The sequence below is a fragment of the Lytechinus pictus genome, chromosome 11 (genome assembly GCF_037042905.1).
Source record: "Lytechinus pictus isolate F3 Inbred chromosome 11, Lp3.0, whole genome shotgun sequence".
NCBI classification, from domain to species: Eukaryota; Metazoa; Echinodermata; class Echinoidea; order Temnopleuroida; family Toxopneustidae; genus Lytechinus; species Lytechinus pictus.
In genome coordinates this window covers 9,868,741-9,940,829 of record NC_087255.1, presented here as the reverse complement: position 1 = coordinate 9,940,829, position 72,089 = coordinate 9,868,741, and the positions used below count along the sequence as shown (strand labels likewise).

Here is a 72,089-nt window from a genome sequence, read left to right as displayed (position 1 = left end):
TAGTCATTGAGATCACTACTCCTGTGTCATTCACATTGACTGTCTTTGTAAACACTCCATCACTTGGTATAAATTTAGCTGTGAACATGGATAACAATCACGAATTTGAATATATGCGATAAATAATTTAGTGCAGATTGTGATTATTATTATTATTATTATAAAAAAGACAGATACCCCCACGCCCTCTCCAATAGGTACATGATTATAAAATGTGTTGTAATATGGTGAACACCTTCAGGCGCGTATCCAGCAGCAGATCCTTCTTAGCAGGGGCGTAGACAACGGGGGGGATGAGGGGGATGCATCCCCCCACCTCACAAGGTGGGGGGGATGGCATGTACAATCATCCCCCCCAGGTTTTGGGGAATGATATTTGGTTACTTAATAAGTCATAATGATGATAATAATAGTAATAATAATAATGATAACAATTATAATATTAATAATAATAATAATTATGATGATGATAATAATAATCCTCATCATTATTGTAATTGTGTTTATTGTTATTAGCCGTTATGGTTCCGATTTGTTCACAAACTTACAAAGCAGTATTGTTACTCCATGGATCATAGTGATACTGTTTATCTTTTTTGTATCTGTATGTTGATGAGCCGCCAGCCAATATCCATCTATGGATACTATGCCTGTTTCTTTGAGGTAAAAAAAAGCATAGTATGTACGTATTCATTCTGCTTTATAATGAACAGACATATTGTTATTTGTTTGTTGTTTATGTGTTCTATTCACAAATGGCCACAGAGGCTGTTTTCATTCATAACCACATACCCATATCAAGACAACAAAGACTATACCTGCGTGTACACAGTTGACATTGGTTTTTTTTTCTGAAGAGGTGTAACAGCAAAATTCACAGAGATAAATAAATACGTAGTGTGGTTCAATATGCAATACTATGTGTCAGTCCATTCTGTATTCGTATGCCACGGTGTGTAGATCTTGTCGATGTATGTCTGTCCATTCAAGGCGTAGTATGTGTGTGTGCGCGCACCCGTGTGTGTGTGTGTGTGTGTGTGTGTGAGGGTGCGTGTGTGTGTGTGTGTGAGTATGTGTGTGTGTGCGTGCGCGCTTGTGTGTGTTATTTTACCTCATTAAGTATGCATCAGATTGCACGATTTCAAGTTCAAAATTGCAAAAGCTCCCTACCGTGGGAGGGGGGACACCGCCCTCCCACACCCTCCCCCCGCTCGGTCGCTTCGCTCCCTCGCTCGGGCGCTTCGTGCCCTCACTAGCGTTGGCAGCCCAGTCATCCCCCCCAGGTGTACGAACCTGTCTACGCCACTGCTTCTTAGCATTCCATGTGCCCAATTCTTTGGGGGCAATAGTGACTCTCTTATGATTGTGCATGGGCCCGTAAGTTTTTTGGGGGTCATAATTGATGTTCGATACGCTAGTGCCCTTGAAGTGATCTCCAGCACACGCGAATATTCGTCATATTAATATTCTATGGAGAATGATTTTTTTACATGGAATTTTCCAGTAGCCATATAATGTTTCCTTTTACTAGCTCTGTTCATTGACCTCACTGGAATGTGTGTTTTCTTATTATCGGGTGTGGAATATATGATGCGACTGCGATTTGGAAGGAGGAGCACCGTTGGAAGTTTCCTTGTAAGGAAGTGATATGAGTAACTTTAAAAAAAAAATACAAAACGAGAGAGAAAGTGAGGGATATCATGATACTCTAATAAAAGAAGCACGAAAGGGATAATACGAAATATTTCTGGAGCGTATTTGTTCTTGCATTTATGTTTTTTCCATTATTATTGGTCAGGAATGATGGGCGATCTTACAATTCCTTGTAAGATCAGCATGATCTATTACGGGTTTTTTTATGAACCTACTCAAACCTTTTTTCGGTCAAATTTTTGAAATTTATTTTTATTTTTTGCATTTTCTGAAAGTCCTTAATTTACTCTATTGATTTGCCACAATTTAGATTAAAATTCGTCTTATTTAAATAATAAGAGCATCTTTTTTACGAGCCGGCTCAATCCCTGCTTTGATTTGCGAACTGGCTCAAACCATTCTTTGTGTACTATATATATCGTCTCTGGAATGGCGCGCACTGGTCTAGGCTCGTAACACAAAGATTAACGATCAATCGCTAAATGTATTAACCAATTAAGATTAGTGTTACATGCTCATTTAGTTCAAAATACTGAGCCGGCACCAGTCAAAAGTGTTTTTCATATATTCTTTTCATCGCTTATTAAGTTTTGTGTTACAGCGTCCTGACCTAGATTCTGCACGTATTTGTTTCTTGCCTCGAAAAAAATGCGCATCGCGTAAATGATTTTTAATACGTAAGGGCTCAAACCGTGGTTTATTGTGCCGCTGAACACAATGCGCATAGTTTGCATGGTTTTGCGGACACTCAAAGCTCCCGTTTTTTTGTATTAAAACATGCAGCTTCTAGAATTAATACATGCGCATCATTTCAAATATTGAAAGAATGAATACGCATTGCGGACGAAATTCTGGATATTATAATAGAACAGAATGTATGCTTTAATTTGGTATAAATAATAATTGATCTGGTTTCTTTGAAAGCGCGAAGTTATGAGCGTCTGGAAGCATCCAAACTTTGAACTCTATTATCTCGAAATCATGTTATGGATTTCAGCTGAGGTTTGAGCCAGTTCGTAGAATCACTGACCGTATACTGCATCGCATCAGTGTATATCAACCATTTATATCATTTAAAAGATTAACTAAATATCCAGTCGTATTGTATTTTCCCAATCAGTGAGAATAAAGATTCAAAGCCCTATTCAAACTTCCATCTTTAAGTTGAAGTCAGTGGAATATTTAGTCTTGCAAGTACATTGAAATGATTGAATGACGAATGCGGACAAAGAACTTGTATTCGAGTACTTGTGTGTACATGTATATTATTTGCCTGCGGTACGTTTGTATAGCAGGCAAATGTTGTTTTATCGTTTTAATGTATTCATTCTTACGCCGTGGTTCGGCGCCTTGATTGAAAGGAAGAATGGGCACAATGGTATGCATAACAGGTGTCATAGATGAACACGCTATAGGGCGTGGCAATGGAAAGTGTATGTGTAAATCATTCTAGCTTGTGACAGCACCAAGACAAATTTATCATATTGTTATATAAATTTGCTTTATGCATTTTAGTTTGGGCCTGGGGTTTTTCAGAGTTTTTTAGCTCATTGAGTTTTATCTCTGTTTTTTCATCCTGGGCGTACACATTCATTCGTATAAGATTAGCGAATGTGATTGACCAACCATTTGTTTTTTAGGATAAATATGTATGAGCATTTGTATCAATGATTTGATGTTATTTGTATATGTTCTCGTTTGTGTTTCATGACAACTTGGCAAGTAAAATGGTCGGCTCTAGTCGTCCCACAAGCTATTCATCAATATATATTGTATATTGTCTATTTTGTTTTGGTTGGTTGGGAGGGATGGAAGTATAATGTAGGGGTGTAGAGAAATGGCGTTTTTTGTTTCGGATGTTTGTAAGATGTTGATTTAATAGAGAAGACATGTAAATTAACTACTATTTCGGCCGAAACCCCCCTTTTTCTTACCATCACTTCTCTGAAAAATTGTAGAGACCCTTGTTACATCGCGACCATTCTTCGTAGCTTCACAGTAGAAGGGACCAAAACCGTTTGTATGCCAAGTATCCCCATGATCAGAGAACCGAACTACCCATACCTCTGGAAGATGAGGGTGAATCCTTTCCGGTGGTGGTGATCTATCTGTTGTTATAGGTGCAGATCGTCCAAATGACAACAAGGCATCCTCATCTGGTGCACTGCGGTAGCACTGGTACTCTACCCCAGCAGCTGTCTCTATCACTGTATATCCTAGGGACAGCACTGTGATATGAACCACCTCACCTGCCGATGACAAATAATAACCAAAGTTCAAAACAGAATCTTTTGATTAAAACTATTCTTTTGATCTGTATATCAATGTATATCCTAATGAATGCAAAAATCTGTAATACGTAATAGAACGGTTATGACTTTCCTAAATCATATATGATTCTAAATAGTTTACAAGAAACTTTTCATATTAATATTAGTCAATGTTTTTCAAACCATCCTAAAGAAAATAAAGTAAAGAACCAAAGTTGTTAAATCATTTTCGTAGAAAAATTTCACACATGAACGGCTTTTCACACAGCAGTTGCTGTGTTAACCCATAAATAGGTCCATGGTTAACCCTGTGGTAGGCCTATTGTTGGGGAAAAATTAATATCTTATTACCTGTCTTTTTCATCCGACGAATAAATTGAGTTCTTGAAATACTGTTGGTCTCAGAGTCACTTCATTACCCCGTGTCTGACTGTCTAACACACATTACCTATTACGCCATTGTCCATCCAATAATACCCTGACTATATTCCTTTGATGGTTTTGTTTGCAATAGTTTAGTAGGTTTCACGGTACAACATGTGTATTTTCTTGGGCAAATGTTGGTCCTGAAAAGGACCACCCAAACTCGACGTTTCGACAAGTGTGTTCTTTTCGGTTTTTTTTTTATAGCTGAATACATTCTTTATTTTCCTGATGAATATAATGTATTTTCGACAAAAGGAAATTAAGAGTAAAATTTCATAGTTGACACTGTTCAAGACGTCTCCGTAAGAAAGAAAGAAAGAAAAATTCTAATAAAACTGTCGGAGATTGGAAACAAAATGAAAATGATGAAAGGGCTATCCAAATATCATGGATATAGTGATCAAATGTAATATACAGTGCGTTCCAGGAAAAAAGGAAGCCGGAATTCCCATGTCTTTTAAAGGCATTAATATGATATTTCATTTACATGATCCTACGATTCAATTATTCCTGTATAGTTTGATATGTAATACCAGACGAACACTTCATGCATTATTGAGCAAGACGAGATATTTTAATGTAAAAATCAAGTTGCGCAGAAAATTTGGACAACATTGGTTCGTGATGCGAAGTCCGTGCTTATTCAACGATTGACTTATTAGAATTAATTGGCTCTAGGACAATTACCCCCCGGACAATCACCCCGACAACACCCTGAGGACAATTACCCCCGGACAATTACCCCCTGAGGACAATAACCTTCCGGACAATTACCCCAAAACAATAACCTCTGAGGACATATACCCAAGGACAATTACCCCCAAACAATTACTTCTGAGGACATATACCCCAGGACAATTACCCCCCTCTTCTTTCCGGCATCGATGTTAGAATCAAGCTGGACCCATTGTAAGTCTCGGTCAGTGGTACAGGTTTTCGAAATATTTTCTTTCTCTTTCTCTTTCCCTTTCTCTTTAATACTACCCTCTCTCCTTCTCTCTCTCACTTTCTTTTTTTTCTCCCTTGCTTTCTCCCTTTTCTTCCCTTTCCCCCTTTTTTCTTCTTTTTTTGCTTAGCGGCGCCTTGTGCGTCATGAAAAATGGAGGGGGGGGGGGGGGCTGCGCTCCAAGCCTCCCGTTTGGCTACGCATATATGCGTCAGAAAATATGCAAACTGGCCCTCATTCTACCTTATATTTTCAAGTTTTCATAGAACAATTGAACAGTCATGAAAAGGCACGATAAATGCTAAATATCTCTGATTCTGACTTATCTGATTTTTATTTATTTTGGATTTAATATAAGGAAAAAAATCAGGCAAATAGATAAAACGTTAAAAAGACACCTCCATAAGTAGAAATATTGAAAGTCGATCACGCAACACTAACACTGACAAGTATAAAACTGCTATACAATTCAACAAAACAAGGAGCTAAGAATTATGAAACAATTGGTGCACATTCCAGCTGAAGATGTAGCTTTATTAGGACTGCATAAGGACTGTTTGTGAGAATTTATAAAGAAGTATACATATCTCACCTATCAAAATGCGAACGCGCAGCGCAAGCTGATACATTTTGACAATCAGATCTATAAAAAAATGGATAAATAATGCGAGCGCGAGTTGATTTTTTGTTATATTCAGACCTGAAAACGGGAAATTTTACTGAGCACTTCTTTAAATCATGAACAGGATGCGTAATTCAACCCAAATAATGAAACAGCTCGATGTGCGACCTGAAACAATGTTTTTAAATTGATTTCGAAACTGGATATATTAAGTACCACTGAATCCTCTCGAATAAGATTCATTAAACAGACAATGTGATATATTTTCACGAATTCAATTCCCCTTACACTTCCTTCTTAGCTCCCACCCCTTCAAATATGCTCCACAGCCCCTGAAATAAACAATTTCATCAACAACATTAGTTTGTGATGGATTACTGCCGGGCTAGATAATAGGTCCATGGCGATACTTACCTTAACCCGTGCCTTGCACTGGCGCTTATTTCTTCGCAGTTCGTACTCGAAGCCTTCAAAGCCATCAACAAGATCCTTTTGCTTTACATACAGGTATCCATCCAAGATGAGCTTACTTCCACCCCTTTCCGTTTGTACCCACTCCATCCTTGCTAATAGTGACGGACTCATGTACCAAAGCAATGGCGGGTCGTAAGGCGTGCATAGAAAAGTTTCCCAATTCCCTTCTAATTTTGCCATTGATTATGTAGAGAAATCCCATAAAAGAAATCAACACTATAGATATTTCGCGCGCGCCAGATAATCATGATAATAACTTTGTTCAAACACAAAACAGTTATACCAAAACCTACTAATAATACAAACTATCATGTAGGATTTGCATCGTGTACGTCTCATCATATTCTTTTTCCAAACGAAGTTCAAACCCAAGTAAGATGTTATAAGCTGCAATATTCTTTATTCAGCGTTTCAACAACAACAGCAACAACAACAACATCAAAATCCATTGTATCACTTAAATACCTTCTTAATATATTTGTTCATTTTCATTCAAATCTCTTGCTCTTTCCCCCTCTATTTTAGCACGTCTGAACGCACGGGAAGTAGCGGCAATTGAACTGCGCGACATTTACATTGCGGAATGGAATGTAAAAGCTTAATCGCATCTTCCGGTGGCCTGTATGGCGAGCAAAAAAACCCCCACAAAATTGTGCTGGTTATAATAAGATTACCAAAACGAATGATCTAATGCTTACGGTGACATACAAAAATTATGATTGTACGAACGATGCGTTCGTACAAATTCTGAATTTCGTAAAGATTTGAAGATGGAGCTCACTTTTTTTTTCACTTTGATTCCAAGATACTCGAGAATGCCTTGAGTACTTCTTAAGTCAAGCGTACGGCCGTCGTATGACTTTGTACTCTTTCTTTGTCTGGGGGGTAATCGTCCTCGGGGGTAATTGTTCCTGGGGTAGTTTACCTCGGGGGTAATTGTGCGGGTGTGATTGTCCGGGGGGTAATTGTCCTCGGGGAAAAATTTATTCAGGGGGTAATTGTCCGGGGGTAACTGTCATCGGGGTTAATTGTCATTGGGGTGATTTTCCGGGGGGGGGGGGTAATTGACCTCGGGGTTAATTGTCCGGGGGTGATTGTCCAGGGGGTTGCTGTCCTGATGCGGAATTTATTTTGTATTTGTTAAGTTTTAATCTCTGATCCCTGAAATCGATACAAAGGATTCTGGATCACACGTGAGTTTCTGTGCTAATCGTTTCTGATAATCCACCATATTTATATTTTGTAATCTGCCATGCGTTAACTTCTCGAAATAAGGATGATATGCCACTCTTACCATATATGTAGGTAACAAATTTATAATTAAAATGTATTTAGTAATTGTGAAATCTACCTCTGAAAACGGGTTTACTTTTTATGGGACGATCTGTATAGGTCTTTTGGTTTATTCTACACGATACGCTTGCATTTGCGTAACGACGCTTGACTTGGCTGCGGTTCTGGGTCCTGTTACATAAACGCTACTTTAATTGTAACTTTGCCATCCAATGACAACTACCATGGAAACAATGCTCATCAGCCAATCAAAATCCAGGACTCCCGAAAAGTTACCATTGAATTACAAAGTTTGCACAGTAGTAACTTTTATGCAACAGGGCCCTGATATGGCAGAAATACTCTCTTTTAACCGTGACAGATGAACTGGAAGGGTGGGGGGGGGGGGGCGAAGACTGTCAAAAGATCGTTTATAATATTTTCAACATTTTCTTGACGAATGAACGGGTTGGAATGGCCAAACATTGAATGGGAATCGCTTAGTATTGTACCGTTGCAAAGAGTTCGTCAGCGTGAGTTGGAAACATTAAAATCAACACGTTAAATAGAGGTAAAATACGAATTGTTTCATCTTGCAAAATTGGTGACCAAATATAATTTTCCTGTTAACTTGATGACGTAAATTGAAATAAAGAATTTTTGCCTTGATCATGACCACCTCAAACACCCGTATTGTCCTTTTGACTGACGTCACAGTTCTGTTCCCCTTCCTATTCTGTTCTTATTGGGGTTGCTTAGGGTCATTCTTTTAATTACCGTTACAGACTGGATAAAATATTTTTTGACCTGATTGCTAAGAAATCATAAAGCAAGCACTCAGAGGACCGACAGCTTAAGGTCCTCTCCATAGGTGTCGATCGTTTCCAAAGTTTCAAACTTTAATTTCCTTTTGCTTATGCATGCCCCACTTTGTGGAATAGGCTTCTAAATTTGTTGTGCGGACCAAGCACTTGCCACCCCCGCCATTCTGCACCTAAACCCTTACTTTAGGATAGTATGATAAATAGTTTGTAATTGCTTTTCGGGGTTGCCAAGCATTCAAGCTTAGCTTATAGTGCCAACCCCTTTGTTTTGCATTGTTGTTTGTTTTGGTTGCAGAGATTTTAGCAATTCGTATTAAAGAAAATGATGAAATCAGAGGTATGGATATTTCAGGAAATTGTTTATGCTTACCACACAGAGAGATAAAAATAACACAGTTCGCAGACGATACGACGATATTTATTAATTCGATTAAATTCCTTTATAATGTTATGAAAGAAATAAAAATAATTTCGGTAATATTGCAGGTCCAAAAGTAAATTGGAATAAGACAAAGATGTTAAAAATAGGGATATTTAACTTAGAAAGAAGCGAGTTTGATTTTACAGATGATCCTGTTAAGTATTTAGGAATATTTGTGGGGAAAATGAAGAGCGTATACGAAAGCTAAACTGGAAAGGGAAAATTGAAAAGGTCAATAACATATTAAAAACACATGGAAAATGAGACAGCTTACATGTTATGGTAAAATAATAATTATAAAATGTTTAATTGTGCCTAAAATCGTTTATGTTGGTATGGTTATTCCAATGCCAGACTATATATGCTAGAGTTTACAAAAGATAATATATTGCTTTTTATCGAATTCAAAGCGTGAGAAAGTTAAACGTAATATTTGTGTCAGACCGATAGTTGAAGGTGGTCTTGGTATGATTGATCTATATTCGAAATCAAAATCAATTAGTGTCTTGGAATAATTACCTTTTTGATAATTATGATACAGTTTGGAAAACACTTTTCTCGTTTTGGTTAAGTTACATAGGAAAAATCCCCTACTGTTTTCAAATAAATTGTCATCCAAAACACATGTTAAAGCTTTGTCGAAAAAAGGGTTTACCAATGTTTTATATTGAATTTATATATACATGGGCTCAATTATACGTTATTTAGATGAGCAGAATGTTGAAAATATATATGGTGAAATATTATGGAATAATAGTAATATTACAATAAATGGACAACCTTTAAATTTTCAGGAGTGGAAAGAAGCTGGTATTTTATATATGTTAAACAAGTTGTATATACAGGTAAATTGAAAGATATTTCATTTTTTTGAAATGTTTTTGATGTTGATAATTTAGTATTTAGTTTTAGATAAAAAAAAAGCATTTCCTGCTCATTGGTTTGAACAAATAAGTACGATGAAAGAAAAACAAAATGACTCTCCAGAACAAAAATAAATCGATACATCTGTTGGTGAACGTATTAATTAACTTGTACCAGAGCGAAAAAATATTATTTGTTGTTTTTTACAACAAAAGCAGGTTGATTTTTATATTTTGGACATCTGGGGAAAACAACTAAAATTGCCAAAAAATTTTATTTGGAAAGATATCCTTCGTTTTAAATTAAAAAAGATGAAAGATAACATAATTAAGCAATTCAATTTCAGACTTTTACATAAAATATTACCTTTTAGAGACAATTTGTTCAAGTGGAAAGTTGTAAATACAAATCAATTCGAAATATGTAATGAAATTGAGACCATTGGCCATTTTCTGTTTTTTTGCAAAAAGGTTAAAATTTATTGGAAAATTATATCGATGATGATTTATTTTATTTTCAAAGAAGAAATAGTGATTACTATGAAAACATTGGGTATATAATAGAAAACCCAAAATTTGATCTTATTAATTTGACATTCAATGTCGCCCAGTTTGTAGTTTATAATCATTATGTAAAATGCAACCTTCAAAATCTAAACCATAGCAATAAGAGATTGATCACGAAATTTGTTTCATATTTGAAGTTTTATTTAAATCATTACGGATCTAAACAATTTTGTGTATTAGAGGTCAAGAAAATTATTGATATATTGTAATTCCTGTTATAAATATTATATCATTTGACTCTTTAAAAAAGGTTATTCCTATGTAAATATGTATGTATGTATTCAAGGAAGAGGCAAAGAGAGAGAAAAAAAATAGTGGCAACCCCTGCAACTTTCTCAAATCGATATGTAATAGATAATGCAATTTTATTCAATGTTTTTACTTACCAATTAATGATATCATTTTTATCATTTGTGTATTTTCTTTGCTACATGAACAAATTAAAAAAAATCAACAAATGAAATGAAAATGAAATACTTCACAAGGAAACGTACATTATTTATTTTTAAAAAAGGAGAATTTGATCTTTCATTCATTTCCCCTTATCCAAGGATGCGTAAAATAGAAGCGATTGTTGCTAAACGTATAACTGCCATCTAAGGCCATGGTAACCAAAGAACACCTTATTTGCGAACTATAACAAGAAGAAAAAGGAAATGTGGAAAATACAACAAAAATGACCCAAAATACATGTACGTGCTAAAGGTTTGACCCACTTGTTAAGTTTTGAAAGCAAATTACAATAATTGTTTTGCATGGAAATGAAAGAAATTGGAAGCTTCAAATTGATCAATTTGGATGGCTCCCCTTCTAAAAAAATAAATATATATAATTATGTAAAGTCCATAAGGAAGCTATGTACCAAAAATGTAAAGGTGAAACCCCTAAAGCCAGCCTACTAACTGTTTTATTTCAGATTTAATAGCCATACACGCCCTTTGCTTTCATAACCACTATCGGCCGCGGAAAAAAAAGCTGCACTTTGCCCACTATAATCAAGGTATGCTCAGAGGGCGATTACATCATTACTTTTAACACAAATCGTGCAATATTTGACAAGCGAGAAATTCTCATCGCTTAAACAGAACAACCGAGATGGGGGGGGGGGGGGGGCAGGGTACCCTGCTCTTACAAGGTGTACACCATACTTGTTTACAAAAGCACGTAAATGTTTGTTTTTATTGAATCTCGGTGGGTGAATAATATATATCATCTGTGTTAGTTCACCTTTAGCAGCAACTTGAAAACAATAATTATGTCACTTAATTCATTTGTTAGAACACAGACAACGAGGACGTTATACATGCACAACAGTACACATTTACATGCATAAAACCATACTTCGCAATTATAACCATTAAAGGAAATATTTTAAGGTAAACATAAAAAAGTTGAAAATGGTGGACAGAATTCAGGCCAAGCCCAGTAGAGATCTAGAAGTTATAATTTTGCTGTAAATATTTGTTCATTTAAATATGTAAAAACAAATATGGGGATAATTAGTTAAGAAAAGTTTGGAAGAGAACACACTAGGAGAAAGGCAAGGGGAAGCCAGGAAAATTATATCACGTTGGATAAGATTATAAATTACAATCGATGAAGAAAGATTAAGTGACGTTGGATTTTGTACTGAATGTAATAATATGTCGCGGAGCGAATAGTAGAAATTGAACCTTTGATCAGGAGGGTCAGGGAGGGGGGTTATTATAGTGACACAGCATACTACGCAAGGCCAGTTGGAAACCTAGATATTAAATATAACAAAGAGCAATAGGATAGGCAAATTCGCGAGTGCGATGTATTCGCCCCCGCACTTCCCCCCCTCTAAGGAGGGGAAGAAAGGGGGAGGGGGAGAAGAAGAAAGAAAGGGGGGGGGGGAGTAAGAAGGACAAGAAGGCTAAAGATGGAAGAAAAGTAAGAAAATAAGGTGAGGGGTGAAGGACGAAAAATCAGGGATGGTATTCTGAGGTCATTTTATCTTTAAAATATTTCATTTAAATGATTTTTTTTTTCTAAAATGACATTTTAGCTCTCAGATGAAATTTAAAATTTTATCTGCAATAAATTTAATCTTGCGTATCTAAAGATGATACGCGACAGAGCAGTACCTGTGAAGAGATATTCATAGCGTAACCATTGCAACGCGGATGATGTGCTTGCCCATTATTTTGAAGAAAAATTAACATAACCTTAACATAAGGTGGCGGCTATTTCATCTTCGCAACGTTCATTTCAGCAATATTTCGAGGAGAATTAGCTCCAAATGTTGAAATAAAAATGAAAAAAAAAAATGATATAGTTCTTGAGGGCAACACTTTAACATCATTCCTGTAGATTTAGGAATTATTTCATAATATTGTCTTTGAAATAATGCTTATAATTATGTGATATTGACATCGAAAAAAGATGAGATTATCGTAAATTTAAAAAAAGAAATGTTAAGGCGCGCTTCTGTATAGTGCAAGCGTATTTGAATTCAATTATTGACGAAATCTCCCTCCTTTGCCACATCTCTTGGCGGTATGGATTTCTATTGGTTGAATGTGATGAGAGAGCTATTAAACCATGTTTCCTATTGGATATTGCTTCAAAAGTAGGTGTGTTTTGCAGAGATAACATGAAGATGTAAAATGGTTCTTAGAATACCAATTCGGAGAGATTTTAAGGGTATTTTATCTCACTGATTTTAAAGGAGATGAAATATTTTATTTTATGTGCTACGTAGAATTCCGTATAGTGATTGGTTAAAATATCATCATGTGGCGAAATATATTTCAACTACGATGTTGCGTGACGTATATTTTTTGCTATACCAGTATTCTGACGTCATTATTCCAGAAAACTGGATATTTAGCTAAACTCTCGGACGCACTGGTCAACGAGCTCTCCCTCCCGGGTAAGTCCCATGATGCGTCGGCGCAGGCACAATCCGCGTTCCGCTGAGTGCGGTGGCTTGGAAAAAGGTAGGTAATTCAACGCAACCGCATTCTACAAGCTCAACGCATAGATTTTGGTTCAAAATTATCAAAAGTAGGATATAACACACATATATCAGGCGTTTCCTTCGAAACATAATGGGAACTACAAATTCTCAGTCGGACTGACAAAACTACTGTATTTCCCTCGGGGCTTCGTCCCTCGGGAAAAATAGTAATTGCCAGACCAACCTCGGAAAATATTTCCACTCTAGTTTCTCAAAGCCTGATATATTTGTTTATTATCTGAGATAACATAGATCTCATAATACCAACCGCACTTTTCAGAATACGAATTTGGAGAGATTTCAACATGTTCAAGGGTATTATATCGCACTGAATTTAAAGGAGATAAAATATCATATTACATAGGTTATGTGGATGTGAATCAGTAATAGGTCATTACGCCATCGCCTGACCATAGTCATGATAGTTGCAAGGATCGCATTTGTTATATTTTAGGTTCTGACGTCATCTCAGTGAATATAAAATTGTATATCCTACATAGAGTAAATCCTGTATAGTGATTGGTTCAAGTAGCATCATGTGACCTAATATATTTCAACTATGATGTTGCGTGACGTCAGACCTCGATATATTATGACGTCATTATTTCACAAAACTGGATATATCGGCGCACCGGCTTGCGCGCTCTCTCTCCCGGGCGCGCAAGTCCAGCGCGATGCGTCAGCGCAGACACTAATCTGCGTTCCGCTGAGCGCGGTGGCTCGGAGAAAGGTAGGTAATTCAACGCAAGTAACAGGACTTTGCATGCTCAGCGCATAGATTTTGGTTATAAATCATTAAAAGTAGGATATAAAACAAATATATCAGGCGTTTCATTCGAAAGCATAGTGGGAATTAGTAATCCTCTGTTGGACTGGCAAAACTACTATATTTCCCTCGGGGCTTCGCCCCTCGGGGAAAAATAGTAATTGCCAGACCAACCTCGGATAAATAATTCCACTATACTTTCTCAAAGCCTGATATATTTATTTATTGCATTGTATTGTAAACTGCTGTGTATATTTGGTGACGTCACCCGCTGCTTACAAGTTGCGTAATCAGGTAGTCTTGATGTACGCGCTGGTGTGTACGCGTTGATTGCATGAAGAACGCGCTTGCAGTATTTTTTTTCCATATTTTTAAAAATCTATTATGACGTAGATGGATCAGAGCTGCAGCAAGAATTTCGGATTAATCAAAAAGCCAGGGGCCCTTAACACCAAGGTTAGCAATGGTCGTAGAACATTTTCCTCCGATTGATTGCATTGACCACAATGTACAATCAATCGTGAAAATCAAGCGTACGATTAATCGCTAACCTATGTGTTACAGGGCCCAGATGATGAATGCAGTCTCTGATGGCGAATGATAGGCTATAATAACATATATTGCCTGGTCTACATTTCAATAAAATACACATTTCACCTGCCATTATTCTGTTTGATTACACACTGTTTATATATATATTTTAAGTCCTCAGTGAAATGATCATTTAAAATAATCCCACCCCATGAAACCTGATATGTCAGTTTCAAACACGTATTCTGGGTTTAAGTACAATGAGCGGGCATAAACGCAGTCATATATCCCCAAAGAAATAAAGGCGTTTTTAATACAAACCTTAAATATACATTTTTTAAACCAAAAGTTTTGCATAGACATGAATATATATCAACATTACACATCAAATATACATCAGTGAACATTTTACATCAATGAAAACTCAAGCAACGTACCTTTTGTCAATATCGAGAAACAAAGTAAAAATAATAAACGAGATATAAACACTTTCAGGGTGTGAATGGCTGCCATTTTATCGAAACTGTTGTACTAAGGGACAGATGAAACTCCACACTAATTTTGTGCTAGACTGACTTTATATTCTCCAAAGATCACAGTGCACATATTATAGGCCTATATCAGAAACCTCATTCATTGAATGAATAAGCTCAAATATCAAGTCTATCAACAAAATCATTCGCTCGTAAATAGAACTTGAAGTTTAACCTCTGTCTGTAGTGTTTATTTCTATTTGATGTTGTATATGAATATATGAAATGTACAACGCGTCTCAGAAAACAGGAAATAAAAATTGTTTTCTTGGATTATTATTATTTTTTGCTAGGGATAGAGTATGCCCAGAATCTGTATTCGGAAAATGTATTTTATGCTGAAATCAAAATCATGGTGACCGGATTGAATATTCATTTGTTTAATTTTTTCTCACAAATTAAGGTGAACACAAATAGTAAATATCATTGAAATAGATATGAAAGACAGTCACATACATAATCAAAAAATGTCATATCACTGTAGAGCTTAAGTCCCATTTGATATGACATAATTATTCCCCATTCATGCATTTACTCACCCAAGATCATACCCATACTCATCAACTCCCTTTATGCGTTCTTGACACCCATGCTCATTCATACCGTACGCTCACCCACTATACAAATAATGAATGTTTATGAGTGCAATGGACAGAATACTTCATGAGGGAAAGATGAAATGATCCATTCAACGAGGCGTAGCCGAGTTGAATGGATCATTATTTCATCTTTCACCGAATGAAGTATTCTGTCCATTGCACGAATGAAAAAACATTCATTATTTGGTTTATTTGACACCTATTTTTTTTTTTTCATATGAAATTTATGAATGTCAATGTAAAACATGCTCATGCAGTGCGAGTTCGGTCTGTTGATTGTTACGTCTTACAACACGCGCACTGTTGGTGCCTGCATGCAGCTCATAGACAAATAACAACACAGCTGCAGTTTCGGTGCGCGCGTGCAATGGACAAAATCGTATGGATCCAAAATTGCACGATGAATGGATCAACAATTGCACGGTTGATGACGTCATTGCAAAATGGGCTGAATGAATATATTAAACAACCAATCAAATCACAAGGATCTGTCTAGGTGTTGTAAGAGTAGAAATAATTATGTTTTTGAATAAGAAACATTAGTTGAACTGTAATCGAAAAGGTTCACTAACCCAATACAACTTTGTTTTTGTTCACTACGTCACACACAAGGTTTCTTCCATGAAAATGACCATTAAGGACTCAAGGTTTCTTCTTCATACTTGGTTCTCTCTTTCTCTCTTCCAGTCTCTCTCTCCCACTCTCACTCACGGTGGTCTTTATTAACACACCCATTTCCTTCTTATCCAGAAATAGTATGAGTCAACTGGTCCAGGAATATAGAAACTATATCAAGTCCAGAGTATAAATGCAGAGTACAAAATATGTATTGCAGAGATTTTGGGGTTATTGAGCTACCGCTCCACCCCGCATAAAATCACGCAATTTGTTCTCCTGTCCCATCCCATGGCTGAAATCAATGAGTCCTATAGCTTTCACATACATTGTTATTCATATTTCTACACCTGTATATACTTCTCATCGTTATTCCATATTTATACTTCTACATCCTTTCTACCATCAAGAACATGAAGAAAGGGTAAATAATATATTATATTGGAACTGAATAATCATCATCTTCTCGTCATCTTTATTCGTTTGTATCATGGGCCTCAATACGCCATCGAACGCTACCACAACTACAAATATATATATAACAATCATAAAAATATACAGTGTTACAATGTCATATAAGCCCTCATATTCATCTTTTCACGGCCATACTTACCCAGATCCTCATATTCATATTATATATTACATGATATATATATTACATATATATATATTTTTTTTTTCATACCTTGGTCAGTTCGGTCTACTACCGTCGGTTTCACGCTTTCGGCGATCTTCAGGCAGACTGATGATTTGACGACGTGGTTGTGTCTGCGTGCTGCGATGGGTCGTCACACCTGATTGGTTTTCTGGGGGGTCTTTGCCGATGTCTGTGGCGGTACTTTGAGATTATTTCTGACCTTTTGTTGACGCACTCTTTGTTGTTGGTGATAATTATATACTTCTCTTCTAGTAGTCTGGATGATCGGTGCAAAAAGTAGCAAGAATTGTTCAGATTATGGTACAAGCATGAAATTTGGCTGACAGGTAGAGTAAACAGTGCTGAACATTTTTAGCAAGGGGTGCCAACCTGATCTCTCTTCGTATAGCAACAGTTGCTAGATAACATATTTACCTTAGCAACCACCATTTTGGGGTGTTATCTTCATTTTAAAAGCTATATTTTGACTTCTTAGCGCCAATTTTACAATCACATATCAAGCAACGTTCCAATCATGTACAGCAACAGTTGCTAAGCAACACATTTTCCATAGCAACTATATATAATATTCCTGAATACAACATCTGGTCATAATATTTGAATGAAAATTGGTCAAAGTATGAAACCTGGGAGTAAAAACTATCTCATTAGCCTGAAAAAATTAGAAGCTGTCCAAATAATTATAATATCTGCATAATTATCGTATCTAGATAAGAAACCTAATTTTGATATATATGATTTGATCATATTTCTTCATACTTTTTACTCATACATGACAAAGCTTACACACTCACAAAAATCATCACCGGGTCATTGAATGTACTTACTATCTAATAATTATTAGGATCTCGCCTGTTATGAAAATGTGACAGGGTATTGTAGTGGATGTACATGGAACACTGGGAAAGACACTGAAATTTTAGGGGAAGCTAAAATGTGATTGATATGAACTAATCGCTCCCAAATGACAAAGCTTCATTGGGAAGAAATGGCGATTAATGCCCACACACTTACTTGTCAGTAAATATTTGATATTATTGACCGAGAAGAGCATGTACATGTACAGTAGACCTGAAACGGCCTCAAGCATCATTGACTGTATGTTCACTGTATAGCATATAAAGTAGACCTGAAACAGCCTCAAGAATCATTGACTGTATGTGCACTATACATAGCATGCACAGTAGACCTGAAACAGCCTCAAGCATCATTGACTGTCTGTTCACTGTATAGCATGTACAGTAGATCTGAAACAGCTTCAAGCATCGACTGTACATGTACTACTTGTGAATACATGTATGTCACGAAGCAGAACATTTGTCGATTATACAACAAAATCTTCTAAGAGAAATGGTTATCTCTGTAATTGACACTAATCATTAACGCCGCATCCTACAAATCATGAAGATGAAGCGGTAATATGCAAGATATTGTATGTTGTACCAGGTCATCAAAAAGTATGGTTGGAAAATTGAAAGCAATGTAAAGGTGTTGGTTCCAACCTACTTGGAATGACTTCTTTCATCATTCTTGCCCATTATATTTGAGCATCTTAAAAAAAAACCAACTAATGATTCTAATCTCAAGTTTACTAGAAGCAATTGCCACTGTATGTATCTCTTTTATTTTATCATAAGTCATTTACATAATTGACATGATATTTTGCAATATATTCTAGATGATGAAGGAAAATAAATGATTTATATTTACACTGTAGGTTTCCAATAGCTTAGGACTTTGGGTACAATTCTAGCGAATTAATCGAACGTACCTTTTATGTGTCGCACATGCCTTCTCAAAGTAGGGCATATATTTTTCCAAAATTTAAGTTAAGACTGTCTGGGTTAATCATCAATACGGGAAAGCAAGACCACTGTGAAGCATGCAGTATGCTCGACAAGGAATATCAGAGGCAACAGAGGAATACATCAAGAAAGTTACAGTCATCATCCTCTCCGGTGGGACAATTAATTGTTCATCAATCAAAGTTTAAGAAAAAAATTTCTCCATAAGGAAATTAGATTACGAGACAAGGTGGTAGTGACATCAGCAGAATCATATCCATCTGAGTTGGCGGTATATGGAATGAAGAAGCATATCAGAACTCCATGCTACTGTTCTGTGGGCGAGTATGGATCACATCCAGCCAACCTGATATCACAAGTGCTTCACATACGAGGTGACAAAGTCAGATGCGCATACATGTAGATCTATCAAGTCATGATCGATCTTGAAGCTGCAGGATCCCGGCCAAATACCTGCAATTGGAACTAACCTAACAGGTCAAATCAACTTCTACACGAGCTTTCAAGTCATGGATCCTGGAGCTGCAGGATTGACCCAGGTCAAAACACCTGGAAACAGAACGGACAAGTCCAAATAAACTCTAGCACGATCTTTCACGTCATGATAGATCCCAGAGCTACATTATTAATCCAGGTCAAAACACCTGGAATAGGAACTGACAGGTCCAAATCAACCTCTGCAGAAGTCACAATGGATCATGTAGCTGCAGGATCCAGACAAACACGCCTGGAAACGGAAGTGAATGGTTTAAATCGAATCTAACAGCTCTTTCAATTGATGCTAAGTCCTGGAGCTGCAGGATTGATCCAGGTCAAAACACCTAGAAAAATAATGGACAGGTCCAAATCAACTTCTGCACAAGCTTTCAAGTCATGATAGATCCCTCAGCTGCAGGATCCAGGCCAGCACGCCTGAAAACAGAACTGGCTAGTCCAAATCAACAGTTGCGAAATCTTTCACGTGATGACAAATCCTGGAGCTGCAGGATTGTTCCAGGTCAAAACACCTGGGAAAAGAACGGACAGGTCTAAATGAACTTCAGCAGGATCAAGTCATTTAGCTCCAGGATCCAGGCCAGCATGCCTATATAGGAACGGAACTGACGGGTCCAAATCAACTCTTGCAAGATCTGTCACGTCATAATAGATCATGGAGCTGCAGGATTGTTCCAGGTCAAAACACCTGGAATCGGAAGTAACAGGTCCAAATCAGCTTCTGCAGAAGTCATGATAGATCATGTAGCTGCAGGATCCAGGCCAACAGGCCAGGAATGGAACTGAATGGTCCCAATCGATTCTAACAAATCTTTCACGTCATGATAGATCCCGCAGCTGCGCAGGATTGATCCAAGTCAAAACGCCTGGTCAAAATCAGCTCCTGCCCGTGGCATTCGGTTTGGGAATGGCATGAAGAACTAATATCTTCATTGCAGACTACGGAAGGGAGTGGGTAAACCAAGGCAAAGTGTGTTGGCTCTCAAGAGACCGACTACTGTTAGCAAGGGATAAAGTGGTATCCAAGCACTCATTTGAAAATTAACTTCTGGCAAGTTTTTGGTGTTTGAAATAATTATAAACTTAGTTGACTCAATCGATTCTTGGTGGTCATTCTTTTGTCTCTCCAGGATCAGAGATACTTATGTTGTAAGTACCCATGACCTCCTAGGGAGCTCTTGTAACCGTTCTTCTACAAGAGTGACCTCTTGCTAAATGTTGATATTGTGGAATTATTTCCTAAGGTCGATCTTTAACATATGTTTAGGTTAATCCATAATAATTATGGTTTCCAGATGGATAAATATTGGTGAGGTTCTTTTAACATGCAATAGGTATTATTATATCAATAATATGGAACCCATAGACATCGTCTTTGGAAATATGAACCATATCATGAGGTAGTTTAATTTGTGCAAGGTTTTACTTTTTAAGCATCTTTTAGTACCTCTATCATTTACACATATCAATAATCTTACCTTACGGCCTTTAACCATTGGTTGCTACATAAAACATATTACTTAGCAATTGGTACTTCGCATGGGCTTGTATACATGGTATTGTTCTTGGGTTGTTGTGATTAATGTATTAATGCTTTAATAAAACAGATGCGATTCATAGAAATTATAATCATAAAAAAGATACCCTATAATAATTGGTTACTGTGGAAAATGTTACTTAGTAACGGTTGCTATGGTGCTCATTGTGTCTACCTACGGAAACATTCATCAGATGAGGAATTCATGGGCCAGATTTAATTTCTGAGCTATTCTGAGTAAATTATAATGATCTTAACTAAGATAAAGAATTCGTTGCTACGGAAGAGGGTCACTTAGCAACCGTTGTTATGAATAAATGGATCAAAACTATTGTGATACAAAGGAACTTGCTTTAGATTAAAATTTGTATGACATATCGCCTGTGAAAATGCTACTCAAGCCCAATTAAGCTCAGTTACTAAGGTAAATATGTTACCTAGCAACTGTTGCTATGTTTGGTGAATTCACGTTGGCACCCCCTGCTAAAAATGTTTAGGATAACTTACTATACATTTGTGCCGATTTTCATGCTTGTACCATTTTCTGAACATTTTTTTCACCAATCACCTAGACTATAGGCAGAGATTGCAGAGCCCACTCCTTCTTGGGTTAGTGTTGCTTCCTTTAGTTTCCATATATACTTAGAGAGTTGGGTTTCATTTTTGTATTTTTCATGTTTTATTGATTTGATGTGATTCCTGTATCTATATATTGCTCTGCCCTGGCATTGAGCACTTTTGGAAACCTCAACCAATCCTATACCAAGTGGATATTTATATATATATATATATATATATATATATATATATATATATTGTAAAGCAATGGATGAAGAGAACAATGGTAGGCGTAGCTTAAATCAAGGTTCCCCAGAGCTATCTACCCTTTGGAAAAATTGGTGATGCCGAAAAAATGTCTCTGCCGGGAATCGAACCCGGGCCCCCAGCTTTGAACGCCGGTGCCTTAACCACTAGACCACAGAGACGGGTTAGTGGCTAGGGCGACCCCGATCCGATTGACCACCTAGACAGATTTTCGACACTATACCAATTATAATTTCCTTTGTCGGGTGAAGGTGGGTTTCGAACAATGACAAGCCGCCATGCTTCAGCTGGATCAAAGCTATTGCTTTTATACAGTACATGTATGGAAGAAAGTATACATACAAATGTGTAAAGTTTTACATGTACAACAGCTTTGGCAACTCTTTTATTTAAATATTGTAAAGCAATGGATGAAGAGAACAATGGTAGGCACCGGCGTTCAAAGCTGGGGGCCCGGGTTCGATTCCCGGCAGAGACATTTTTTCGGCATCACCAATTTTTCCAAAGGGTAGATAGCTCTGGGGAACCTTGATTTAAGCTACGCCTACCATTGTTCTCTTCATCCATTGCTTTACAATATTTAAATAAAAGAGTTGCCAAAGCTGTTGTACATGTAAAACTTTACACATTTGTATGTATACTTTCTTCCATACATGTACTGTATAAAAGCAATAGCTTTGATCCAGCTGAAGCATGGCGGCTTGTCATTGTTCGAAACCCACCTTCACCCGACAAAGGAAATTATAATTGGTATAGTGTCGAAAATCTGTCTAGGTGGTCAATCGGATCGGGGTCGCCCTAGCCACTAACCCGTCTCTGTGGTCTAGTGGTTAAGGCACCGGCGTTCAAAGCTGGGGGCCCGGGTTCGATTCCCGGCAGAGACATTTTTTCGGCATCACCAATTTTTCCAAAGGGTAGATAGCTCTGGGGAACCTTGATTTAAGCTACGCCTACCATTGTTCTCTTCATCCATTGCTTTACAATATTTAAATAAAAGAGTTGCCAAAGCTGTTGTACATGTAAAACTTTACACATTTGTATGTATACTTTCTTCCATACATGTACTGTATAAAAGCAATAGCTTTGATCCAGCTGAAGCATGGCGGCTTGTCATTGTTCGAAACCCACCTTCACCCGACAAAGGAAATTATAATTGGTATAGTGTCGAAAATCTGTCTAGGTGGTCAATCGGATCGGGGTCGCCCTAGCCACTAACCCGTCTCTGTGGTCTAGTGGTTAAGGCACCGGCGTTCAAAGCTGGGGGCCCGGGTTCGATTCCCGGCAGAGACATTTTTTCGGCATCACCAATTTTTCCAAAGGGTAGATAGCTCTGGGGAACCTTGATTTAAGCTACGCCTACCATTGTTCTCTTCATCCATTGCTTTACAATATTTAAATAAAAGAGTTGCCAAAGCTGTTGTACATGTAAAACTTTACACATTTGTATGTATACTTTCTTCCATACATGTACTGTATAAAAGCAATAGCTTTGATCCAGCTGAAGCATGGCGGCTTGTCATTGTTCGAAACCCACCTTCACCCGACAAAGGAAATTATAATTGGTATAGTGTCGAAAATCTGTCTAGGTGGTCAATCGGATCGGGGTCGCCCTAGCCACTAACCCGTCTCTGTGGTCTAGTGGTTAAGGCACCGGCGTTCAAAGCTGGGGGCCCGGGTTCGATTCCCGGCAGAGACATTTTTTCGGCATCACCAATTTTTCCAAAGGGTAGATAGCTCTGGGGAACCTTGATTTAAGCTACGCCTACCATTGTTCTCTTCATCCATTGCTTTACAATATTTAAATAAAAGAGTTGCCAAAGCTGTTGTACATGTAAAACTTTACACATTTGTATGTATACTTTCTTCCATACATGTACTGTATAAAAGCAATAGCTTTGATCCAGCTGAAGCATGGCGGCTTGTCATTGTTCGAAACCCACCTTCACCCGACAAAGGAAATTATAATTGGTATAGTGTCGAAAATCTGTCTAGGTGGTCAATCGGATCGGGGTCGCCCTAGCCACTAACCCGTCTCTGTGGTCTAGTGGTTAAGGCACCGGCGTTCAAAGCTGGGGGCCCGGGTTCGATTCCCGGCAGAGACATTTTTTCGGCATCACCAATTTTTCCAAAGGGTAGATAGCTCTGGGGAACCTTGATTTAAGCTACGCCTACCATTGTTCTCTTCATCCATTGCTTTACAATATTTAAATAAAAGAGTTGCCAAAGCTGTTGTACATGTAAAACTTTACACATTTGTATGTATACTTTCTTCCATACATGTACTGTATAAAAGCAATAGCTTTGATCCAGCTGAAGCATGGCGGCTTGTCATTGTTCGAAACCCACCTTCACCCGACAAAGGAAATTATAATTGGTATAGTGTCGAAAATCTGTCTAGGTGGTCAATCGGATCGGGGTCGCCCTAGCCACTAACCCGTCTCTGTGGTCTAGTGGTTAAGGCACCGGCGTTCAAAGCTGGGGGCCCGGGTTCGATTCCCGGCAGAGACATTTTTTCGGCATCACCAATTTTTCCAAAGGGTAGATAGCTCTGGGGAACCTTGATTTAAGCTACGCCTACCATTGTTCTATTCATCCATTGCTTTACAATATTTAAATAAAAGAGTTGCCAAAGCTGTTGTACATGTAAAACTTTACACATTTGTATGTATACTTTCTTCCATACATGTACTGTATAAAAGCAATAGCTTTGATCCAGCTGAAGCATGGCGGCTTGTCATTGTTCGAAACCCACCTTCACCCGACAAAGGAAATTATAATTGGTATAGTGTCGAAAATCTGTCTAGGTGGTCAATCGGATCGGGGTCGCCCTAGCCACTAACCCGTCTCTGTGGTCTAGTGGTTAAGGCACCGGCGTTCAAAGCTGGGGGCCCGGGTTCGATTCCCGGCAGAGACATTTTTTCGGCATCACCAATTTTTCCAAAGGGTAGATAGCTCTGGGGAACCTTGATTTAAGCTACGCCTACCATTGTTCTCTTCATCCATTGCTTTACAATATTTAAATAAAAGAGTTGCCAAAGCTGTTGTACATGTAAAACTTTACACATTTGTATGTATACTTTCTTCCATACATGTACTGTATAAAAGCAATAGCTTTGATCCAGCTGAAGCATGGCGGCTTGTCATTGTTCGAAACCCACCTTCACCCGACAAAGGAAATTATAATTGGTATAGTGTCGAAAATCTGTCTAGGTGGTCAATCGGATCGGGGTCGCCCTAGCCACTAACCCGTCTCTGTGGTCTAGTGGTTAAGGCACCGGCGTTCAAAGCTGGGGGCCCGGGTTCGATTCCCGGCAGAGACATTTTTTCGGCATCACCAATTTTTCCAAAGGGTAGATAGCTCTGGGGAACCTTGATTTAAGCTACGCCTACCATTGTTCTCTTCATCCATTGCTTTACAATATTTAAATAAAAGAGTTGCCAAAGCTGTTGTACATGTAAAACTTTACACATTTATATATATATATATATATATATATATATATATATGTGTGTGTGTGTGTGTGTGTGCGTGTGTTGGACCGGCATCGTGCTTGGTGCGTGTTCCCCCCTCGGCGCCAGGTAAAGTTTCAGTGCAGCTGCCCTTGCAACGTACTATTATATTGTTTTGGGTTAGTATTAGGTTACTGTGAAGTTTTGCATTGTATATTATTTAATGCCATTATTTTTGTAATTAAACAGCCGGAAAGGTGGGTGAAGGTGGGTCCATTTCTTTACAATATTTAAATAAAAGAGTTACCAAAGCTGTTGTACAACTTTACACATTTGTATACTTTCTCCCATACGTGTACTGTATCAAAGCAATAGCTTTGATCCAGCTGAAGCATGGCGGCTTGTCATTGTTCGAAACCCACCTTCACCCGACAAAGGAAATTATAATTGGTATAGTGTCGAAAATCTGTCTATCTGACGGTCAATCGGATCGGGGTCGCCCTAGCTTCTAACCCGTCTCTGTGGTCTAGTGGTTAAGGCACCGGCGTTCAAAGCTGGGGGCCCGGGTTCGATTCCCGGCAGAGACATTGTTTCGGCATCACCAATTTTTCCAAAGGGTAGATAGCTCTGGGGAACCTTGATTTAAGCTACGCCTACCGTTGTTCTCTTCATCCATTTCTTTACAATATTTAAATAAAAGAGTTGCCAAAGCTGTTGTACATGTATAACTCTACACTTTATATATATATATAAACATATAAATATTTTATTGGTTGGATTGCTTAACTAAGCTAGTCGTACAGACTGTTTCACCCTAAGGCTCATCCGCGGATGAGCCTTAGGGTGAGTGAAACAGTCTGTACTACACAGTCGAGCACTATTAGATATTGCAGTATATCACTATATACTTACCTATATATAAACATATACATATTTATATATATATAGAACAATGATATTATGGATAATAAATATCATTTCTAGGTCACTCGAACTTCAGGTGACGTCATAGGCGTAGTTTTGTTGCCAGTCATTAGAGGGCGTTGTATTGTGTCCACCATCTGTTTACTCAGTAAAGGAAAATCTAGGTAGTCTTAATGTCATCGTCAATTCTGCTTTCTTACCGTGCACAATATTCCAAGTATTCAACATTCGATGTATAATTCATAGAATAGATGAATGATATGGTATGCTTGTCATTTCATTTAATTGATGGATATTTAGTGGACATTTAAGCTCCAAAAGTTGTATGAATTATATAGCTTGTTCATTATTCAATATTTGATTTATGATTGTTTATTTTTTTTAACTGCAGGTCGAACCATACATTCATGCACCAAGCATATTGATTTCGCAACTTGGATTGATTTTGTGATTTTAACTAACGATAGAAACAATTAATCCGACTAAAGCGTCATGCACAACCTCATATTCATTATTCACACCCAAACCTCTCATAAAGACACTACATAACTAAACAAGAGCCATTTTCATTTGGTAGATGTTTTTAATCAATAATGTCATGAGCAAATGCAGAGAATCCAGTTCAAACAGTCAGATACATATTAGTGGTAATGTTTTCTCAATAATGATTCGCTGTTATATCAAGAATGAGTAGATGTCATTAAATACAGTGTAAGAAATCAGCTATAAAGGGTTGTTTTCATGTAATTGATTCGCTGTTACATTAAGAATGAGTAACTGTCCTTTCAGCTTTTGAGTTGGCATCACTAAGAGGTGTGTCTGAGCCAATACAGTGTATTGACTTGTATGTAGTTAGATCTACGATTCATGACGTAAAATCTATATTAGGATTTCAAGTTTTCTCACAGATTCTACAAAAAGGGGAAGTACTTCCCCGAAAGAGTAATTGCATAAATGCATAGCATAAGAATGCTCATCCACCTCAAACGTAAATATAAATCAGCTAACGGTTAAAATCGCGGCCGCTGATCATGATATACATGATAATCATTCATGTCAATTTTCCTTGCCAACAGTTCTTAATAGGGAAAAAAAACAGGAAATAAGCCCCTTTCACAATTGGTGGTGCAACTGCTTACAACCGTTGCGATTCTGTGCAACATATATTGTGACCAAAAGATCGCAAACGATTGTACGAGCAATTGTGCAAGCCCCTTGCTCGTACGATCGTTTGCGATCATTTGACCGCAATAAACGGTGTAATTTAATTTGATACGTTATTAATTCATGGTGATGAATCTAAAATTTATTATGTTCAAACTTGTTTCTTGAGAGAAGATAATAAAATATTATTAAACAAATACAGTAACGGTTGTAAATTTTTTTAACAGCAATTGTGAAAGGAGCTTAATAGAATGGCTCCCGCTTAATCAACTTAATGATAATGAGATCCCGATACGGGAGTTTGGCATTTCTCATATGTAATCCCAAAACCAACAAAAAGACGCCCAAGATGAATGTTGAAATTTTTCATTGACCTGGAAGTGACACATATGTAACACCTCAGATTCCATAAAGAAACGCAAAAAAAAAGTACTTGAATATTGAATAGAAAATAAATTCAGTTAAAGCTTAAAAAATAAGGATAAAACAAGCTCGCAGGGTCATGAAAACATTTTTTTAACAGGGGGTACTGATGTAAATTTCAAAGCCCCCCCCCTCGATGAAAGAAAAATTAAGGTCATTTTGGTCCCGAGAAATTTGACAAGTCCCTCCCCCCAAAAATAAAACAAAAGTAGGAAATTTTGGTTATATTTCTCAATTTTGCCCCACCTACCACAATTCAAGGGGGTGCTGCCTATGGAGAATAACACACGTGGCACCCCCTAGGAAAATCCCCCAGCACCCCGCTTCCTATGACCACGAGGATTCGAAGAAATCTATTCACCAAACCGTAGGACACCGTTCAATCTCAGTGAAATTTCTAAGCAGCCCTGAAAAAAAGGAAGTATTAAAAATAAAAACTGCGTCCCTCGCATGTATTATTGAAACCTTGTCAGAAGGAGAATTCTTTTGGTCAGGGTGATTGTAATTTTTTTTTCATGACCGTTAAGCTATTTTTAAAGAACCTTCCCTGGTATTGGGAGTGATGGTGGGTCACATATTTTCTCCCATATTCGCTTCAACACCCATTCTTGAATACCGATAAAGTGCCCCTCTCTCACACTTTATACTGTTATAGTTTGGTTTTAAATGAAATCTATTTGTTCTCTTTCAAACATGAATATTGCTACATAATCATTGAATATATGAATGCAAATTATACATAGATTTGTTTTCATACACATTAAACAAATATTACAAGCTTAGTAGAATACCTTACACTGTACATCAATCACGAACATTTTTAATTCAAATCTAAACGTTCTTTTCCCTCTTTCATTAAAGACATTCATGAATTTTAATTTCTCAAGAAGACTTTCCTATTACATCCTCACACCCATACTAACCATATCAACATAATGCTTTTATGACACCCGCACTTACACACACTCTCGTATTTATGTTTTGCATAATCTCACACACTCTCTCAAAGTATCTCCACAGTCGTTTTTTGACACCCTCATATATAATCTCACACAGTATTCATTCTTCATACCCATACACACCCACGCCCCAGGGGCGTGACAGGGGTTGGTGCCCAGGGGGGGGGGGGGGGTGGGGGGGGGGCAAGAGCCAAAAATTTCCCGGTCATATTATGGTATGAACAGGATTTTTTATGATTGTGCCCCGAGCATTAGGGCGAAGCTCAAAGCGTGATAAGTACCCCCCCAAAAAAAAGGGGGTCACAGCGTGGAGCGCACATCAAAAAGATGCTTAATATAAGTTCCGAGCGAGAAAAAAAAAATCAGCTTTTCATGAGAATCTAACTTTGAGATTGATTTTGACATGGTATTCAGAAAATAACATCATATCTTTCATCTTCCTTTCCTTTTCTTTTATCTTTTCTTTTTTTTTTTTGAATTTTCGAGGGCCAGTGCTTTGCGGATCAGGTCCGGAGCAATGGCGGCCCCAGGATTTTCAACCTCGGGGGACACAAAAGAACATTTGGGGGCGGGTAAACACACAAATATTTGCCAATTTCTCAAAATCGAGCAAGATGCGCGAGCTATTATTTTTTTAATGTAGACCCTACTGACATGAAAAATAGACCTGTTACTAACTAGCTTTTTGCATTGGGCCATGGAGATGGTATCTCTCCAAATAAATAATGCGAGCACGGAGCCCGAGCTGAAAATTTTTGACATCCTGAGATGATAGCTGGACGTTCTATAAGCACTTCTTGTAATCATGAACTGGATGGCTATCTAATTAAACTTTTAATGCGAGCGCGTAGCGCGAGCTGAATTTTTTTTATTTATGGAAATCATAAGTAGGCAGGAAGCGTATCTCGCTAAAACGAATAATGAAAACTCTAATTGCGAGAAGCATATTGACTTGAAAATTTGATTTTAAGCCCCATTTGAACAGATAATTTACTTATCTCAGTCAACAGCCACTGCGAGCGTGTATAATTTTATATAATGACCTGATAGATTTAGTGACATTATTGGGAGCTATCAGTGAATGGATGAGAAAAATTTCAAAATTTAAGGAACGAAAAAGCTGTTTTGGAGCACTTTGCACCTTTAGTAGAATGCTAATGACAACATTTACTATACATTTTTTTATTTTTCAAAATTTCGGGGGTGGGGCCAACTCACTGGGGGTAAATGCCTTCCGTGCCCCCCCCCCCCTTGGTGCCGCCACTGGTCTGGGGCGGAGCCCCCGGAACCCCGTGATATTTTTAAACATTGCAGATGGTCACTGTTTTATAAAATCACGGGTACATACACAACACATATTAACCTCAACGCAGTTGCGGATCATAAACTAGATATTTTGAGGCAGCACAACATGGCAAAATGTGGATAAATTTGTAAAAGTCGCCAGCGAGCGAAGCGAGCTAAAAAAATTAGCCTTTAGAAATGATTGATTTCTACTCATTTGATAGTGGCTTTGGAAATTTAGCCAAAGTAAACAGGCTTTTTACGGTAAATCTAGCCAGCGCAAAGCTTTACTTAGGTTTAGGACATAATATCGGGAGATATAACTAGCCCTTGGATAACCCTACTTTGGCTAAGGATTTTCCCCGGGTTTGTGCTGATTGTGATCATTATTGCATAAAATTTAGCAAGCTTATAATAGACGCCATCCACCTTTTTTCCCGTTCTTTATATTTTTCAATCCTCGGCAACCCGCTCTTGTTATTAAGTTATTCTTTTATTATATTTTCTATATTTCCAATTTCCAATTAAGCTTTTGGTTCTACCTTCATTTCCCGTTTCTTTCTGCCTCTTTCTCCCATTTTACCGCCATTTTTGCCCGTGCCATTGAGTAATATCTTTTGATTTCATATCCCTCTATTGCTAATCATGCTAATGTATTAGTATTTAAGGATATTTGTACTTCCTCACGTATTCTTCTTTCCTTTTCCCGCTTTCCTTCCATTTTCCCTATTTAGGTTTTTTTTTTCTTTCACTTTCTTTTAATTGTTTCACTTTCCTTTTCCCTTTTCTCTTTCCTCTTTTTCTCTCTTTCCCCCTTTTCCTTTTTTCCCGTTTTTTTATTTTCCCGGTGAAATCCGCCAGGGTGGCAGCTTGCCCCCCGGCCTGTTACGCCACTGCCACTCCCTCATTTTATACTTCCCACCGATACCCACCCACATCCTTATATTCATTAGTCACGCCTATACTCACCCACACAATCATTTACACCCTCATGATTCATCATACTATATTCACAAACATCCTCAGTCTTCACACCTATACTCACCCACACCCCTATATTAATTCTTCTCACTATCCCCACCCACACCCTCATATTCATTCTGTTCACCATACTCACCCACAATCTCATATTCATTTTTCACACCCTTGCTCACCCACTCCCCCATATTCATTCTGCTCATCATGCTCACCCACACCCTCATACCTATTCTTCATCCCCTTTCTCACCCACGCCCTCATATTCATTCTTCACACCCATACTCACCCACACCCTCATATTAGTTCTGCTCACCATACTCACACCCTTATATTCATTTATCATACCATACTCACACACATCCTCATTTTTCATACCCATACTCACCCATTTATTAATTATTGACACTGATATTCTCTTATTGGTTTCTTCCACACACAAACACACACAGACGCATCCTCCCACCAACACACACAGATATACACAAACATTACTTCTTGCACTTGCTTCATTCTGTAATTCGGTAGTGGAACTGTGCATTAGAGTCGATTCTAAATGTATTCATAGGTGATTTCCGGCTCTGGTTGGCTGACACTCTGATGCGAGGTATCGATGCTGGTTTTCTTAAGCCCTTGGTATGTGTGGTGGTCAGTAGAGTTCTGGTAGTCCCTGGTGTCGATATCGAGATCTTGGTAGGTGTCTTTATCCACGTTTTTGCAGGTGCGCATGGATGCATCAAATGCAGGGTTCTCATACCTTGGGGATGGCTCACGTGCAGTGTTTTTTGACGATGCGGTGACTGGATGTCTTAGTCTGGCCCTGAAAATCAATTCACAATATTTTTTTCTTTCATATATTCTTAACCAAATCGTATTAATAAAGGCTTTATTTGATGGCATACTAACATCCTACTGAGAACATCTGTCAATTAAAACAAAATAATTAAAATAATGTAATTGCAATTAACCTACCTCCTATAGGTAACAACATTGATAATTATGAGGAAGATGATGATGATGATAAGAGAAACACCTGCAATAACAGTGCCTACTTGCGCCCCGTTACAGTGATGACCAGTAAGGATGGTCTTAGCTCTGACTGGGTACGACCACTTACTAGAACCAGCTCCATTGACAGTTTGGACCTTGGAAAATGACGAAAAAAATATCCATAATCTGATGATCAGTGAATACGCTATAGTGTCCTAATTTGAATACAAACATTTCGTTGTACTTTCGCCCACAATTCGGCAATTATATTTCAAATAATTTGTTTTCGTATTGAAGCATATTAGTTGAATACAATAATTCGAAATCTGCAATATGTCATGACTTTTTAATTGTTTTTTGGTCCGAGAAATGTAAAATTATGAATAACCTGGCACGTCTTTATCTAAAATTGTCATTTTTATGGTGATTTTCTTTAAAGTAGGCATACCTTCATACGCTATAATATCTAAATATGAATATTTTTGTACTTTAATCTAATTATGAGTAACCTGGCACATTCTTTATCTAAAATTGTCATTTTTAATGGTAATTTTCTTTAAAGTAGGCCTATATTCATACGTTATAATATCTAAATATGAATATTTTTGTACTTTAATCCACAATTTGGCAATTAAGAATCATTTCAAATAGTGTACAACTGTCATGAAGTATATCAGTCATACAATAATTCGAAGTCCATACTTTGTCAAGATTTTCTTTGGAACGTATGAACTCCTTTTGTTCTTTTGTTTGTGTTATATATAATGAAAGAAAGCGAAAAGAAATGAGACCGAGAATCGTTGTATTACCTGAACTGTATAGTTAATACCATACAGAAGATTCGTTACAGTATGTTCTGCTTCAAATGCATCTGTCAACGCATTTTCCATGATATAATCGCCATCATCTCCTTGATCGCTTTGCTTGTAGCGAATGGTGTACATCTGAATACGACCATTTACATTCGATGGAAGAGGAGTGGACCACGACACAGTAAAAGAAATTTTAGTACTTCTTGGTATGGCCACGTTGATAGGAGCTGGTGCAACTGATAGAGGGAATTGAATGACTGGAGATCTTTAAGGTGAAACGCTTGAATTTATATATTTATTGTATTCTGTCGTGAGGATCTCTGCATTGGCTGGTGCTTACATATAATAACGTAAAATATAAATAAATGTAAATATGTAATTATAATCAAACTTGTGAATAAATTTTGCATTCATTGTGATACGGAGAGAAAAATAAAACATGGTTATCGAATTAAAACAAGAAATAATATAAATAAGATAAAGCCGGCAAATAATCGTTTATCAAATTATAAAAAAGTGGTAGGTCAAATCAGTCCAAATTTAAGAGCTTGAAAGGAATTGTAAAACATGACATTAATCATGTTTATGTTCGGGTTTACCCCCCCCCCCCCCCCCCGAAAAAAAACCGCATACATTCGTAATTCCGAAGCTTCGTTATTCCGAAGGTTCGGTTATTCCGAAGGTTCGTATTTCCGAAGGTTCGTAATTCCGAAGGTTCGTAATTCCGAAGGTTCTTTAATCCGAAAAAGAAATAAGGTTCGTAATTCCGAAGGTTCGTTAATCCGAAAACGAAATGAGGTTCGTAATTCCGAAGGTTCGTTAGTCCGAAAACGAAATGATTAACGAACCTTATGTCGTTTCCGGACTAACGAACCTTCGAAACAACGAACCTTATTTCGTTTTCGGATTAGCGAACCTTCGGAACAACGAACCTTATTTCGTTTTCGGATTAACGAACCTTTGGAACATCGAACCTTATTTCGTTTTCGGATTATCGAACCTTCGGAAAAACGAACCTTCGGAATAACGCCACAAATGTTCGGATTAACGAACCCTTTTACGTTTTCGGATTAACGAACATCGAGGTATAGGCAATTTACGTGTTTCGGAATTACGAACCTTCGGAATAAAGAACCTTCGGAATTACGAAGTGTAACCGAAGACAAGTATATAACAAATAAAAACAGAATCAGATAAAATATACCAAAGAATGCAAGGAATTGGGAACGGTAATTATGTAGAAAAATTGCCTTGAATAGCGAAACTCGTGTCAACCATCACAAAACAAATCACTTAAAAATCGACCAAACCTTCTTCAAGTGTTCTGCCGATTATCTCACTGCTCTTGTCACTTTCCTCATCTTTATTTGAAGCACTTATTTGAATGGTATAGTCCAGATAGGTCCCTAACCCTGTAATCGTATAGGAGCTTGTATCATTAGGAACTATGCGAGAGTTTGTGGATGATGAACGAGAGAGAGCATAGTAGATCATATAATGGGTCACACCACTCCTGCAATTTGCTGATTCCAAAGAGATGAACTGCAAGACAATGGTGGAGATTAATAACTCTTATTAGCATCATCAGGAGTAGAAGTAGTAGTAGCAGCAACAGCAGCCGTAGCAGTAAAGGTGTAAGATATCCATAAAATATCCATATTTTCCCCGATCGGCCGCTCAAAGCTGATTATGTGTTTTTAAGGGGTATTCAAATTAGTCACTCCTTAGCTTTATTATTATGGAACGTAAATACATAATAATCTCATACACGCCCTAATTGAATAGTGTGAGCACGAGGCGCTAGCAGAAATTTTAATATACGATAAGCCTATTAAGAAAGATGTAGAACAAGTGGTGGTAGTAGTTGTAGCAATAGTAGTAATAGTAACAGTTCTAGTAGTATTAGTAGTAGTTGTAGTAGAAGCAGCAGCAACAGTATTATTAGAAGTAATAGTAGTAGTTGAAGTAGCAATAGCAATAGTAGTAGTAGTAGTAGTAGTGGTAGTAGTAGTAGTAGAAGCAGCAACAGTATTATTAGAAGTAGTAGTCGTACTAGCAGGGGCGTCGATCCATTTTTCAGATGGGGGGGGGGCAAAATCATAAAATAATTTTCCAAAGGCGATCGATCACACAAAACGAACAAACTCACCCACACACACCCCTACACCCACACACACATTGGCCTATATTATATATATCCATATATATATATATATGACTCATGAAAAAGAAACATATCTCAGGCTCACCAACAAATAAATGCGAGCGCGAAGCGCGAGCTGAAATTTTTTAGTATACTGACATGAAAACAGGAAAAATGTACCTGTTTAGGTTTGTTTGTAGTAACTCATGAGGAGGATAGATGCATGTATCTCACTACAAAGAAATAATGCAAGTGCCGAGAGCGAGATGAAATTCCTTTATATTCTGACCTGAAAGCTTGATATTCTAAGCATTTTTTGTACCAATGATTAAGATGGGTATTTAGAAGAATGATGGATGCGAGCGCGAAGCGCGAGCTGAAAATTTTGATATTTCGATCTGAAAAATGAGTTTAATGGACGCTTTTAATAAAGAACAAGATATATATCCATCAACAGATTATTGCAACTCGAAGCGGGGTTCTTTTGAGGTTTAGAACTAAAAACGGGACATTCTATTCACCTATTTAATCAATTCAAATTCAAAAGTTTATTGATATAAAAATCCTGACATATAAGGATCATCATAAACAAAATTTAATCATGAAAAGTATGAGTTTTTGCTACAGAAATGATGCGAGCGCGAAGCGCGAGCTAAAATCCTTTATATTCCAATCTGAAAAGCGGACATTTTGAGCACGATTTTAAATAAAGAACGAGTTGGTATCTCAATCTCTCTTGCTTATTTCAGTGTAACATTACAATCTTATTTTATTTTTAGTTGCACATGTGGAATTATTGGGGGGGGGGCAAAACGATATGTTTGCCCCCCAATATTTTCATTGGGGGCGATTGCCCCCCCTCCAGGATCGACGCCTCTGCGTACTAGTAGTAGTAGCAGAAGAAGCAGAGGGTAGTAGTACTAGATTAATAACAACAGTTTCATCACTTTCATTACCTCCCATGTCACTTCTAGTTCTTTAGGATCGTTGGCTGTCACCTGTATTCCAGCAGGGGGAGACCTTGGTGCTGAAAATTTGATTCAAATGAAAAATACAATTTTAAATGCACGTAAAACTATAAATCATAAATATTTATTCTGCTCATGCTGAAAATATCAACTGCACAAGCAGTTATATACATTATATGGGTTGAAATGGCACTTACCACAAATATTCAAATATTACAGAATAAGATTAACTTACCTGTACAAAGAGTGATTGCATAAATCCATGGAGACCATGGACCTATTCCACCCTCTCCTTCCCTCACGGCTGCAACACGAAACATGTAGTCTGTGTCAGGAGTCAAGTTACTAACAGTAGCTGAAGTGCTAGAGTCAGCTACTCTCTGATCCAGTTCCCAGTCACCACCTTTTCTTACGAATACATCATATCCTATAAGGGGAGGATCACCTATGTCTTCTCCTGCAGTCCAGGCATTCCATCGTAGAGATACTGTAGTTAAAGTGCTGCTAACAATAGATGGTGCCGTACTTATGACAGGAAGAACTGAAAGTAATAGAGAAAGAGGCAGAACACGAGATTACATAATTCATCAGATTATACGCCTATATTCGTCCATTATCAATAATAATAATATAATATAGGGTATTTATATTGTGCACATATCCACCTTGTTAGGTGCTCAAGGCGCTCCTATATTACCCGGCTAAGCAAGGCGTTCATAGCGCACACAGCTTTTTAACTCTTTAAATGCCGTTGGCAGCTATACGTGCCCTTAGCCCTCTAATGCCATTGGCACGTATGCGTGCCCAGAGAACTTTTTTTTTTAAACCAATTTTACAGCCAGAAAATCAACACCATATTTTCTGTTTTTTATGTTGTTATACTGGCCAGGAATTCACCATTCATTTTATCATATAAAAAATAGTGGTTTACATAGACATTTTTTGAGTAAAATTGTATTTTTGCATCATTATTTTCAAGAGTTGATTTCGGATATTGCCGCGATCTGAATCAAGATTTCCCCTATTGACACGTGTGATATAACGGTTGTGTGTAGCAATACACGTACTTCTATGGGCAGAGCAACGGCGAATGTGTGAAGACATTCAGCTCGGAATTGACCAATGACCGAGCGGTACGATGTTCCTCACCCAACACTACTCGCCCATTCGCTATTGTTACATGAATATTCATGAGCTATCGATCGGGTCTTTTGCAGGCCAGTATGGTAGTATTCTTGTGTCAAGGCTTTTTTCTGCCTGCAAATGTGCACTGTTTGGGGATTTTTTTTGGGGGGGGGGGGCGGGGGAAAGGTCTTATACATTGTTTTTAGCATTGTCACAAAATTGTTCTCGTTATAAATATATGAGTAAAGAAGCCTGTCATTTCCAACTCTCGTCTGCGCACTGCAATCATCACACTCATTATTTATTTATTCGTTTCTTATTGTTATTAATATTATCATTATTAGTATTACTATTATTATAATTATTATTATCATTATTGTTATTGTTATTGTTATTATAATTATTATTATCATTATTCTTCTCTTTCACCTTCTTTTTTAGTATAAAAGGGATGATAAAAAGGGATTATAGTTTTATATACAAAGCAGAATTCACTGAGCAAAATACCGAAAATTTCATCAAAATCGGATAACAAATAACAAAGTTATTGAATTTCAAAGTTTAGTAATATTTTGTGAAAACAGTCATAAATATTATAATTACATATTATGTCATAAAAATGATTGTAATCATATTAATTGCATTTCTCCTGCAGCAAAACTCTCTCTTTATAAACTTAAGATCAGGTAAATAATGGTTCATATTCGTTTGTGTTTTTATAGCCCTACCATTATAAAAAAAAAAATTATTGATATTGTTACGCTTATTAATATCATATTCAAACTTCTCACAAAAATATGAATTGTTCAATTTTCTCCTCGAATAAAATAGGACGAAGCAAAAAAAAGTGATAATTAACCTCTCCCTGCGGCGGAGCCGTTTTGGTACATTGCTGGTATTTGGATCTGTGGCGGTGTTTTCCGAATCAATTGCTAATTGCGCCAAACTGAAGTGTTTTCAGGATTTTTAGTAAATGTAAATATGAAAGAGCAGACATTTTTTCTTTCTAGAAACAAAGGTATCGCTTCTCAAATCAACAGAATAGTTAAGAAATTTACGAGGAAAAAGTCGTGTTATTTTGTAAAATCTTCGCTTTTCCCCAAGTCAATAGGCAATGTGTACAAAAATGTGTAAGGGCAATCAATGCCAGCAAAAAGATGATGGGTAAATTCCCCTACACGCTGAGCTCTTATGTCAAATGTGATATCATATACTACTAAACGAAAAAAATGAATCAAGCAAAATTGATAACAACACCAAATAATGTACCAAGTTTGGTGGAAAAAATAAGCATCAAATTTGCATCGGTTACGGAAAGAAACCTAAATATTATTTTGATCATCAACAAAATATATGATGTCAATGTGGCAAGGGCGAAATAAAAAGTATGATGTGTGTAAGGAAGAAAAAAAAGAGAAAATGGGAGTGAGCAAATCAAGCGAGTAAACGCACTTTTCATGATCTTTTATTTACAAAATTCTGTGAATGTCATGCATTTTCCGCAATGCGTTTTTTCCCCCATTCTTCATCATTTGTTTTATTAGCGGGATATAATTTATATTAATCAATGTATCATTTCTTCCGATGATCCGCTTTCTTTTGTTTCTCCCTTTTTGCCAGCAAAACGATGATGGGTAAATTCCCCTACACGCTGAGCTCATATGTCAAATCTGATATCATATACTACTAAATGAAAAAAAAAATGGATCAGGAAAATTTGATAACAACACCAAATTACGTACCAATTTTGGTGGAAAAAATAAACATCAAATTTGCATCGGTTACGGTAAGAAACCTAAATATTATTTTGATCATCAACAAAATATATGTTGTCAATGTGACAAGGGTGAAATAAAAATATGATGGGTGTAAGGAAGATTTAAAAAAAAAGAAAAGTGTGAGTGAGCGAATCAAGCGAGTAAACGCACTTTTCATAATCTTTTATTTACAAAATTCTGTGAATGTCATGCATTTTCCGTAATGCGTTTTTTTTTATTCTTCCTCATTTGTTTTATTAGCGAGAAATAATTTATATCAATCAATGCATAATTTCTTCCGATGTTCCACTTTCTTTTGTTTCTCCCTTTTTGCCAGCAAAAATATAATGGGTATATTCCCCTACACGCTGAGCTCATATGGCAAATCGGGAAGCATAAACTGGATTACTACTAAATGGAAAAAAAATAATATATCAAGCAAATTTAATAATTGGAAATGTAAATTGTACTAACATATCGAGTATGTTGATTGTGCATAAGTCCTACTGCATGAATATTGACAATGCACGGTATAAAGAAACTTAGTGGTGTCACTTATATATCATTTGAACAGCAAATAATGTCCATTTAATTTTTATTTCAGGGAAGGGGAAGTAAAATTAATCCTTACTAGATTGATATTTTTAATGACGGGGTAATTATAAATATCACAAATAAAGAGGTGTAGAAAATATAATTTCTGATATTGTCGAAAGCAATATCTTACTTTTCTGATAGATGATCCATTACAAACATATTATTTGAATAAACAATCGTAAGGTTCAACAAATTATAAAGATCTAAATTTCTCCAAATTGTTAGTAATTTCTACCTTCAAACCCCATTGCTTCGTTATTTATGTTCCATCTTTTATCTTTCAATTTCCTGTATTTTTGATTTGTCAAGGATTATATAGCCTATACATTTCTTCAATCATAAATCTTATCTTTATCCTTTATTTCTAAATATGCAAAATAGGCTTCAGCTACAAGGTGTGCTGTTTCCCCGTGATTTCTTGTTCTCATTCTCGACATTATCCATGCCATCTTTACCATCATCCCTATCATTATCATCATCATCATTTAGATTACAGGAAATTTGACGTATATTGTCGATGCTAAATGTCTTAAAGTCGAAACAAATATTTGAATAAAAATTATGTACTTTAATGGCAATAAGTCAATGGAAGGTGTTGGGGAAAGAGACGGAGGAATCTTAATCTTGATCTCAACGGAGAGAAAAGCTATTGTGCGTATCGGAACCTTTGAAAGTATTCAAATCAAAAGACGCGCGCGTGGCCCGATTTCTATGAACATCCTGTGCTAAATTGCTCTCCTCGATAATAGGTCAGGAGGGAGTGCGGAATAGACATTCCTCGTGAAAGGGAGTCTGGGCATCTATTGTTCATGACTTGGTGGCATGAACAATAAAAATGCAGTCGCTATCAGACAGGTGGCTACTTTGCTCGCTTGCGGAATGAATGAAGCCTAAAGTTTGAAAATAATCAATTATTCAAAGACATAATATGCAATGGGGCCCTTTTCTTGTCTAAAATTGCCATTATATTTTCATATTCATATTGCATGATATTATCCACACGAAAAAGAATATCCGGCATGTATTGTCCATTCCTTGGCATGTACGAGATGCATAGTTGGCCCAGATTACAGTCTGTAAATTGTCAGAATACCAGTCTTATAATGACTGTAATCACAAAATTCTAATTGCGTAATTATTCATTATATTTATCTTAATTTTGGTTACCCTGGAAGCCGGGGGGGGGGGTCTCTTACTTCAAAACGGATCAACCTTAACATTTTTTGACAGTTTAAGAATGAGTGTTCACAAATATCAACGTTCATAATATTTTAAGCGATTCATTTGTCCGACCAGGACACCCAGTTTTTGTACTGCTGTAAAAAGTAGTTGTAGTGTAGTAGTAGTAGTAGTAGTAGTAGTTTTGTTACTCTCATTATAATTCATTAGCTCACTGTAAATTATCGTTTATCATTTAAGCACAGAATCTATGCAAAGATATAAAAGTAAAATAAAAGTGAAAAAAGAACACGGCATGAAAAAGAAAGGAGAGAGAGATCAGAGATTACGAGAGATGGATAGATAGATAGATGGAAAGAGAGAGAGAGAGAAAGAGAGATGTGAGATCAGTTATTTACGTAATAATGATAACGTATGAATATTATGCTAGAATTATGTTTTGTAATAAATATATTTAATTTTGTATTCAACCTTGGTCATCACAAAAAGGGTTAAAAATCAACATAAACATTTCCACCTGACCTCACTTTTTTGTAAGGCGAGGGGGGGGGGGGGGGTCAGACCACAAATACAGAACAAATAGAACTAAAATTTCTTTTTGAAAATTTGTATTGAATTTATTTTTAGTTTGTAACTGATCTGTATTTCCTCTTCTTGATTCACGAAAAATAAACATTTTTTCTTAGTTCTGTGTACTTTGCCAAAAACGCCCATATTATTTTGTGGGATTTTACACCCCAAACCAGTTAGTATTGAATCTGTCCGATCCCTCTTTATCTATATTTCAATATATCATCTTTAGTTTTCTATATTTTGTCTCCTTCTGACTGGCAATAACTTTGTTACAGTACGAAAGCCCGTATAGTATGTACGACGAATCGACCCTGACAAAATATGGCCAAACTTTACACTGATTCATGCTTTTGATCGATAGTTGAGAGGGTCGCAAATGTCTGTTGCCGACACTGGATAGAAATCGCCTACATTATCCAAAACAGTATATAGTTAAGTGCATCGCACACCACAAATCGTATCCAGGTTACGATTTTTCTAAAAACATGTTTTGCATTACGACAATATTGACAAGAATTGAAATGACATAAAATTTACACTGCGCTAATAATTTTGTTTCCCCCATAGCGGTTGTTTCGGAATACCGCGCATTCTGAAAAATTACAGGGTCTTGTTTTGAAGACTACACGAATGTAAGGGTACGGTTGGCTGCACTGTGAAGATACATGGCTCTAATATATTATTGTGTGTGTTTGCGTGGGGATCGCAGCTGTGTTGTGATTGGTCACTTGATCGACGACAATGCCCTTTTTTGGAAAGGTCGGTTTCTATTTCGTGTGTATAAACCCTCTCACATTTCAGAGGAAATAACTTGAATAGCAAAATAGTATTTCATTAAAAAGAGCATTATTTTTCATATTTCTGTTTGCTCAATTTCATCAATAGATACGTCATTTGAAAGGGTAAACATTGAACTTTAATTTTATCCTCTTAATTTTTTGGTATCTCTACAATTACTCAGGTTATTTACTCTTTGAAATGTTCATGAAACCGTAATTTTCTAGGTTTTACTTATTGAAAAAAAACTATGTAAAATATTTCATCTTTTCTCAATTTTTCCGATTGCAAATATGAAAGGTCATAACATGATCATAAAGTTCATGAACCATGCATCATTTCATATGTAGAAGGTTTCATTATACAACGTACGGGTAAAGAGATATGACCGTTTTAAAATCGGTCTCTGCTTACGTTTCGGTCAATTTAGGATTCCCTCGAATATCCCTGGCACTATAGGGGTATTGGGCATGGCATAGTAAGAGTTAAGGAATTACTTCCTACCGGTACCCATTTACCTCACCTGGGTTGAGTGCAGCACACTGTGGATCAGTTTCTTGCTGAAGGAAATTACGCCATGGCTGGGATTCGAACCCACGACCCTCTGTTTCAAAGTCCGAAGACTAATCCACTGGGCCACAACGCTCCAATTACTGAAGCATCTCAGCATTTCCATTGATGTTAATCTTGAGAATATGTAATTATACTTATTATGAACGAGTTCAGCTATAGTGCAACTGGTATAATTACTTCTGATAATATTCTGGTCTCTTGTTGATATCTGACTTGTTATCTCTGGCATCACCTCCGGCCATTACTTACCAGATATATCCTCCTTTTTTGGTTCACAAATAAGAAGCTTCTGATATTCTCATTTTCACTGACATTATCATCTGTACTATTTCGTTACCACTAAAATCTCTATAGCTTCATTTTCATAGCTGCTTATCTTTTTATTTCTTAAAGATTAGGATGACCACTGATGGTGTTATTTACAATCTACTTTCTGTCACTGATATACATTGTATCTTCAAATCTCATTTTATTCATACACGTTTATTGCAAGAAATTAGAAGAAAAAAAACACAGTACAAAATTGATTTAACTGTACCAAAATAAGTTAGAAAATATGATGACTGATAATCGTAGTAATTATTCTGCACTAAGTAAAATACACTTGTGGTATATACAGTGATATCTATTGAAAAATTAAGTTATCATTTTCTATATTAGTGATATTATGCTATTGCTCACCATAAGTTGCTTTAGTGATGCTTGTTGAGTAGAACTGGTTTTCTATAATGAGACCACAAACATAGTCTCCATCTTCTGGTGGATAAACATTTTCAATATCAAAGAGAACAGCCCGTTCCGACCCGACTACAGAGCTTGATCGCTTGGTGATTCCTGTGGTATTATAAGTGTTGGTATCAATACGCCGACGAAGATCAACTGATGAGGCATCAGGAAGTGGAATACCCTCAGCATAACATGTGATGATTGATGGTTGGTATGGATTTACTCTTACTACGTCATAGCGTGATATTCCTAAAAATAACCAAGATAGAAATAAAGGAGTGAAATTAGAATTCAAGTAGTAAAGGTTAAATTTCTAACAATTCATAAATCAAAATTAAATATTATATGTACTATGAAAATTGTCAATGCAGTACCCGAAACATTGCCAATATGTGTGTTGCCTATCCAATTCACTCCAATACCAATGAGCTTATCTCAAGTCTTATGACCACTTAGTGAAAACTAAGAATGTGGTTTGATCCACAAAGATTTGCGATGGATTGACCAAAGAACTAATTGGCCAATTGCCCAACCTTCTCCCATTCCTAATGAGCCCTATTTATAAACGAATTCAATACTTGTTATTTCACATTTATTCACCAGCTGCTAATATATTTGATAGATATCTTTATGATTTTGGCTCCCAGTGAAAACAACAGTCAGTATATTATTGCCGTAAAAGTGATAAATGTATCATGTAAAGAGTTTCACATTAAAAGAAAACACAAATTAATGGATATATTTACTTTGACAGTATGGTTCTATCCAGCCATCAAGACACTGTCCATTGCACAATCCTCTCTGTATCTCACATGCTTCTTGAGCACAGTGGCATTGCTGAAGACAATCCAGACCAAAGGTTCCTCCTTCACACTCTACATGAGGAAATTTAGATGAACAACATTTAAAACAAATGCTAACGTTTGATGGAGTAAAGTGGAATCAAATTACATCATTATGAAATAGGTGGTGGTGGTGGTCAATAGATCAATAGTACCATGGACCTACTGATAGTACTAGTAGTATTGGCAGGTGGTAATTATGGAATATTAATGACAATTTTAACATCTGTATTACCTATGATTGGTAATCATTTCATTTTATGAATGTACAAAAATTTTACTATTTCCATTAGACAACCTACAGTTAACTTTGAGGGAAATCAAACAACTTATTATAATTGAATTTGCAGATATGATTTTCATCAGACAAGCCAATTTTCACTGAATATGATATTATCAGCTGGAAAAAATTCTTTCTAATTTGGAACATAATTTATTATTGCCAGATCTTTAAGCAATAATTTCATATAAGTCTGATATAAATCACCTGATCATGGCAATGGTATGAAAGAAGTCAAATCTCTAAACTAAAATTTCTAAACTGTTTGTTGTTATTACAACAAACAGTTTAGAAATTAAATGAAGTTTTAAGGGGGAAAGGAAGGAAGTAATCATTTCCTTAATCTTTCGTATTCCTTTTTTTTTGTCAATGGAACCAAAATTTAAGAAATCAACACCAAAAGAAAACTATTGTTGTTTTCACTCTGTATATTCTTTTTAAAACGTGGGTCAGCATAGTGCTAGACCATGCGCGATATGAAAAAAAAAACTCTGGAATGAAAATCAAACATCCTGAAAATTAAAACATTTGCAACAATGTAGTAAATAGGTGTCTGGACGAACTGACTTGCATAATATTAGAAAAGCTTTTTTATATCTTCATATAAATTAATCAAGGGACAAATCCTTAGTGATGGAAAATGCTCATTTATTAAACTAGTAGATGTTTGGATAAAACTGATGGTGTGTGCTGGAATAAGTGTATGCTCGACGGGTGAAGCCACATTCCCTTGTTTGGACGGGGCAAAATAAAAACAATCATAGACTGTTATATGCCTACAAAATGAATGGAAGACTGTGAAGTATTTGTAAGTATTGGCTGTATTCTTTAAGAAATCGAGTATGAGTTAATGAAATAAAATCATTTACCTTGACAATTTTCCTGACCATCACGTACGCTGTATCCTAAGGCACACTTCTGAGGACATGCTCCTGTTGTTTTATCACATGATACATCATCCATGCAATGACATTGATCAATACATTGAGATCCATAGTAACCAGCCTCACATATATCAGGTACTGAGAAATAAAAAGGAAAACAGAACATGGTAAAGTGACTTAAATATATTGTTATATTTTGTTTGAAAAGGTGCTGGGCATGTTGTAGATGAAGTCGGTCACTCAAAACGATAGAGATTAAGTGTGTGGTATGTCCTGCACGTACTATGTATAATACATTTTTATTACATTACCTTTCAGAATAAAGCAATATATATTAGAATGGTAAAATATATATTCTGTTTCTGTTTATGGTAACTCCCGTATAGGAACTCGGCAGGACAGCATTTTGCTGGTAAACGCCAAGCTGGCATATAACCAATTACATAGGAAGTAGTTTACGTCTAGTTTAATCAGTCATAGTGGCTGACCTTATAGATATTACTCTTGGGCCTTTTTATCAAAGTGGAGACAATGGCAGATTGGGGATTGGAACTCACAACATTGCGATTATGAGTCCAATGCTCTAACCACTGGACCACACGACCCGTATTTATTTGGAACTTACTTTGACAATTGTTCCCTGACCAGCTAGACTGACATCCACCTGTAGTACATATTCCACTAAAAGAGTTACATGATGATACATCAGCACAGTGACATGTTTGTGAGCATCCCGGGCCATATGTGCCAGCATCACAATCTAAGATACAGGTTATAAAAAAAAATCATATTTAGCATAAATGATCATATCTACTTAAAAAAAAATATTCCCCCACCTCCTGTACTGTTCCTCCTCATCCTTCTTCCTCTTGTTCTTCTTCATTATTATTATTATTATCAATTATATATTATCTTATTAGTACTAGTAGAAGTAGTATTAATATTAAAATTAGAATAATTATTACTGTTCTTCAATCTGTTTCAAGTAATTTTGTATTGAATGCAAAGACATGGTTCAGACACACAAATATTAATATCAATGCATTATGGTATAATATCTCTAATAAGAGCTTTCTCAGTCTCACTTCCAAAGTTCCAAATGATTCGTTTCACGTTTAATAAAAATGCAACTAGTGTGCACAAGCTGTAATGGAAGTAAAACGTACAGAGCTAAAATGATCTAGGTTATAAGCATTACCTTTCATTTATTTCTATAGTACAGTACACCAGTCTATTAAACTGGGATTAGATTTGTGGAAAGCACTATACCAAATGACTTACCGCTGTCACATGCAAGACCTCGAGAACCAACATCACATGAACATCCATATGGATTAGGTAAGCAAAAGAGGTTCCCTCGACAATAAGGTACATTGTCATCTCTATAGGAGCATCTATACTCACATTCTAATCCAAATCTATTCCCATGTGTGTTGCTGCAAACTAAATGAAATAGAGACTTTTAGGAGCAGTGAACGACGTAGCAGTCCTCTCATCGTTTGAGTCAACGTCGTCGTCTGCCCTTGTTCAGTACAATTGCGAATACTTTAGATTTCACTCGACTTGTACGTGTACGTACGTCCACGTGAAACATCGCGATAACCAGCGGGTCATGACACGCTGCCCGTCCCGGAAGATCTGGCGTACCATCGCCTGGCGACCCGGTCTGGTGATGCGAAAGTGCAACTTGTGCACACGTGCCCTTTCACTTGCTTTGATTCCTTTTTACTCGAGTTAGGAAATATATCGATATAAATTTTGGAAGTCAGAAAGCAATTCCAAATATGATAAACATAATGCATCGTACAACTTACATTAATTTTGTGAAAAGTCACTGTAAACTGTGTTTTAAAAGGGAAAGGTTGATCTTCATGCTGGGCTTGATGAAGTCACTCACGTACACGTCCACTATGATTTAGGAGAACCGAAAAAATAGATGTGGCGAGGTTCTCGATTCTGATAGTGGACGTGTGTGAGGACATGAGGCATATGGAACGCCAAAAAATGACGTCATCTCGTACCAGTCCACTATGTGGACCTACATTTCTAAAAGTGCTCAATGTTGGGGTTGTGTAATCAAGCTCACTGGCCGGAATTCTGAACTTGCCTTAGTTTAATTTAAAGGGGAATCCCATCCACATAAAAGTTGTTTTGAAAGGAAAAATTAAAATCAGACAAGTAGATAGAAAAAAATTTGAACAATGTTGGGCAACATAAAGATGTTAAAAAAAATGGTAATCGCTTTACCCATGGAGTCTCCAAATTCGCCACAAGGACCACTCTCCCTTTTACTCCACATTTTAAAAACTATTGGATAAAAATGCTCCATGAGGGTAATTATGTGTCCAAACAATATCGGGCATTTCTATTGGGCTTTTTTATTTATCCAGTGTGATGAAAATTGTTTGCCCATTTTAAAGAATTCGCTGCTTATTTTCTTAACCTTACTGGACAATTATGCTTTCCGCATTGGGTAAAATACTGCCCCAAATTGGTTGGACACATAACTACCCTCGTGCTGGTTAAAGTTTAACCCAATATTTTTTTACAGTGCAATACATAAAAACGTATTTTTTTGCTTATTTATTATTTTTTCCCCCTCAAATTTGGGTTTAAATTCATAACACATTTTCTTTCATGTCGACTTCAAACAATATGCTACCTTGGTTATAGTTTTATTACTGAAGAATAGGATAAAAAGCACAAATCCCTGATAATTAAGTACATAAACCATAAAATGTGCTCAGAAAAAGTGCTTTAGGCATTTTGTGTTTATGCTGATTTATCAATTGTTTTAAGGTAATTCAGGGGTGCTGAATCTAAAAATGATGTTTGCCAAACCTGATTCCGAAGTTTTCATCCTCAAACCGGCAAAAAACAAAATGGCGGCATTTTGAATGCAGTTTCCCATATTAAACGATTTTTATGGGTGATTATATTTCAGAAATTGGGGTCTATGCATTATTTTTTATACCAAGGGTTACAAACTTAATGTGCGCGATTGATTCGTCAGCCATCTTTCATTCCAAGATGGCTGCCATGATTCACAGCTGCTGATTGATTAACAATATGGCCAAATGTTTGTTATTTTTGGGGCGATGCTGGCATAATCACATTGTGATATCTTTAACATGCCCGCCATTCTTTCCTCGCTTTTAAGCAGAAGCAAGACATGAACGTCGCTTTTCCGACGGAGGCAATGACCATGGCGGCGGCGAAGTGAACATTAAATCTTAACCGAGGTTAAGTTTTTGAAATGTCATAACTTTTAGGGTATAGATGTCTATTTCATGAAACTTAGGATTAAACAAAGTCTATTGAGACAGATTACAGTTACAAAAGGTCGTCAAGGGTACCTGGAAATCCAACATAGCGTCCAAAATGGCAGTCGTTAAACCATCAACTCCAAAAATTAAAGTAAATCATCAAAATCATCAAAAAAGCTTTCAAGGCAAATAATGAATCAGGACATGTTTACAAGATAGTCAATGAGTGTGTCAGAGAATCCAAGATGACCTTCCAAAATGGCGTCTATAATGGACTTTGTAACTTTGAAATGGTCCAAATTAATATAATATCCACCTGGTAGAAATGACTTTGGGGTCTAGAGATAAAAAAATAAAACATTAAAAAAATCATAGTTCCAAAGGGAAAATTACATTGGAAAAATTTCAAGGTTTATCAGTGGTGCAGTTTGGCAAAAAAATGATGACGGCTTTAAAAAAAATGATATTTCTTTAAAAAAAATGGCTGCTAAGTGCATATACTATCTACCAAGATACATTTTTTGTCTTTCTCATGATTTCAAGGGTAAAATAATATAGGTGAAGACAAATTACAGGGATACGCTGTTGTCCATTTTGTCAAAAAAAAAGAAGAACGCTCCAAAATTACATTCGAAGTGGCCACCATTAATACTAAAATGACATTACTTCATATCCCATCCAACGCCACTATTTTGGTGTCTCTGTTTTTAAGACTCATAAACATATGATTTACAGGAGTTAGTGACAAAATTAGATGGTGGTGCAATAATACGTGTAAGTAAACATCCGAAAAACAAACTTTAAAAAATAAGGTACACTTTCACCTAAAAAGTTCCATAATTCACTGATTTCAAGTATTCACCGATTTCAAGTATTTCAAGACACGTCATTTTAGTGCTTATGACTATCCTATGGTTTCATGATTATGAGACAGCAGTCATTTTTACGCAATTTTAGAAGTCGCTTCGGACTTTTACGACCGTGACGAAAAGGAAAACTGACCATCCTTGTTATTTGTCCCGATTTATTATTTTAACTTTCAAACCACAATAGTGTAGATTTTTCTAGCCTAATTATGACCATGCTTAGGTGATGGAAGTCTTTTTTAGACTCATTTTGAAAGCCATGTTTGAATAATAGGCAAAATGGACAGCTTCATACCATTGTATAACTAATCCAAAAGTATTATTTAACCCTTGAAACCATAGTAAAGACACCAAAATCATATCTCCCAGATGGATTCTAAATGGATTATGTCAATATTTAAGTATTAGCAGCCATTTTAGACTCCTTTGTTGGAAGCCATCTTGGGTTTTTGGACATACAGGACCATTCATTACCCTTGAGACTTATCCTGATGCATTACTTGACCATTTAAACCAATGGTTAGACAATATAATCATATACCCCAGGCGGATATTAAACAAACTATGTCAATTTTTAGGTAACAATGGCCATTTTAGACTCTAATTTTGGAAGCCTTTTTGGATTCTTGGACATGCTGGACCTCTGACTGTCCTTGTAACTTGTCCTAAATTATTACTTGACCCTTTTAACCATGGGTTAAACACCAAAATCAAATACCCCAGGCTGATATTAGACAAACTATGTCAGTTTTTCGGTAAGAACGGCCATTATAAAGACTCCATTTTTGGAAGACATTATAGATTTTTGAACATACTGGAACCACTAACTGTCCTTGTTACTTGTTTCAATGTAATACTTGACCCTTTAAACCATGGGTTATACTAATAAATCATATTCTTCGGGCGGTTATTAAACAAACTGTGTCGGTTTGTAATTAACGACAGACATTTTATACTCCATTTTTGCAAACCATCTTGGATATTTGGACATGGAGGACCATGGACTGTCTATGTTACTTGTCCCAACGTATTTCTTGACCCATTAAACCATGGGTTAGACACCAACATCATATCCCCAAGGCAGATATTAAACAAAGTATGTTGGGTTTTAGAGTTCTTAGATAACAATAGCTATTTTAGACTACAATTTTGAAAGCCATCTTGGATTTTTGGACATAGTGGACCGTTGACTGTCCTTGTAACTTGTCCCAGTTTACTTATTTACCAATGAATAAAACCCAAATAAAAGACACTAAAATAGGTAATAGATGAATTGTGAATTTTTAGGCCATGGCAGCGATTTTTCCGCAATGTTGGATTTTCAGTTACCCTGGAGTGCTTATGTTCACTCTTTCCTTTTACCCCCTACACCATTGAAAACATGTATGCACCGAAAAAGATGTCAATGGTAGATTAGGTGTCGGTTATTTTAATTTTTAGTTAATGGCGGCCATCTTAGACGCCATCTTAAAAATAATCATTTTCCCGGATCCGGATTTTTTTGTAGATTTTTAGTATGTTACTCTTGAGATCAAAGAGTAGCAAAAACCGTTGACAAACATTTTTGTTACAAGTTTTGGGGTTCAGAATAGAGCAAAAAAGGGTGTAGAATGGCGGCCATATTGTTTTTGCCAATTTGAGGATTTTAACATCAAAATCAAGGTTGGCAAACATCAAATTTGGACTCAGCGCCCTCAAATTATGCTAAAACACTTCTCAATACAGCATTAACACAATTTGCATAAGACAGTCTACTTTTCTCAAATCTGGACCTGACTAATCTGATATTTACACAATCGTAGGAATCTCACGTTTGAGACTGCCATAACTTTCTTCTATCTCGTCCGATTTTTTTCAAACTTGCACCATTCTGTTTTACAATTTTTTCCTGTCACTCAAACATTTTATATGACTAAAGTTGGATTTCTCTTTTTCTGTGTATTTTTCTTTAATATCTGGTATAAGGCTAGATGTGACACTAATATTTGATATCACAGCCTCAATTCAGTAGCTGATTTTTTACTCGCGCATTCATGCCTCTCTGAATAATTGGTAAAATACTTCCTTCATCATTATATTCTGAGGAAACAACATGGTAAACATACGATGGAAACGAAATCTTGAGACTTTAAAGCTTCAAATATAGTACATGGTCTAGTATAAACCGGACTTAAGAAAACAAACGACCCACTAAATGTACTCACTATTCAAACAATTATCTCCCATAAAGTTGTTAGGACAGATGCAAAGACCAGATTTGTCATCACAGACTCCACCATTGTAACAATTATCACAGATACCATAGCATTCAGGTGGACCCCACCTACCTGCAGGACATTCTAATATAAGAGAAAAAAAAAACAATGATACAATATTATCATGTATACAAGTGGAATGCCTCTGGTCTTTGACCTTTGTCTAGTGGTATATCTAAGAAACACGGCGCACGGGGCCAGAGTAAAAATCGCACCCCTTAAAAAAAAAAAAGGGGGGGGTGAAGGACCATTTTAAGCACTGTTTAAGGACGTTCCACTATCATGTTTGTGCAAATCAATATTTGCGCATGCTTTATGCTAAGCGCATTGACGTCACAATGGATTAATAGGGGATTAATCAGAAAAGGTATCAGGTGATTTTTTCAAATTATTTCAACTGGAGCTCTCATGTTTTATTTTGTAAAGCCTTTGAGCTGGAAATAATTAATGGACCAATGTTTTTTTTGCTTTTTTAATGCTGCTACAATTTCTGAATGCTTTAGTCGAAAGTGCTGCAGAAGTATGACGAATATGACCTCGAGTTCGAATAAATGGTAGAGTGGTTTGGCATTTTTCCTCATATAGAACCAAAACCTGGCGCGTTCTTGGTGTTTTAAATAGGACACTTGCTCAAACAAAAGTGCTAATAGTTTGAAAATAAGCGATTGAATTCCTATTTGTTTAATGTTTACACCGCACAAGTACGCCTTCTTCTACAAGCTTGTAAATTTTGGTGAAAATGACATGGATTTTGATTAAAGTACATCATTGATTGTACTACTCAGGTTTGTCATAGAAATTTCAACTTTTTTAGATTATGTTTTGTCATCTTTAACGCAATTTGAAAGAAATGAAGGTGCTGCTGGCCTTAAAAAAGGGGCAAACGAATGCAATATGAATGAATTCTCCATCTTCAGTATACAGTCTGAACTATACTGTAAAATTTGATGAACTCTACATGGATTATGACTTGGTAATATATATTCAACCTCAACGTAGTGATCTCGTGGCGTGTAAAAATGCCAAATTCTTTTGAATTCGCTATTCTCGAGAACTTCTCATTGGGTTAGCTTTATGAACACATGTTATGGTTTGCAAATTTGTAATATGCAGCTGCTAAAGTAACTCTGTGCATGATTTCATGAAAATGACATGGATTTCATTTGAACTGTGGAACGTCCTTAAAATGTAAAAAAAAGGTTAACATATTGTAAAGATGATATTGATCGCACATAATAAATAATGCTAGCTCGAAGAGCGAGCAGAAAAAAAAAATATTCCTATCTTAAAAAAGGACAATTTATTTCTAGTTTAAGACTTCGTGTATAGTATATGCATCTCATCAAGCAATGCTGAAAAGGGTTAAAAAAAATCATATTTCGATCTTAAAAAAAAAAAAAATTGACTACTATTTGTAGGAATTCATGAAAGTATATGTATCTCATTAAGCAAGTATCCCTAATAAGAGCACGTTTTCTTTGTATTAACTCGTGTAGTGCTACTTGAAAATGGATAAAAATAGAAGAGAGTCGGTACTTTACAAATCAAATAATGCGAGCTCGGAGCGCAAACTGAAAACTTTTGTTATTCATACCTTAAAAAGTGACACGTTTTTTGAAAAGTTCTTAAGAATCGATTTATACATCAATCAAAATAATGAAAGCTCTATATGTGAGCTGAAATATGTTTGTATATTGACTTCAAAACTGGATGTTTTAAGCCTTTTGAAAAGGTATGTATCTAATTAATACGCGATGCGATTGACAGAAACGAAATATATATTAACGTCGACAAGACTAAGTTATGATATTTGGTTCCATAAAGAAAATAAAAAGTTGTAAAATTGATATATCATGTAAAGGACAAAGGACACAAATGTCCCCGCTTAACGCGATCAGAAATTTCAATATGATTGAACTCAATATCGTGCAGAAACCAAAGTTACTATTCAGAAACCAACTTGCATATATAACAGGTATAACGAGCTGTGACCTTTGACCTGCGTACTTCGCAATCGAGTTTAGCCTGTATTATGCTGTCATCTACCTACACACACCAGAATTCTTTGAAATCTGTCGAATATTTCATAAGTTATCATGCGGAAACCAACTCGCATATGTAATGAGCTGTGCCACTCGCATATTTAATGAGATGTGACCTTTGACCTTATATTTTAGATAGAGGGCGCTCACATGGACGCTACCACTGCTATGTCTGTTCTCCTGAATTTGACTTTATTTTCACTAAAATCTTCGTAAATCTGTCTGGCTAACTACTGGAATGTACTTCGAAGTTCACATATTTTGTTCATCTGATTGTTTGGTGAGCTAACTTTGCTTGATTTTAGCCGTGTTTTGAAGATCGAGAGCTGTTTGACATAATATGATCGTGATATACCAATACCGTACAATATGTACTACATCGTCTTGTAGCGCAACACACGTAACATACGAAGAAGCCAAATTGAATAAAGACTTGCGCCGAGTTCAACTTTTTGAAGTATGTTTTGAATAAGTTTTTGGTATAATTGGATGCACCATACATTTTTGGTCTACAGCTGACTTTCCTTCAAATTATGTATATGCATGCCCTGAGGCCCTAAAGATTGTTCGTATATCCATATATTGTTAAATTGACTTTGATAACTTGTTCAGATTACTCGTTACGTCTGATTAACTCTACATTCTGATACTGATTCATTTTACATCCGCCGCACATAGCTGCGATTATATCAGTATCTCTCATTTTACCATCTCTCAAGTGGAAAAAGCTCGTATTTTCACGTTTTCTGAGTGTGTACTTGGCCCCTCTTCTTCAAATACATTATTTTTGAGTCTGTATATTGTTCAACATGGCGCCATCTATTACCCGGAATACCGTGGAGCAAATATCTGATGAGGCAATTAAGCGCTTCATAAAGGGAGAGCAATTTCTTGAAACCGTTCGCCAAGCGGTACGAGATGTGGTTCAGGATGAGCTGAATAAGATCTTAAGTCGGATCGAAGTGAATGAAGGAAAAATCTTCGAATTGGAGGCCCGACTTTGTAATCAGGATAAAGAGATCGAAGGATTAAAATCAACCATCAAGAAACAACAATCAGCGATGGATAAAGTTGAGCGAGCTGCAAACGGTCAGGAACAATACTCGCGCCGAAACTGTTTGCGATTTTACGGAATTGGCGAGTCTGATGGTGAGAACACTGACGACTTAATCTGCCGTTTAGCAAATGAAAAGCTTAAAGTTGCTTTGTCAAAAGATGACATTGAAAGGTCTCATCGTCTTTCATCAAAGAAACAAGATAGCAATTCAACTGCTGGTGGAAAAGCAGCGCGAAACAGCAAGCAATCGGAAAGACCGCGAACTATAATAGTCAAGTTCCTCTCTTACCGCATGCGCAGTCTGATCCTTTCGAAGAGGCGTGTCCTCAAGGGGTCAAAGTTGGGCATTGAGGAGGATCTAACCAGGCCCAACGCACAACTTCTATACAAAGTGAAAAACTGTCAAAAGGTTCTTGCTTCGTGGTCCGCTGACGGAAGGATTTTCGCGTTGCTCCCAGCCAGTGGCGGAAAAACAATAAAACGTCTCATCACGCATGAAGGAGACTTGGACAATATTTGATCAGTTTGAAAATAAACTCAGTTGTACTTTGCTATGTATGCAATATTGTACTCTTTGAACTTTGGTGCATCCTGCTATTTTAGCTCTTGCCTGTTTGAACTTTGATTTTAATTTCATTCAGTAATTTATTTATTTGTTTGTTTATCTATTTTTTTCCGTTTCAATGGTCAGGGTTTTTTCTTGTGTTAGTTGTTCTAAACCTGTAAAACACAACCAAAAGGGAATACGTTGTACAATATGTCATAAATGGGTTCACATCGCATGTGTTGGAATTAGTATTGTTGATTATGATGATCCATTATGTGAATTTTTAGACTGGAAATGTCCCAAATGTTTGTTTCAATATTTGCCTAACTACATATCTGATGAAGATAATGACAAGACTTGCTCATTCGTAGCATCCACACAATCTTCGTTCATTCAGTCTCATCCTGATAAACAGGGAGATAAAAATCTGAAATTCAAAGAACTAAATCACCCAAAAGGTCTCATAGTGCTACATTTGAATGTTCGCAGTTTACTCCGCAATTTTTCAGAAATCAAGACTATATTGATAGAAAATAATGTGCATATTCTATCGTTAAATGAAACTTGGCTTGATGGCTCTGTTTTAGATAATGAAGTCCATGTAGATGGCTACCAATTAATACGGAAAGATAGAAATAGAAATGGTGGAGGTGTAGCAATTTTTGTAAAAAACAACCTACAATTTCAGCTGTTAAATCATAGTAGCTTAGAACATATCGAAGCCATTCCATTGTTGGTGGGTACCAACCACTCGAGATCTTTTATTCTAACAACATGGTACCGTCCTCCAAATAGTTCCATCGGAATTTTTAATTATTATGAAGAATTACTCTCTTTCCTTGATTCATTTGGTAAAAACATTGTTATTGTTGGTGATTTAAATTGTGACATTAAGAAACAGAATTCAAGTAATGAGACTAAACACTTAAACCAAATTCATAATATTTATTCTTTATCCCAGATTAACACCGAAGAATATACAAGGATATCAAAAGACTCATGCAGTCTTATTGATCATATGTTGACTAATTGTTTTGATATGGTTGCATCTCATGGTATTATACACTCTGGTATTTCTGACCATTCTATTTGTTTTCTAGTTTGGAAGCACCATATTACTAATTATGCACCTCTCACCATAACGTATAGAAAAATGAAAAACTTTGATCCTAACGCATATATTGAGGAATTAAAATTACAACCCTGGCAACTTGTCTCTGATAAAGATGATATTGACGAAGCTGTGGAGGTATGGGAGAATCTCTTTTTTGAAGTTATTAACAAACATATGCCAATCCGTAAAAGACGTGTTAAAAACAATTCCTCTCCCTGGATGTGTCCTGATATTGTAAAGTTGATAAATGAGAGAGACAGATGTAAAGCAAAAGCTATGAAACTTAAATATAATTTGTTGAACGAAACAGTGGAATCTCAAAGAAAACTTTTGGAGAGGAAGTACGGTGAACTGTGGACCCGATATAAGAAATTGCGGAACTTGGTCACAAGTAGGATTAGAAAACGTAAACGATCTTTCTTTTTGAATAAAATATCGTCGACAAATACACAAAATGATGTGTGGACTATTCTTAAATCAGTGATGCCTAAAGACGTATCGAAATCCACTGATACAACCAGAAAAGATAAACCCAGAGCTAATATATTCAATAGCTATTTTGCAAACATTGGTGCTGACCTTGCTGCTAATATACCTCCAACATTTCCCCATAATTCCTCTCATTGTGATTCTACCGATTCTTTTTTTTCGCTTCATACTGTAACTGAAGACGAGGTATTCAATATCATATGTGGTTTGAAAAACAAGAAATCTGTTGGAATCGATGGTATCTCAATGAATATGCTCAAATTGTCTGCCCCCATCGTTGTCCGTTCTCTTACTTACCTTATAAACAAATCATTGTCAGATGGTGTCGTACCAATAAGATGGAAACAAGCTAAATTAATTCCCTTACATAAATCGGGTGACAAATCATCCCCTTCAAATTATCGTCCAATCGCTATACTCTCTCCTGTTTCCAAAATTATGGAGAAAGTAGTTCAAAAACAGTTAACCAAGTATCTACAAACTAATAATATACTTTCTATGGAACAGTCTGGTTTTAGGAAAAAACATTCGACCATAACGTCTCTTATTCGAGTTACGGATGATTGGCTACGCGCCACTGACTCTGGGTTATATACTGGAGCCGTTTTTATCGATATGAAAAAGGCTTTCGATACGGTCGAACATCATACTTTGTTGAAGAAACTTAAATCAATTGGAATATCTAATGATAGTCTCATATGGTTCGAAAGTTATCTGAGTAATCGTCAAATCAGTACATTCATTAGCTCTACGCTATCTGATCCTTTGCTTGTGAGTTATGGAGTACCACAGGGCTCAATATTGGGCCCTATTTTATTTACTATATATATAGATGACATAGTTAAACAAGTTAAGCACTGTCAAATCCATCTATACGCTGATGATTCTATTTTGTATTTTTCTGATAATGACGTAAATCTCATTGAAAGCAATTTAAATGCTGACCTAAAATGTATATACGAATGGATGTGTTTAAGTAAATTAAGTCTTAATATCGACAAAACTGAAAGTATGTTATTTGGGTCACGTCATATGTTGTCTGTGCACAAGTCTCTTAATGTCAGAATTTCAGGAAAATGTATTCAGTCTAAAGAATTTGTGAAATATTTGGGGGTCTTTATTGATCCAGAGTTAAAATGGAATTGCCACATTGATAAACTTTGTGCTAAAACCAGTAAATTAGTAAATTTCCTTGGTCGGCTTCGTTCATTTTTAAATGAGGATAGTCTGAAATTAATTTACCGTTCAGTAATTTTGCCATTGTTTGATTATGCTGATGTAGTCTTTGATTCATCAAATTTGAAATGTACCCAACAATTGCAAAAGATACAAAATAGAGCTTGCAGAATAATACTCAAAATTAATCCGTATAAATATATATCAAACCATACTGTTCATCAACTCTTAAACTGGGAGTCATTAAAATCAAGGCGTATAAAGCATACTCTTTTAATGGTGTATAAGAGTCTGAATGGTCTTAGTGCGCCTTACTTGAATAATATATTTCAGTTTTCTACTCATAAATATTCTCTCCGTTCTGATAAAAATCTTTCTCTCCCTAAACCACGGACTGAATACTGTAGAAGAATGTTTTCATACAGGGGTACGACATATTTTAATGAATTGCCACGTGATGCTAAATGTTCTGTTTCTTATAATTCATTTAATAATGTAGTTAATAACCACATCTTAAATTGGGTCTGACTGTACATTATTCTCTGTTGCTTAATTCATATGCATTGAAATGTAGGGTGTGTTAACGTAGGGGGGTGGGGGGCTAGATGTTATGACCGATTAGTTTTATTTCTTATTGTTTTGGTATGTTATTCTTATATTATGTATAATTTATATTAATATGTGTAATTTTGTTTTATGCTATATGAGGACCCCTCGGTAGACCAGCAGCACCATGATTGATGCTGCTGAGTAGGGCCATCCTCCCGTTTTCTATTTACCAATTCATATGTATAATTCTATATGTATTGTTATCTGTTTTTTTTAACGGAAATAAATAAATTAAAAAAAAAAAAAAAAAATACCTGCGGACTCCGAATTCGAACTTCGCCTGTATTTTGGTGCCATCTACCTACACACCTATTTTTTTAATCTGTTGAATATTTCATAAATTATCATGCGGACACCAACTCGCATATTTAATGAGCTGTGACCTTTGATCTGCGGACTCCGAATTCGAACTTATCCTGTATTTGGTGTCATCTACCTACACACCAAAAATTTATAAAATCCATTAAATATTTTTTTAGTTATTGCGCGGAAACCAAGAGGGGGGACGGACGGGCGGACAGGGGCAGCGCTTAATGCCCCTTCCGGACTTCGTCTACGGAGGCATACAAATCTAACACTGGGAAACGTAAAACAGCATCAAGTATCTGGGAGTTACTGTCGACCCAGTTATGAAATGGACAAACATGTTTAGCAGTACGTTGAGCAAACTTCATCGGGCCACTGCTTGTATTCGGAGGATTAGACTTAATTAATTGATCCGTATTTTGTCATGTTTGTCTCTCATCTAGATTATTGTTCCATTATCTTGGGTTACACAACAACAAACGAACATTACGAGACTACAACGTGCCTAGAATCGCTACGCCAGAATTATTTTAAATTAAATGCGGACCGATATACATATACTACCTAAATTTACTTACTGCAGATTAAGCTTAATTGGCATCCGTTCTCCAACTGATTAAGTTTAATCACTGTATTGAAATATTCAAAATAATCAACAACCTTACCCCCAAATATATATTAAAAAAAAATCCAATATCAAACAGACCAATTTATTATACGACTAGAAACGCTGCAATTATCCCTCTTTTTATTCCAACTTAACCTACTGAATATATCAAACTATCATTTTCTTATCAGGGAACATTGCTTTTCAGCAGTCTTCCAATTCATGTCCAAACTTGCCTTAGATCTCAATCTTTCAAAAGACATTGCAAATAAATTAGCCACACACTTCAAGACCTTTAAGTAATTTTTAAACCGGAAACAGCCAACATTTCCACAATGGGAGGGGGAGGGGTTCTGTGAATTAGAGATCTGTCTCGTTTTTATTTTATTGTTATGTTATATGTACTAGGTTGCATTATTATTTGATTGTTTGTTGCTATTGTATTGTCACATTTAGATCACTCCATGTATATATTATGTATTGTTAATTTGATGTGTGTGCTTTTGAATTTCTTCATTTCTTTTAGTACATTGCATGTAGTTCCTTTTTTTAATTATGTAATTGCTCATCTCTGTATCATGATTGTTATGTATATTTTCATATGTACAAGGGTCTCTCGAAAGGCATTTTTTATGTACTGAAAAGACCACACAGCCTAAAGAAAACAGAAATAAATTATAAATTAATAAATGCGAGCGCGAAGCACGAGCGAAAGTTTTTATATAGCTAGGTAATATTTTTTTATTATTTTTCCAACTCTCTTCCTCCATTTCTTTCATTTACTCTGTATTGGTCTTCCTCCCCTTTCAATTTTTCCTCTCATTTTCTTGTCCTTTTTTCCATCCCCTCTCCCTCCTATATGCGGCTCCCAGGGCACGCGGCCCCTGCACCTACGCCACTGCTTTTATCCAGAGTCCTGATTTTCTTACTCACATAATAGCTCATACTTGATCCTCCTTATATCATCTACATGCTTCATGGAAGACCAAAAAAAAAAGGTGAATAAATTTTAAAAAAATTAGAGAAAAGGTCATTTATTTCCAAACAAGTGGAACACATCAGACACTCTTGTTTTACACAATTCAAAATAGTAGCAGAGCTGAATTAAAAAAAAACATTTCAGAAAGGGAGAGAAAAAATAACTTGATAACAAAATTCATAGTAAGTTTGCCTGAAATGACCTACATGTATGACATCGATCTTGAAACTTGCTGTTCATTTCACACTATTCATACAATGTTCAATGAATAAGGAAATGAGTGGGTATGGGAACTTATTTGACAAACATCAATTTTGTTCCAAGTTTTGGACATGAAATGATCTTTTACCTTTATCGAACGACCTGATATTTTGATACCATAACATTTGTCAGTTGATACTTATGTAACATAAGTTCATGAAAGCACAAGTGAACGTGAAAACAAATTTACTTAATTTTCAAAATTAAAGAAACAAGTATCTCTAACCCATTCCCCCCCCTTAAACCCCCCCCCCCAAAAAAAAAAATTAAACCCAAAATTTTATTGACCTCGAAATAAATTTTTCAATTGATATCATTTGTGATTAAACATTAATAAGAAATTAAGAATTAACAAAATTAACCTATTAACCACTTTTTATCAAAGCAGTGATCTTAAATGACATGCGACTTTGACCCAGTGACTAAATATAAAAGGTAAACAGAGATACCTGAAAAGGTTTCATCCAGACCTAAAGATCAAAAAGTCCCCATCGGAAAATTTTAATCTTACATCCTAGTTAATCTTTCTTTCCTAAGTTTGATACCAGTTTTCGATTCCAAGTGACTTCTCACCTTGGTTAAGTCTTTTAAAAATATACATAGTCGTGACACATTTAATAGCTCCCCTTCCCCTCCATCATAAAGCCAAATAGCATTGATGCGTTTTAAACTGTACCTCTGACAATGAGTCGGTAAATTCCTCCTCTGTTTTGATATCTCTCGCCATGATAGTAGATCTCATAGATCCCTTGGTCTGATATCTCGATTGGGTTTGGGAAGTTGATACTTGTCTGTCCCTCAAATTGTGTAAGAACATCACCACCATCTTTCCTCCATGTAATCACATTGCCATTATCATCAGGTTGGTATCGATTATTCATTGAGATCACAACTCCTGTGTCATTCACATAGACTGCCTTTGTAAACACTCCGTCACTTGGTATAAATTTAGCTGTTAATATGGACAACGACATATCAAGACGAATTTAAAAATGCGATAAGAAATTGGGGCAAATTGTGATTATTATCTAAAGTTTATTTATACTTATGTTATAGGTATGTTCTATGGATAACACACCATTAAATAATACAATGTGTTTCAATATGGTGACCCCTTGAAGTGATCTCAAGCACACGTGAATATATTTTCCATTCTATGGAGAATGACATTTTTGATATTGAATATTCTAGCAGCCATAGAATGCTTCCCTTTTTGCAAGCCCAGTTCATGGTCTTCTTTTTATTGCGCGATGAATATGATTTCCATATGATCATCAAAGTGTATATGTAACTGATATATTATTGTAAGGAATGCGAGTTGGAAAGAGGAACATCGTTGGAATTTTTCTGATAACGACGCGATACGAGTATGGTTCGTTCAGGGTTTATCAAACATGAAAAAATAGAAAATAAGGGATATATTTCATCTACTCTAATAAAAGAAGCTCAAACGGGATGTAACGAGATATTTCTGGCGCGTATTTGTTCTTGAATTTATGTTTTTCATCTCCATTCATATTGCTCAGGAATTCTGGGCACTCTTACGATTCCCTGTAAAATCAGCATTATCTACATGATCTAAATGATCTATTGGGTTTCCTATTAGGGTATACTACATTGCATTCGTGTGAGTGTATGGAGATCATTTATATCATTTATCCCATAAATTAGGCATTCAGCCATATTTTCCTAACTTGTGAATGTACACACCCAGAGCCTTTTTCAAAGTTCCATCTTTAATGTTAAGTTAATGAAAAATATGAAAAAAGTATATTGAAATGATGGAATTTATTTACGTCATTTATTTATTTATTTGTTTAAAAACAGGGAAGCCCATTCAACAATGTGTTGGTCTCCCATGGGGCCCTGTGACAATGTACTTAGCATAACATAACAATTATAACAATTCATTTACATAGCATCATCATAAGAGAGGCATAAATAAATTAGTAAGTACATGTGAAGGAAATAAGGAAACATGAAATTAACAATAACAGTACAATGATTTAAAAAGCAGATGACGTGAAAGTTATAAGACGTGTATTGTTAGAATTACAATTAGCCAAAATCTGTAAAATTAAAAGTAAGCTGAAGTTGTGAGTCAAACAAAAACATCAAAATAGAGGGCATAATATTAATTATGTAAGTGAATGAGGTACAGCTTGAAAAAGAAGAATGCTTATGGGTCATGATTAGCCAATGCTAAATGCTTCTTCAAATGAAATTTGAATGATGCAAGGCTAATTTATGATAATATTTCAGTTGGTAAGTTGTTATATAGGGAAGGGCTGTCATAGCATAATGCGTTTTTACGGTATTCTGTGCGACATTTAGGGTGTACTAGGTCGCCTCTTGCCGATTATCGGGTGTTAATTTGGTGAAATTCACCAAGTTGGCGAAAAAAATTGCCAAAGTAGCCAGCAGATAAGTTGTTAATGCATTCATACATAAAGACAATGACATCTGAAATATTTGACATGTTGATTAGATGGTCACCATTTACCTCCGTAAACATATCTTGAGAAGGAGTTAACATATTTCAATTTAGAATAAGTCTCGCAGCCCGTTCTTGAAGTTTAATGATTTTGTTGGTCTGCCTTTTAGAACGGTTTCCCCAAATATCGCAGCAATGGCCCATTTGCGATTTGATTAAACAATTATATAATAATTTTATAGTGTCATTGTCTATTAAAGGACGTATTCTTTTCATCATTGCCAGACCCGCAAATACTTTTTTGCAAACAGAGTTAACATGATCATTCCACATAACGAACACGAACAAGGTACCTGAATTTGAGTGCTTGTTTCGTTAATTAGCTGCTATTTCGGCCTGCAAATCCCTTACCATATCTTCTTACCATCACTTCTCTGAAAAAATGTAGTGACCCTTGTTACATCTCGAGCATCCTTAGCAGCCTCACAGTAGAAGGGACCAAAACCAGCTGTATGCCAAGTATCCCCATGTTCAGAGAATTTGACCAACAATACATCTCCATCACTAGGGTGATTCGTTGCTGAGGGTGGTGGTGTATCTGTTGTTATGGGTGCAGATCGTCCAAATGACAATGTGGCATTCTCATCTGGTTCACTGCGGTAACATTGGTACTGTACATTACTGGATGTTTCGATAGCTGTATATCCTATGGTCAAAACTGTGATATGAACCACCTCACCTGCAATATGACCAATACTAATCGAATGTAGCTTAAAGTACAAGCCCAACCAAACAACATTACGATTTGATTTGAATAAAATAGAATAAATCTATCAAGTATAACAATAAAAAAAAATCGGATGTATAAAATGAAAGTTATGACTTTTTTTTAAGTTTCGCTTAATTTTACAAAACATCTGCACATCCTGATTGGTATGCAAAGGGAGGAACTAATGACGTCACCCATTCAGGATTTATTTTGTATTTTATGAAATGAAATATGTGTCCTGTGAAACAGGTTTTTCATCCCTTCACATGTAGAATTATCATTGGTTTAACATTTTATGGTTTACTCATGTCGGTCCTTATTTTCAAATCTGTAAAAACTGAAATAATGTATAATTCAAACAATAAACAAATAATGAGGAACATCATCGACTCTCTCATTTGCATGTCACCGAATTGTGCATATAACTGTTTTGTATAAAATAATCAAAAGTGTAAAATGTCAAAATTGACAAAAGAATAGGGTGAATGCAAGGGGGGGGGGGTATGCCAGGAAACTTAAATCGCTGTGGATAGGATTAGAAATTACCATCGATAAAAATATAATACTACCTTTTTTTGAAAAGATTTCTACTTAATGTATCATGAAATGTAGTATGCGTCGTGGTCCGAGTCGTAAAATTGGAACCTTTAATCAGAAAGGGAACACTATAATGACACGACATACTACAGAGGGAAAGTTGGAAGTCCAGCTATGAAGCATGATAAATCTGAAGTAGTTACCATTGCCGGCGCCAAAAGGGGGAGAAGGGGAAAAGAAAAAAATATAAGATAGGTCAAAGGAGGGAAGAAAGGTGAATAAATAAAAAAGGTAGGGGAAGTGGAGAAAAAAACAGGTCACTTTACCACAAAAGCGGATTACAACAAATATTTTCCTTGAGTACACTCTGCTCATATCTAAAAAAAAAAAAAAAAAAAAAAAAAACCTGACATGTGAGTTTTAAAAAACGTATTCTGGCTTCAAGAAGCGGGCATAAACGCATCAAATTTCCCAAAGAACTAAAGACATTTTTATATAAACCTTTCCAAATTTTAAATTAATACTTATGTACATAAATAACAACGTGGTTCACGAACCACGAGTTTTGCCTTATTTCGCGAGTAATAAAATTGCAATATGATCTTCTGACCCCTAACTGATCTATCAGCCCATTATCCTCATGAATACACATGTTGTATTACCCAAGGATCATTTGTACAAAGTGTGAACGAAACTCATGCAGAAAAAAAAATGCCATGAAGCAATTGAAAGAAAATTTTGACCTCTTGACCCTTAGATAGATGACCTTTCGTTTGAACCATCATCCTTGCAACAACACACATGTGGCATTGCCCAAATGAGGCATTTTAACCAAACGTATTTTCAATATGATGCATAAGGAAATGAAGAAATGAGAGATGAAGCTGAACAAAAACTTCAAAAATGGATGAACATGACCTCATATCAATTGACCCAAAGATAACCTTTGATCCCATTATTCTCATAGGCTCACATGTGGTATTTATTACCCAAGGATCATATATACCGAGTATGAACAAATTGAGGCAACAATAAAGAAATGAGAGCGAGTAGAACAAAAACTTCAACATTCTGTAACATACCAAACAGACCAAAGGGGCTTTCACAATTGCTATTGCGATCGGTTGCAATCACTTGGTCACAGTCGCCACGGTTGTAAGCAGTCACACCGCCAATTGTGAAAGGGCTTACCAAACCAACAGACCAACAGGAAAAGTGATTCGTTCAGGCGAAACAAAAAATTTCCGTTTACGTCAATGAAAACTCAAGCAACGTACCTTTTATTGATATCGGGAAACAAAACAAAAATGACACACAATATATGAACACCTTTAGAGTATGAAGGGCTGCCATTTTTTTTTAATTGTTGAACTAAAGGACAGATGAAACTCCGCACTAAAATTGCATCAACTTCCTCTTCTTCAAAGATCACAAAACAAACATTGTGTATATGCGAAACCTCACTCATGGAACGAAGAAATTCAAATTTTAAGTCTCTCAACTAAACACTTGAAGTTTAACCTCTCTAGTGCTTCCGACTATCTGATGTTCTGTATTAGATATAGAGCACATCTCAGAAAACGGGAAACCGGGATTTTATTTATCATATATTTGTTTGTTTGCTACGGTTAAAGTGTACGGAAATGTGTATTCGAAAATGTTCGGGGGGGGGGTATTTCCTGAATCAAAAGTAATGGTAAACTGAGTAAATATTAAATTCAGTTCACGTTTATTTCCACAAATTGAGTTAAACACAAACATCGATTGTAATCGAAATAAATATGGAAGACACATACGTGATTAGCAAATGAAATATCACTGTAAAGCTTAACTTTAATGGGCTGCCAACTGTGACTCAAGTCTCATTCCATTCACAATACACACAGAGTACATTTAAATTTAACGTTATTGTCATATGCACACATGTATAGATGTGTGCATTGCATTACAGAGTGTTTCCTCAAAGATTTACTTTACAATAAACCAGTCAATAGGTTATGTATGTCATGTATGTTGAAATAGCCTATCTATACAAAACAACTCTTTTTAAAGGGTGCACCCTAAAAATAATGTGTCACATGACCTTAATGTTTGTGGAGGCCAAAGTCCCATGTATTATAAAGATTCTAGGACATCTACCCCCCCCCCCCGCACATCTACCCCCGGACATCCACGCCCCTTAGGACAAGTACCCCCTAGGATAAGTACCTCCTAGGACAAGTACCCCCTAGGACATCTACCCCCGGACATCTACCCCCGGACATCTACCCCCAGACATCTACCCCCAGACATCTACCCCAGACATCTTCCCCACGGACATCCACCCCCCAGATATCCACCCCCGGACATCTACCCCCGGACATCCACCCCCGAACATCTACCCCCAGACATCTACCCCCCGGACATCTACCCCCGGATATCTACCCCCGGACATCTACCCCCTAGGACATCTACCCATGTACCCGAAGGAAGGAATGGAGTAAAACAGAAAGAAGAAGAAGGATAAGAGGATGAAGAAACGTGAATGAAATAAGAAGAAGGGCATAATTGCAAGTAGAACATTTTAGGTCATCATTTAAATATGAAACTTTTGCTTGCGCTCCGTGCTTGCAGTGTCAGTTAAGTGAGATACATGTAATAGTTTGAACAAGAGGAAGAGGAAAACATAGGGTTTAAAAGTTACCATTTTCAAGTCGATATGCACATTTTATTCTGTTCGCGATTCGAGTTTTCAATATTTTTCATTAGCGTGATACGCATCCCGATCATGATCACAAAATTGCTTTAAAAATCAAATTTTCACGTTGGAAAATGAACAAATTTCAGCTCGCGCCTCGCGCCCGCATTGCCTTTTCGATAAAATAAATATCTTGCTCAAGAGGCTTAAATGGAGGAGCCGTGGTGTAGTCGTTCTGACTCTCGCCTTGTAAACAGAGGGTCGTGTGTTCGAATCCCATCGCTGCCTGGCGTCCCTTGGCACAGCGTTAATCCACACTTTGCCACTCTCGACCCAGGTGCTAGATGGGTACCCAGTAGGGTGTGAAAGTCATTGCAGCTTGTCCAGTACTTTAAGTGCCTCACCGACGACTGACTGGAATACTCAACAGGGAGTGGAGGATGTGCTCGCATTGTGTGCGGGAATGACTGATTGAATCCCATAACCGGGGTAATAATATATCTGTAAAGCGCGCAGACACGCCGTTCGGATATATTAAGTGGTATATAAAGCGGATTATTATTAATAAATTAAATATTCTGTTATGAATCATATTTCAGCTTGCGCTGAGCATTCGAATTATTTGATTTATAAAGTACCTCTCCTCTTTGTGCATACAACAAAGTCCTCAAAAAGATACTTTTTTTATTATCTTCTTTTTATGATGTATGATATTTTATCGAAGAATTTGGCTCGCGCTTCGCGCTTGCATCATTTGTAAAATTGTAATAAAACATTCATTCTGTTGTTATAAAAAGTGATCAAAATGTCCCTTTTGAGATCGGATGTCAAAAATTTAACTCGCGCCTCGCGCTAGCATAATTTATTTTATTTGCGTGCGACGGGCTTCCACAGAAACCCAGCGAGTCGTTCACTTAGAAGCCGAGAAATGTTTGGTTTAATTCAATGAAGTTTTTCAGCTTTTTCGTAATTGTTTTGTACTAAAACCTCTGCCACTATTTCCTTTATAAACCTATTTCGATAACAGATTGAAAAAAATATACAACTACGTGGGGAAAAATCCCGAAAATAGGAAATCATTTCAACTTTACCCGATTTTTTCGTTGGAGTCTGACGGGGAGGATAAATTTTGTGACGAGCACGTACGCGCGCGCATAAGGCCTGATCACGTGATTTGTTCTGATCACGTGATTCATATCGTTGTTCTGATAGATATACGCCAACATCTTTTTCTGGAAGATCGTCACGTAATAAGCTACGCGTTTATTAACCATTTTCGTCTTATTTGTTTAATCAAGAAGATATCACTCTAGATAGAATGATATCTCCTTGGTTTCATCGATCGATTGCATTTTCATAAAAACTAAAATCTTGTAATGTCTTAGTACTTTGAGCTGATTTCGGTGCACTTTTGAACTTTTTCCCTCTCCATCATCCCTCCTCTTCTCATTATTTTTGTCTACTATTCTGAAGAAAAAAGAGAAAAGAAAGCAGTTTAGCACACCATTCATCTTCTGCTCTTTTCAAAAGGGAAACGTCCATGTAGTTTATTATATCGGCACTACCCGAACAAAAGAATGTCTGGGCGGCCACTCAAACAAATTCCTTCCGAAAAGAGCAGGATACAGATGGTCAACGCCCCGAACAAAAGGAAGATTAGTGTTTATCGGCAGGATGACCCATTGAACGCTTTTCGTACTTAGCAATACAAAAAGCTTTTATGAATCCTTTTTTTTCGACCAACATACCGTATCTAAAAAAAAAAAAAAAAAAATTGTTTCATTAACCGACAACACAGGTGCTTATGACATCCGTCAGTGATTCATATTGCATAAAAGCGCTTCCCCTGGGATGCATATATAAGGATGAACGAAGAATTATTTAGGGAAATTATAGAAAAAATATGTTCAAATGTCACGGAGAACGAGAGAGAATGAAAAACAGAAATAAAAGGGGGAATAGACAAGTGCGCTTTTGCTAAAATTCCATGAATATCTACTTAAACGAATAACAACATGACTTTAATTTTTGGTTAGATTACTTTAAAAAAAATCCCACAACGTTTGTTTCTTGCAACTCGGTCCTCAGACCTTTGCCAAACTGATGACTTTTTATCATTGTTTTTGTTCGACCTTGCCCCCCCCCCCCAGATGGAAATGTTCTGACCTACACTCTAATATTGCTTGTTTGTCTCCTCTCTCCGATTTTCTGTTTTTAATTGCGAGTAACGCGGTAGAAAAGATGAGAATAAAGACCGCTTTGGCCACCTTTTTTCCCCGTTACGACCAAAAAAAAAGGGGGAAAAAAAATCGCATTTGGGGCGCTTACCATGGTTAGCATCTAAACCAAAATGTTTGTAAAAAGATGTTATACAGGGACAGCAATGTTTTTTGTTTATGGTGCAGGGGTTGAGCTGTGGGACGGGGGTGAATTAAGCGGCCAAAAAAAATCACAATTTGTTAATTCATGTCATTTTACAGAATGAATTTATAATAGGTTAGGTTTTAGAAGCTCTTCATCTTATTTCCTTTTCTCTCCCAGATGAAAACTTTTGCATTGAAAAGTTGACGGAAACATAATCACTTCAAATGATAAAACCAATAATGAACTAAAAGTTTCCTCGCGCGAAATGGAGGAAATAGAATGATACAGGATGAGAAATTACGCTAAGGCACCCCCTATAAAGAAAACACGTTTGTCTGGCGTGTCACCCGATAGAACCATCTCAATCCTACAAACTTTTATTCATGTGTGACCTACATCCCCCCAAAAAAAAAATGTTGATACCGACCCAAATTTTATTGATTTTCCTACTTTTTCGCCAATTTATTTTCTTTTTTTTAACCGGCGAATAGCGTGGTAAAAAAGATTCAGAGGAAAAAAATTGTTTCCGTTACCGCAAACAAACATTTGGGGCGCTTAACCTGGTTAGCATCAAAACCAAAATATCTAATTTTTAAAAATAAAAAACAGGGGCCACTGAGCGTTTTTTGATAATGGAGGGGTTGAGCTGTGAATGTGGGAGGGAGTGGACCGGCCCAAAAAAATTCAGATTCAGACTTCAGATTTTTTGTACATGTTTGCTGAAAAGGGTGAGGACTGAAACTTCCTACCAACTCCGCCGCCTCTGTACTATTAGATTGAACAATTAAAACGATAGAGACAAAAATTAATTCTAACTATTGTGAATGTTTTTTTAATGATTTATTTTCGGTTGTGAAATCAAGGAGACAATAGAACAAAACGAAGGAGACAATCGAACAAAACGAAAGAACAAATAAAAAAAAACACTTATGATTGCTATAATTTATTCAAGAAAAAATACTTTCTCTTACTTTCAGTAATTGCTTGGCTGTTTTTGAGGGAATAGTAAGATACGTAGAAAGTGACAAGAAAAGAGTTGGGAGGTATGATTTCAGACTTACAATTTTAGTCACTTTTATTCGTTTAACTCTTTGAAATAATTTCAGGATATTACAAATCGAATACCGGTGCGCAAACTTCAGGAACGAAATTATTTTATTATTATAATAGCTGCGTGGAAAATCGAATTAAATGAGACATATAATTTATGAAAAAATATAAAAAAGATAATTACTTTTAGTGAAAGATTGAGGCCTCTGTCTTGCCATAACTCTAAGCCCCAAGTTCACAAAAAATAGTTTAGTCGTGCATTTTTATAAGATGATGATGATCATCATCATCATATAGTCTTTTGCGAAGATATCTACCCACGTTATCAATATAGAAATTGGAAGATGATATAGAATTTATTGTAAAATGACAGTTACAATAGTAATTTTAAAAGGTTTTTCGGGACATTATTTGAGAAACTGGGGGAAAAAACCAAAAATTTTCGACATGATGACCACGATGCAATAGGACGAGAGGCCAACAAATGCAGTCATCTCCGATCAATACAAGTTGGCAAAAACGAGGCATTCTCTCTGAACCGTTTCCGATGAAGAGAGAGAGAGGGGGGAGACGTTAGATGTAATGTAAAATGACAGGTACTGAGAAGAAAAAATCAGAGAGAAAGGATTGAGGGGGATGGGAGCGGGTATATACCTCGTAATCCAAATCGGGAAGAAGCAAGACGATACAGATATAATTTAAATGAGAAGAACTCAGAGAATAAAAGGTGTAGAAGGGAGGGGATATAGAAAGACGATAGATATAAGGGAATGATAATACATTCTTCTTCTTCTTCTGGAAACAGTACAGTCCACCGTCTGGTGTATTGTCGTACTGGTGAAGTGCAGCGTGCAAGTGTATGTACATTATTTGATAAAAAATTGCTTACAGCGTGCAAGTAAAAACAACCACCGTTATTAACGGAGCTGGGTCTTTTGTACCTCTTGTTTAAAGATGTGTAGAGAGGTACAATTAACTGTGCTGTTGGGGAGGGAGTTCCAAAGTCTTATCGAATCTGGGAAGAAGCTCCTCTGGTAGACAAGTGTTCTGGCAAAGGGAACAAAGATCTTCTGAGAATGACCTCTATGCATGGATGTGGATGGAGTGAGGAAGGTAGGTGGGATGTCAATGAGTGAGTTGGTAATACAGTAGATCATCACCACCTTGGCCTGTGCCCTACGCTCTTGTAAAGTTGGCCATTTGAGCTGGTTCAGCATGGCTGCTACGCTGCTTGTTCTGCGGTGGTCATTACAGACGAAGCGTGCATAGCGTCGCTGCACCATTTCAAGCTTTTTTATATTTGCTTGCGTGTGAGGGTCCCATCCCAGGTAACAATACAGCGTTGGACCAACGTTGGATCAACGTTGGGAAATTTTTTCCCAACGTTGCCTCAACGTTGGCAGGCAAACGTTGCATCATCGATAGAAGTGCACGCGCATACATCGTCAGACCAACAACATTTCCAACGTCAGTTCAACGTTGTCCAGCAACAATGTTCCAACGTTGTCTGGCAACGTTGATCCAACGCTGTATTGTTACCTTGGCTAAATAGTCAAATCCAACATTGCTACAACGTTGGTAAGCAACGTTGCAT

The 72,089-nt window shown here is 36.5% G+C and overlaps 1 protein-coding gene across 5 annotated transcripts; it reads right to left on the bottom strand.

The window, feature by feature from the left end:
* Window positions 1-29,080: 29,080 nt before the first annotated feature.
* LOC129271736 (angiopoietin-1 receptor-like) lies at window positions 29,081-65,979 on the bottom strand. Of its 5 annotated transcripts, none has more exons than XM_064106667.1 (15): window positions 65,682-65,979; window positions 63,523-63,837; window positions 61,341-61,616; window positions 51,427-51,561; window positions 46,372-46,533; window positions 45,716-45,850; window positions 45,076-45,228; window positions 43,831-43,959; window positions 43,040-43,333; window positions 36,013-36,318; window positions 35,766-35,836; window positions 33,977-34,208; window positions 32,664-32,902; window positions 31,837-32,009; window positions 29,081-31,684 (listed from the first exon to the last, which is right to left on the bottom strand). In XM_064106667.1, the coding sequence occupies exons 1-15, from the start codon at window positions 65,755-65,757 to the stop codon at window positions 31,417-31,419; spliced, it is 2,964 nt and encodes a 987-aa protein (XP_063962737.1). In that variant the 5' UTR covers window positions 65,758-65,979; the 3' UTR covers window positions 29,081-31,416. The 5 variants fall into 5 exon arrangements, with proteins under 5 accessions (XP_063962737.1, XP_063962739.1, XP_063962738.1 ...); XM_064106669.1 differs by having other exon boundaries at window positions 63,510-63,837; window positions 65,682-65,974; XM_064106668.1 differs by having other exon boundaries at window positions 45,716-45,754; window positions 65,682-65,937.
* Between the last annotated feature and the right edge of the window lie 6,110 nt (window positions 65,980-72,089).

Excerpts from the sequence above, each read along its gene's own strand:
- LOC129271736 (XM_064106667.1), bottom strand. The coding sequence starts at position 65,757 with ATGGCAGCCCTTCATACTCTAAAGGTGTTCATATATTGTGTGTCATTT. Across the intron at positions 46,534-51,426 it reads GGGAGATAATTGTTTGAATA|TTTGCAGCAACACACATGGG; the intron begins GTGAGTACATTT and ends TATTTCATTTAG. Across the intron at positions 34,209-35,765 it reads AACTAGAAGTGACATGGGAG|TTCATCTCTTTGGAATCAGC; the intron begins GTAATGAAAGTG and ends ATTGTCTTGCAG.